Raw genomic sequence first — 72,089 nt, 5'->3', positions numbered from 1 at the left:
TTAATACAACTGTAACTTGACTCCACTCATGCAAGCTGAGATTACTAACACGAATGAAACTTATAAAGTAGCAATTTCTGAAAGACTCTGAAAAGAAGAGAAAATGAGAATGAGAGCGCATAATTCTTAAGGGGAATTTACAACTGGTCTGTGGGCCACTGTTGCTGGTGCTGTTGTTGGTCTTTCAGCCATGCAAAGAGCTGAAGTGAAACTGTAAAAAAAAGAAGTAGAAAGGTGTCCACTGTCTGTGCTTTTCATGCTGGTTTTTTTTTTTTTTTTTGCCAAAGAGAAATGAAATTCATAAAGTCCTTATTAAAAATGTTTTTAAAGCTCAGCAGGCTGAAACAAATTACAATAATTCAAAGACAGAGTATATATGAAAGAGATTCAGGTGACTGCCCAATCAAGATACCTCCAGATAATCATCAGGCATCCAAAGAATGTGGAGGCTTGTTTCACATTGTCTATTTTCAATGCTCCTGAGTCCACTCTCAGCAGAACACTTCACACCAATGGCATGTGTGGTGGTCCTTCAAGGAGAAAACTATCCAAGGTAACACAAAGGCCTGTTAAGGAGTACTTCATCAAGCCAGAGGGAACAATATCTGGTGAAAGAAAGAAAGAAAGAAAGAAAGAAAGAAAGAAAGAAAGAAAGAAAGAAAGAAAGCTTTGGACAACAAGAAAACTGCATTTCAGCATATAGGAACTTTGTAAAATATTATGCTGTTATTATGAAAACTCAGGCCTTTTTTTTGCTAGATTTGGGAAAAGCATCTATCTTTCACTGATAACACAGGATAACATTAGTTCTACCAATGTTGTTAAAAAAGTAAAAAAAATAAATAAATTAAGAGAATACTGTCCTCAATTCAACTGAAATATGGTGGGCTGAAGCAATGCACTGAAACTCGCCAGTATAGGCTCAACTTTCTTCAAGCTGAGATTCAAGACTGATTTGCAGTTATTGAACAAATAACAGCATATCATGTTCCCCTCACAAATATTCAGTTTATTTATTTATTTATTTATTTATTTATTTATTTATTTAACTGGATTCTCGTTTGCTACTTGTAGGACTTTTGTCAAAACTGGATGTTTCTTTAGGTCAGGGGTGTCAAACTCAAATTCACAGTGGGCCAAAATTCAAAACTGGAACAAGGTCGCGGGCTAACATTAATATTTATTGGAAAAAAATCTTCCTCCAGATTTAAGAATGAATCTCTTCTTATGGACTCAAACAAGTTTTGCTGGAAAACTGAATATGGAACAAGCGAAGCTTAATACTAAACAATATATATATTAGCTGTATAATACCAGTAGGCCAGCTCTAATAATAATTTGGTATGGCTTCGCGGGCCAAATGTAATTAGGCTGCGGGCCAAATTTGGCCCGCGGGCCAGAGTTTGACACCTATGCTTTAGGTTATAATTATTCAGTAGTATTATGGTTGTGCAGCTATCTCAGTAGCTCATTTAAAACTATATTTATTAACTCATAAATCTATTAATCACACATTTGGAAAATTATCTTGTTGTGGCCAGAAATGAGAAGCTAAGAGAACAGTAAGGTGGTGTTGTCTTTTATTTTAAGGCAAGAGGGGTATTTTATTTGGAGCTTTGGAAGACAGTGGTGGTCTATGACTATGAAATTTAACACAAAGAATACATTTTTCTTGTGACAAATGTAAAAGTGAGTGTAGACCTTTTGTGGAGTAAAACATTGTGATAAAAATCTATAGAATAAAGTATAATCTACAATGCAATGTGAACAGAAATATTTGAATAAAGTTTAGATTTTGACAATTTTAACACCACATGTATTGGTAGATATATTCTTAATTTCAAATGAAACATTTTTTTTTCATCTGAAAAAAAGTGTTTACTTACTTCTAAGTAATATGGATAGGCTTTATTTATAATTTATAAAGGCTACTGCTCTTTTCTCTCAACAGTAAGTTTGTTTTGATTTATCATTTTAATACACTTTGTATTACATTTTAAAAGTACTTGAAATATTTTGAGGCTAACTGTTGGCTATATGCTGAAAAATTAATCTAAGATGGAAATAGCAAAAACTGCAGCTCTGTAGTTCCTATAGTGGTCACTTAGTAACACTAAGCACGATGAACATATAGAAACAAGACTTTCAAAATAAAACCGGAAACATGATGAGACGCGGACATGACACGAATGTGATAATATGAACCACGCAGACATGAAACACATGAAGGGGGTGGGGGACTTTAACACAGGGGATGAAGACACAAGGGAACGCTGATAGATAATAAACTATAACAAGGCAATGTAGGCAAAACTAGAAATGAGCTTGGAATACTAAATGAGACCTAAATATAAACAATGAATATCAAAATATAAGAAAACTCAAAAACACTGGGTCCAACGAGCCAGGACCGATACTAGGGATGGGTACCAGACCGAAAAGCAGCGCACATTTCGGTGCTAATTTTCGGTGCTTTTTTTTTCCTGAGATGTCATACACTTTGGATTCTAGCCAATCATTTTACCTTTCCAAGGATAGAAGGCAGGCCCAAGTTCATGCGTTATTTTAGAGCAGAGCAACAGATTAAAAATGCCCAAGGCAAAGCGATCAAAAGTCTGGCTGTACTTCACAGCAAAAGGTGCAAACTCAGCAGTCTCCAACAAGTGCTTTAAGGTGATACTGTGCAAAGGAGGTAAGACCTCGAATCTGATGAAACACCTGGAGACGCATAGCGTTTTTTTAAAAGCCGAGAAATGCACCGTATTTGATAGCTCGCTGCGAGACCTCACACGGAGCACATCTACTGCGGGTGTGGTAAATCTCCATTAGCAAGTTAGAGCGGATCGCCCCGTGCGTGGGGCTGGACGGTGCTTATCATTTTGCAGAAAAAAAGAGACTGCTAAAAATAAAAACATAAGAGGTTTTTGGACAAAGTTTGTGCTCTCCATTCCTTAAGCACTGGTTTGAGCACCGACACAGTTTCAAAAGTACCGATTTGACACCGGTATCGGATAAAACCTAAACGATACCCATCCCTAACCGAGACATGGCTATAAAAAATTCTCTGAATATGGGAAAAGTATGTATCACTTCTCTCTCATAATGAAGACTGGACGTGGCTCAGGTGATATTTAGCACTAATTATCAGCTATATTCCATATGTCTGATCTCCTCATAAGGTTTATGGAGAGAGCTTGCTATCCAGATTTCCTTGTTTAAATTGATATTCTCTAGTCAGATTAAAAAATGGCAACTTTTGGATCCAAAAAATACAAAACAGCAAAAAAATTAAGGGACAAATTGGCACTAATCCTTGTAAATACTTTCCAGTAATTATTTGGAAAACATATACATCTTCTGTGTTACTTTTTTTCTGGGTATTTATTGAAATATTTTGGAGACACTTAAACTGCAATAAGACCACTTGGACTTAACTTCACCATAAACTTACCACAGTTGAGTTGCTGGATTGCTCCCTGGGTTTAAGAATGGATGCAGTGGATTTTGGAAAGGATTGACCCCCTAAGGTGATGAGGTGGTTGCTGATCCTATTGCTGCTCTGTCACACAGCTCAGTGCCTCTGTTAGTGCTGTAACTGCTCCAACCTGTTGTTTTACTGTCTCAAATACCTGCAGAGGTGGGATGTGTAGTCACATTTTTTCAGGATCTTCATTGTCATTTGTTCATCAGATCATAACAAATTACTTTTTTAATTTTTAAAAAAAAATTAGCGTAATTAGACCTGCTGTTTTCAACTGTTTTTATAGTGTTGAATAGATTTAAATAGAGAAATTGTGTGGGAAGTACATTTCCTTAACTGATTAATCTCAAATGTATGTCAAAAATATAGATCACTGTCAGATACACAGTGTATGAGATTGATGGGATGCTGATGAATACATGCATTTTATTGGTGTTGTGATGTTCTTTTTAAAGATAGTATTTTTTTTTTGTGTTAATGGAGTTTTTGTTAATGTTTTTCCTATATAAGACATTATATGGCAACTAACAAGAATAATAAAGTAACCTATAGGTCATCACCAGCTTTCACACTCTCATGCACGCCCTCCTACACAAGCAGCAACACTTATACTAATTATACAAAAGCAACAGTGCTTGTAGTAGGCGGTGAAAAAAGATCTTGTGTATGCAATCAAACCACCTTTGCATCCTTACAAAGAGCTCTATGCATTCCCAAAAGATTTATCAATGTCATAAATATTGGTTCTGACAAAGAAATTACTCTCTTACTCTATGAGTATGTCAGCACTACTGGCAGTGATGGTGACCATTTGCATGAAGTTGACTGACTGGCTGAACAGAGCTTCTGTTAATAGTTCAGGTTAAAACAAAAGCTTCACCACCTTTTTCAGATTGCAGTATATCTTTTCATAATGAAATAACGTTAAATAGAGTTGCTTGTTAGCACAGTGTTAATGTACATATACTAGACATGCACTGTATACCTTACTTCATGTCTTTAGGGCTTTAACAGTGTCCAAAACAGCACGTTGCTGTCTTACTCGCTCCTCACCAATATCTGGCAATCTGAGGCCTATGTGACACTCACCTTGAGTGCTGAATCACATATCCCTGGGGCTGGCTGACTCTGCCTGATGAATTTTCTTGGGAAAGAAAGGAGGGGTTATCTCAGAGGTCACCCTAATGTGAGCGACATTCATCAAACCTCGCTCCAGAGGAAGCGCCTGAAATTGGAAAACGGAAAAGGCAGTGATTCTTGGACGGTTGCAGGCAAGCAGGGGCACAGAACAGGGGAGAAGGGAACAAAACAAACAAAAGGCTTTAATGCAGAGCTGGATGATAGCTAATGGATTGGCGATATGGAAACTGGGCAGTGCATGTTTACATGTTGTAATCTGGAGTCAACACATTCATCACAGTTGTCTGACTATTTTCTTCTACCCCACTATGTTTTCATTTAAGTTGGCCTCCCATACGCCTAAATATTAGGAACACTTAACCTGAGTGAGTTAATGTGCTGCCTCATAATTTAGAAAGTTTCCCCCAGGTATGAATCTAAGTGTGAATAATGAGATCTATCAGATCATCAGAAGAATGACGTTCAGATTTTAGAAAGTTTCCGTCTCAAGTTACTGAATATACCACAAGACCCTGTCAAAAAAGATAAATCAAACCAAAAAAAATCTTGTACAGTGGGGCAAAAAAGTATTTAGTCAGCCACCGATTGTGCAAGTTCCCCCACTTAAAATGATGACAGAGGTCAGTAATTTGCCCCAGAGGTACACTTCAACTGTGAGAGACAGAATGTGAAAAAAAAATCCATGAATCCACATGGTAGGATTTGTAAAGAATTTATTCGTAAATCAGGGTGGAAAATAAGTATTTGGTCACCTCAAACAAGGAAAATCTCTGGCTCTCACAGACCTGTAACGTCTTCTGTAAGAAGCTTTTCTGTCCCCCACTCGTTACCTGTATGAATGGCACCTGTTTGAACTCATCATCTATAATAATGGATTGGATTTATATAGCGCTTTTCAAGGCACCCAAAGCGCTTTACAATTCCACTATTCATTCACTCTCACACACTGGTGGAGGCAGCTACAGTTGTAGCCAGAGCTGCCCTGGGGCAGACTGACAGAAGCGAGGCTGCCATATCGCGCCATCGGCCCCTCTGGCCATCACCAGTAGGAAAGTAGGGTAAAGTGTCTTGCCCAAGGACACAACGACCAGGACAGAGAGCCCAGGGATCGAACCGGCGACCTTCCGGTTACAAATGCCATTCCCAACCCCCTGAGCCACGGTCATCTGTATAAAAGACACCTATCCACAGCCTCAAACAGTCAGACTCCAAACTCCGCCATGGCCAAGACCAAAGAGCTTTCGAAGGACACCAGGAAAAGTATTGTAGACCTGCACCAGACTGGGAAGAGTGAATCTACAATAGGCAAGCAGCTTGGTGTGAAAAAATCAACTGTGGGAGCAATCATCAGAAAATGGAAGACATACAAGACCACTGATAATCTCCCTCGATCTGGGGCTCCACGCAAGATCTCATCCCGTGGGGTCAAAATGATCATGAGAACGGTGAGCAAAGATCCCAGAACCACACGGGGGGACCTGGTGAATGACCTGCAGAGAGCTGGGACCAGAGTAACAAAGGTCACCATCAGTAACACACTACAATGGCAGGGAATCAAATCCCGCAGTGCCAGTGCATGTCCAGGCCCGTCTGAAGTTTGCCAGAGAGCACATGGATGATACAGCAGAGGATTGGGGAAAATGTCATGTGGTCAGATGAAACCAAAGTAGAACTTTTTGGTATAAACTCAACTCGTCGTGTTTGGAGGAAGAAGAATACTGAGTTGCATCCCAAGAACACCATACCTACTGTGAAGCATGGGGGTGGAAACATCACGCTATGGGGCTGTTTTTCTGCCAAGGGGACAGGACGACTGATCCGTGTTAAGGACAGAATGAATGGGGCCATGTATCGTGAGATTTTGAGCCAAAACCTTCCATCAGTGAGAACTTTGAAGATGAAACGAGGCTGGGTCTTCCAACATGACAATGATCCAAAACACACCGCCCGGGCAACAAAGGAGTGGCTCCGTAAGAAGCATTTGAAAGTCCTGGAGTGGCCTAGCCAGTCTCCAGACCTCAACCCCATAGAAAATCTGTGGCGGGAGTTGAAAGTCCGTGTTGCTCGGCGACAGCCCCAAAACATCACTGCTCTCGAGAAGATCTGCATGGAGGAATGGGCCAAAATACCAGCTACTGTGTGTGCAAACCTGGTAAAGACCTATAGTAAACGTTTGACCTCTGTTATTGCCAACAAAGGTTATGTTACAAAGTATTGAGTTGTATTTTTGTTATTGACCAAATACTTATTTTCCACCCTGATTTACGAATAAATTCTTTACAAATCCTACCATGTGGATTCATGGATTTTTTTTTTCACATTCTGTCTCTCACAGTTGAAGTGTACCTCTGGTGCAAATTACTGACCTCTGTCATCATTTTAAGTGGGGGAACTTGCACAATCGGTGGCTGACTAAATACTTTTTTGCCCCACTGTATATAGCACCAAATCACAATAATAGCTGCGTTAAGGCAGTCTATATTGTAAGTTAATAGAATTCAATAACTGAGAGAAAACCCCAACCATCAGACGGCCCCTTATCAGTGACAGTAGGAAGGCATAATCTCCTTTTAACAGGAACATTTTTCAAGCAAAACCAGGCCAAGACTGGGCAGCTATCTGCCAGTCTAACCAGTGGCCAATGAATTCTTATATCTATGCAGACTGAAAATAGAAAAAAAAGGATATGTACAGTAGAATCTAGGAAGAGATATACAATACACAACAGTGACATAGTATTGCAGAAAAACTGTGAAAAATACAAATCAAGTTCAAGAGTTGAAAGATGATGTTTAAGGTGTATTCCACGCCACCAAAGTCTTACAAAGGAGGGTTATGCTTTCTCCTTGTTTTATATGATCAATTCTTTATCTTCGCCAGATTCACTACTTGGAAAGTATGAAAGAAATTCGGGCATTATACCTTTGTAAAACAGGTGGCTTTGACAAGTCAGCCGTGGGCAAGTCAGAAGCAGCAACAGTGCGTTAGGGTCTGTGTTCACCAACAGCTGTTTTCATTTTCTATATGAATACTATGTAGTTTTGCACTGACAGGTCTCAAACTCTATAACATAAATAAAAAAAACACCCTTAGCGGAAGCTTTTTTTAACATATAAGACAAAAGTACAGCAACCTAGTAAATTCAGAGCACCCTGAAAATAACTTCACAGTCTTGTATTTTCAACAAAAAGTGACGCAAAACATAAAATCTTTATAAGGGAGTAAAGTATTTCTGGCTTCATGAACATATTAAGGTGATTTTTTTCAACTGGACATAGGTCAACATAAATGTTCCTGATGGATTGTTTGAGATAAAAACAAAAGAGCAAATGTGTTTATAGGCACTCTAGGCGATGTTGCAAAAAAAGAGATGAAAGGTTTCCACATTGTCTACCAACTATTGCCTGTGGAAGATTCCACCGATCAATATGTAGCTTCTCTCTAAATGTCTTAAGGTTTAAATGATTTCTTGGACAGTGTGCATATCTTTTCTTCATTTTTATGTAACTATGACAGTGATAAAGTCAAGATAAGTCTGCAATCCTTGCCATATATGCAAGTCTGGACAGCATGGTTGCATGTGGCATGGGTAGTAGTTAGGCACTCATACTGTGTCCATGTTACCATCTCATTGGTGTCAAGAGATGCTGTTCAATACTGGAGCTGGCCTCCTGCATCTCCCTGCTTTTACGTGACCAGTGTTTAGCTCTCATACTCCTTTTACTCACAGCAAAACCTGCTCTCACATTTCCACTACCAGTAGATGTGAAGCATCTTTTTCTGGTTAAAGTCTTTGTCCATGTAGGCTGAAACCCAATGGCATTCATTATAAATCCACAGATGCATCTTCTTTCTCAGTTATTTTATTTCAGAAGATGGTTTTAAACTCATATGTGTGTGCTGTTGGGACTGTATGCAAATAAAGTTGTTCACAAGTGTTTCTTAGTCTGACCTAGGTGTTGCTAAGTATTCATTCTGTCATAGTGCCATCAGATAAGTGGAAAGCAATCCATGTCTCAGAAGGAATTATGTTACATTTAACAAAAGAGCAAGATCCAAGAGAAAAAGATGTATTTTAGGCAATTTTTGCAGACGATATGGTTCTTTTTGCCAAATGGAGTAATGACCATCTTGCCTCAGGGAAGGAAGTGCTCAGTGCCCAAAAGCACAACAGCGGAGACTTGAGTTTAGGGCTGAGACATAGCCTGCAGGAATTTAGGTGAAATTTCATCTGTGCTCACATTGCATCTTTTAATGCAGCATCAGAACAGTGGATGTGAAAAGCTAGAAGCTCAGCATTTTGCTCTAAATGTAATATTCAATGTAGTTAGCTTAAAAGTTTAGGAATAAAAATAATGGTTCATTTGGATTATGTTGCTTATGTGTGATAAAAGCTGTGAATTCATAGGAACTGGTGATTCAGTCAGCATTAAAATTAATGGCCAAAAAATGAATATTCAGGTGTTTAATTTAATGATATAATTCCTTTAACACGGCAAAGATCAAATCTATACATTATAGTATTTGTTTACTTGTTTTTGTCACTGTATAGCCTCTTTCTATTATTCTATATATCTATATATAACAATAATTCATAGATATTAATATATTTTTCGGTTCTGTGTATGTTAATCTTGTTTTTGTTATTTTCATACACCCTTTCTCATCTTCTTTAGTCTTCAACATCTATTGATACTGTTATATAAAAATAAAATTTTTGACAACATATTTGAAGGCTATGTACAATGCCATTAGCTTGTTATGTTTGAAGTGACAATGTTTTTTTGTTTTTTTTGGACTTTGGCATACAAGGCTGAAGAAAAAAAAATGATAGAGAACAGGGGTGAGATTAAAAACCATGTTCAGCTGAGGCTTAAAAGAGCAGCCCTGTTGGCCAAACATCCCTCTCTCATGTTTTTCCAAAGATGGTTCCTTTGGGGCTAAATGTGGGAAGTAGGTCATCCTTTTTTGGAGCAGCCATTTTCTGTTGGTACAACATTAATATTTGATGTACATAATGTCCCGTATGGATAGAGGGAATTTTCAACTGGAGGGATGGGTTTATAAAAGTCAGTGTAAACACAGTAATGAGTGAGTACTAGTGTACCAAATGTATTCTTTTTTTTTCCAATATGAAGCAATATATAAAATACTGAAACCAAGAGTTGTGATCATTTTTAGAAAATGTAAACCCATCCTGAATTTATACACACACACACACACACGCACGCACGCACGCACGCACGCATTACCAGTCAAAAGTTTGGACAAACCTTCTCATTTAATGTTTTTTCTTTATTTTCATGACCACTTACATTGTAGATTCTCACTGAAGGCATCAGAACTATGAGCGAACACATATGGACTTACGTAGTTAAAAAAAAGAAAGTGTGAAATAACTCAAAACATATGTTAGATTCTTCAAAATAGCCACTCTTTGCTTTGATTACTGCTTTACACACTCTTAGCATTCTCTCTATGAGCTACATGAGGTAATCACTTGAAATGTTTTTCCAACAGTCTTGAAGGAGTTCCCAGAGATGCTGAGCACTTGTTGGCCATTTTGCATTCACTCTGTGGTCCATCTCATCCCAAACCATCTCGACTGGGTTTAGGTCAGGTGACTGCAGAGGCCAGCCCATCCGGCACAGCACTCCATCACTCTTCTTCTTAGTCAAATAGCCCTTACATAGCCTGGGGACATTGTCATGTCAAAAAATAAATGATGGTCCAACTAAATGCAAACCCCCACACCATCACACCTCCTCCTCCATGCTTCACTCTGAGTACCATACATGTAGAGATCATCCATTCACCTTTTTTGCATTGCATGAATACACAATTGGTGGAAGCAAAGATCTTAAATTTGGACTCATGAGACCTAAGCACACTTTTCCACTGCTCTAATGTCCATTCAACTGACCGTCAGTTCTTAAAGTAATGATGGTGTGTCGTTTGTCTTTACTTAGCTAATTCATTCTTACCATAACATGAATTCTAACAGTTGTCAAATAGGGCTGTCAGCTGTGTACCAACCTAACTTATGCACAACACAACTGATGGTCCCAACCCAATTAGGAAGGCAAGAAATTCCACAAATGAACCCTGACAAGGCACACCTGTGAAGAGAAAACCACTTCAGGTGACTACATCATGAAACTCATTGAGAGAAGGCCAAGGGTTTGCAGTGCTACTTCCTACTTTGAAGAATCTAAAATATAAGACATATTTAGAGTTATTCATCAGGTTTTTTTCTTAGCTACATAATTCCATATATCTTGCTTCATATATCTGATGTCTTCAGTTTGTATCTACAATGTAGAAAGTAGTAAAAATAAAGACAAACCATTAAGTGAGGAGGTGTGTCCAAACTAGTGACTGATAGTGTACATATATTTATGCATATTGTGTCTCGACACAGGAGAGACAGAGAGCTTGCTCTGTCTCCTCTAGGGATAAATCCAGTCATCGCCCTTTTTCAGCCACTATCCGGCCCTTGCACAAGATCACATATAGCTGTTGATTTAGTTAGTGGACTCACTGCAGCTGAAGGGAACACAGTCATTCTCGCCATTGGAGATAGATTTTCAAAGCTAAAAGATTCTCAACGGGTAATCTCTAAGTATCATGTTTTCGTGCCTGATGATATTGTTTTAGATTGCAGCCCACAATTCATCTCCCAGGTCTAGGGAACCTTTTGTAAGGCTTTAGGTGCTGAAGTTAATCTCACATCAGGTTATCACGCTCAAAGCAGTGGGCAGACAGTTCATGCTAATGAGTAGCTTCAAGCTGTTGTGTTTCAGCTACAAATCAGAGCACCTGGAGTTTACAGCTATTCTGGATTGAGCATTCTCACAATGCCATGACCTCCTCAGCTTCTGCCTTAACCCTTTTCAAGCCATCCCTGGAGTATCAGCCTCCTGTTCTGCTCACAGGAAGAGGAGATAATTTCCTCATGAATCTACACCACTGTGGCCAAGATCTCCAATATCTTGTTTACTGTGAGGTTTATGGTCCTGAAACACATTTTTAATCACTTACCTAGTAATTCTGGACTCTAATCTGGTGGGAGAACTCCACCTGAATCCCAGGTACAGTAGATCATGGGATCTTGTGCCTTCTTTCTCTGTCTGTCCTTCAGTTACATAAAAAGCTAGACAAAATTTCTTTTTGCCACCAAATTTTTAGAATGTACTTCCTGGTAACTAGTCTAGGCTCAGTCAAAAACAAAATTGTTAGTGAGCCATTTCTCTGAAATATTTTGCATCTTGTCTACCTGCCCCCAGTACCCAGTTTGTATGTCTGTTCTGGTTCCGGCCTGCTGCTCACTTACTGTTCTTTGGAGTTTCCCCCTCCTAGCATACACCCTTGGTTATATCTTTACCCTGACTGCCCACTTTCTACTGTTCTCCTGAGGAAGAAGAATATCAAAATCATATCCTAATATCTGTTTATCCTCCATGGCGACTGTGTACCTCCACAGCTGCCTATACCATAGACTACCTGTCTGTATATCTGCTTAAGTTAGGATATTATTTGCTTAAATAAACAGTTTTGTGTTTACTTTTGGGTCTTGTGATCTAGATCTTGTCAGAGACAAAGTTAAATTTAAAAAAAATGTACAGCTGCTGTAGCACATACTCCCTCTTTTCTCTTCCTACTATCTTTTTTTTCTGAAATTGTAATGTTTTTCACTAGTGGTAAATGTAATTTTAGCTGAATGCTATAAACCTTATTTGGCTGTCTGAAATGTTGTAATAGCAATATTTGAAAAGAAAGAAAAAAAGAAAAGAAAAAGGAAGTCTAGCAAGAGTAATCTAGAATATAAGATCTCTTAATACAATACTGTGATCATTTTGTAATAAGCTGACTGGGTAATATTAAAATGCGATCATCAAGAGCAGCTTGTGCATCTTCAATAGAGTTTCAATGTACAATGCTGTGTAAAGTTGTGTATAATGAGACAGTAGTTGCATCAAAGCATCTTCCACAGAAAAATGTCTGGGTCTTGCAAGCTTAAACTACAGCAAAACCGGTTTACATTCATATCACTCTCCCCCCACCTGCTAAGCTGACTCTCAGCAATGTTTCACTGAATATTCATTAAGTCCTGAGCATGTCTCCACTCTGCTACCCCTCTTTTCCCCACCACTCCTGTCCCTTTCGGCAGAAAGCCTAAAGGGACATTTCTGGATATATGTTCAAAAAAATCTTTGGTTATGTTGTAAATGTTGATTCAAATGTAATTGCTGATGTTATCACATCGACCTATCATATCTTTAAAATACCAACTTCCTGAGAGTTAATTTTGACAATAAGTTTATTGCCAAGAATAAGTAAAGCTCTATTCAGATTTGCAATGCTGACAAATAATTTTAAAACCTTTATTTGGAGGAGGAAATAACATGACAGTAAACAATTTCTGTTGTTTCACAATTTCTGTTGTTTCACATTCACTTTCTCAGGTTTAGACTGCAGAGTTGATGTTACAGAGGAATATGTTTGGTTAGCATATTCACTTTTAAATAATCTCATCCAGATTTGAAGGAAATTTCCCCACAACGAGTCTATTCTTCCTTCCACAGATATTCTTCGCAGCCAGCTGGTGCCTATTTAATTAACAGGTGTTTTACAGTTTTTCTCAATCACTTTTGTGCAATTTGCACATCAGATATGTCATTCTCACTACTCTTAATGCAGTTCTCAAATCAGTAACACATTTCTTCACCTGCATTAGGGTTTTCTCATTGTTTTTTTGTTTTTTTTTTGTTCTTTTGCACATTGTTGTTTTTGTCAGTCGCAATTCTAGATCTCTCACTTTCCTTCAATTAAATTACTTTACAATTTTTTTTCAAATATGTATGAAACAGCGAGGCAGTAACAAACTATCAGCCTTAGAAATGAAACTGTCCTTCAATGGAAAGCTGTCACAATTCTTTTTAGAATAGATTCAACAAGGTGCCGGAAACATTTGTCAAGGATTTTGCTTCATATTGACTTGATAGCATCATGCAGTTGCTGCAGATTTGCCAGCTGCTCATCCAAATTTCCCTTTCAACCACATTTGAAACATGCTCTAGATCTGGTGACTGTGGAGGCTGTTTTAGAAATGTGAAATGAAGTGTCGGTTTCCTGTTCTTTGCAGACAGCACTGGCCCCCGGTCTCAGGCTGCTGTACCCCATCTTCTTCAAGGTCAGATGTGTTGTGCTTTCAGAGATGCTCTTCTGCATACTTTTTTGAGAACGGCATACCTAATAAATTGGCTGCTGAATGTATGAAGCATGACTTTGCCGGACTATGCAACAAGTGTTGAAGTTCTCAGATTGTATATAATTTCTTTGTGTCTTTTCCAGTTTATATAGTTTCACAAGTATCTTTTTTTCCTCTCAATTTTAGCAATTTTGTCAAGTTTCAAATGAATCCCTCACATTTGATTTTTGTGTGAGAATACCTACATGTTTATTGTACTCTTTACAAAGTGAGTAAGGTTTCAATAAAAGTATTTTTTTAAAAACTATTTAAGTTTTAAAACAGTAGTGAAAGTGTTTTTTTATTCATTGGTCACAAAGTTGAAGCAATTAACTAACTTCTCATGTTTTGACATATCTGAAAAAGGTTTCTTGTTTTAGTGTCTTTTACTCAGAGAAGTGTCTGTTATCAAAATGTCTTAACTGTTTTGAGAACTGCATTACGAATAATGAGAATGGCATTCTTGCTGTGAGAATTGTGCCAAAGTGATTGACAAAAACTGTAAGAGTGGTAAATGCGTGTTTATTGGACTATACAGTGCTATGTTCTGATTGTATATATTTTCATACATTAAGTCTACTCCTTCTGAACCAACTTGCAATCTAAGTTTTAGCATTTTGTTCTTAAAAATGGTAAATAGTAAATGGCCTGTATTTATATAGCGCTTTACTAGTCCCCAAGGACCCCAAAGCGCTTTACACATCCAGTCATCCACCCATTCACACACACATTCACACTGAAGCATGTCAGCAGATCAAAGAATGGGGTTAACATCCTGTGTTTGGTCTGTGGTTATATTTAGGAAGAAAACTTGATTTATGAACATCAATTTTGCATTTCAATTTTTTTTTGTTAGTTTGTTTTTTTGTGATTTGCAAAATATGTAAGAGAACAACCTTTGCATCCGTGGCACCCAGACTCTGGAATAACCTCCCCGTTCATATTCGCACTGCCGAGTCTATCCAGTCTTTTAAATTACGTCTTAAAACTTATTTTTTTACTTTGGCTTTTGATTCTGTCTAGTTGGCTGTTTTAGCTTGTTGCGTTGTTACCTATTGTTTGTTGTCCTCTTTTATTGTTTGTTTTAACTGTCTCATGTTTTTATTGACTGTGAAGCACTATGGTCAACACTGTTGTTTTAATATGTGCTATATAAATAAATCTTGATTGATTGATTGAACAACATTTCTTTACTAACAAAGAAAAGTCAGATAAACAAAACATTTGCTGCAAATTATTTACATATTAAACATTTCTAGGCTTTCTTAAGCAAAAATAATTTTTCATGTTAGTTACCAAATAAATAAATAGGATATTGTTCCCATTCGTGTGTTTATTTTATTGAAAGTACTTTAGAAGGCTCAGAGTGCACCGGGAGTAGTGTGGTTTGTCAAAAAGAAACAATGCAATATGTGGACTACAGTTTTGTCCTCACCAGTTTTATTCACATGTGAGAACTAAAACTTGTGAACCTAACACCATGAGACAGAGAGCAGCTGCTGGATGGAGATAGACTGACCCCAGGTTCAGAGCCATGGCATAAATTCTGACCTCTACTCAAAGAGCATAGAAAGAGGGTCATGGCGAGCCGGGGTCATCATCACAGGAAGATATCAAGGGCCAAGAGTGACACTTAACCTAATGCCCTCACACTCCCCTTCTGCGGTCTAGGTGCTCTTCAAATTGATTTTACCTTGGAAGAAAAACCAATGTGATCCGTTCAGCTCCAATCCACTTCTGACAGGCTGGCTGTAGAAAACATATGCCAAGTCCGATTCTCATGCATTTCCCTGGTTTAATGATATACAAAACATTAAATTTTTTAATATTTTAGGTTGGATTAGTGTGTTTCACATGAAAATTAAACCACAGATTTTGTGCAGGTGATCATGAGCTTTATTATCTGATTTAGACAACCTATTCAATGTTCATTAAAAGGGTTTTTTCATTCTGTCAGGAAGCGATTCCTTTGTTTAATTGACATTGAAATTAAGTCATTTTGCAAGAGCAGTAGGGCAGAATTGAAAATTTGAAATCATTACACGAACTGTGGTTTGACTGTTAATATCAGTATGCACAGATTTTTAACACTTGTACTTTAGTGTGCCAGACATGTGGAGCTACCTGTTGTGGTGACTCCTTGAGCTCTCAGAAAGCAGCTGAAAGTTGTTTTGTAGGTGCTAAAAGGTAATGTATACAAGACCATTCAGGGGCCTAATATGTGCCTGTGTAACAAGTTTGGTTATCACACAGATTAAGTGTAATAAGTTGCAGACATGTCATAAAACATTAAAGCATCACTTTTGTAATACTAACACTGGAATTTCGTTCCTTTAATCAGCTCCTGGAGCTGTAATTTAATTCAGCTGATTTAACCACCTTTTGCCCTCCTTTGCATTCCTTTCTAGTGAACTTAAGACTTTTTGCTGACATGTAACACCATAGGTGAGCTAAAGATTTCCTGAATTACCCAAGAGAATGACCTCCACCTGTGACAGTTTAATTGCGACTCTTATCACTGTAGTGAAATGATAGTCATCTAGTCCTTTCTCTTGATCACATTCAGCTCCGTTCAGTCTGGATGTTTAACTTTAGCCTTTTTGTAGCCTGCTGGGACCTTTGCATAATTCTTCTAACTCCCTGTGTTGTAAGTATAAAGAAATCTCCTCCGTGTTGCAACCAATTGACAGACTGTAATGTGCAACTGACAATTCTGAAAATACACTACATATTGTCACAGAAGGTCAAGAAATACAGTTAAAATAACCTCAGAGATTTTGTGAACAATTTCTGAAAGAACATTGATTGTGTTGATATTAAAATAAAAAGCACAGAATGAAAATGTTTGTACTTTGTTGACTTTAGATGCTCTTCACTGTGAGTATTGACAGTTTGCCTAACTGCAGTTTTGACTCTTGTGCAAAGTTTTAGTCTGTCAGTCTTTTATTCCGCTCACACAGCCCAATGAGGCTTATGCATAAGTTCAATAAGGAAGATCTGTATTCCCTCATCCACCTGCATTCCTGGGTGTTCAGGCTACTAGTCTGTTCTTTACATCACTTCCACTTTCCCACGTGTCAGGGACCAAGCAGTAAAGCATAAAGGACACAGGTGGTTTTAATTCAAAAAAGGGGTTTTATTGACCCAAAAATATGAAAACATATTTAACAAAGCCAAAACTTAAACAGGCAGACCAATAAAAGAGGTCAACTCAATAGACTAAACTCAAGATAATAATTAACAAAACCGCAAACAAACATATGATAAACTGACCTGCTGAAATGACACACAGGGGGAAAACAAGATGGCTGCCATATAACCAACTAATACAAACAATGAAACAAACATGAAACACCCCCCAGGCAATGAAGCATGTGGTGCAATCCAATTAGGCTGTCAGTGGTACTTCAGGTCTCGCAGCCCTTTGCTACACCTTTTGCCAGACAGGAGAAGCCAACCCCGAGGTAACTCAAACAAAGAAAAATGTATTAATATAACATAAAACAGAACTTTGACCTTGCAAGGTTAATATGTGTGCACGCCATATAAACATTGGAAGGATGGAAAAATAAATACATTTAATAAAGAAACAATATTGAACAATAAATAGAATATTTTAAAGTAGTGACTGTAAATTAAACTAAAGTGAATCAACGGGTGGTGAGGTGTGGAGCTTACCATGTGTGGCATGCCATCACACCACGCTATCAAAATTAACTGTGTCATCATCACTCCAGTCCAATCATTTTCTTCTCATCTTCTGCCTCTGTCCCATGTGCTTTAAATTTTCTGTCATTCTGCCTTTTAGACTTTCAGTGAGTGACTCCCCTTCTCCATGTCTCCACATCATCCTGGCTAGATAGAGATCCTCACCCAAATCTCCACTCGCTTCATCTGTGCAATCAGCAACCTCCAGACTCCAGGAAGTCCTGTCCTACATCTCACCACTGTTGGATTCTGCTGTGCTACTGTATGTAGCTTCATTGGATTCTAACTTTCAAATAGGTCATTACTCTTTACTTAAAAAAAAATCATGTCTAGTTACATAAAATTATTTTTATTTATTGAACTAGCATTCTGACTTTTGACACTCGGTATGATGGTAGATAACTTCTATTTCTTTAACCTTGTTTTTTTTCTCCAATGGAAATACTTTCTCAATGAGCTTTGACCCTGAGGAGTGTGCAGTTTTTATTGCTGATGAAAAATAAATAATAGTTTCCAAATTAGGTATTTTTAGTTTTCCATATGTTGAGTTAACTGCTAAAATACCACTGATTCATAAGATAAAGCTTCATATTCAACTGTTTATTTGCAGTTCCATGAGTAAAATTCATTCAGTAATATTATTTATTAAATACAATCACTGATACAGAGTATTTTCTTGATTTTAATGTTCAGCCTGTCTTTAATAATTCAGTCTAAGAGCTGTTCCAGGTGTTTTCAACCCAGTAACTCTAAATAAATGTCTTGACTATACATCCCTTAATCAGTTACTGTGGAGCTTTTCAGGGAACCTAACAGTAACCTCTAATAACTGTACTCATCCATAAGAATCTGTATTACCAGTTTAGAACAGACACTGCTGCTTTAGTTCTTTGAATTCTATAAGAGCTATTTTAGCTACACTGAGCTACAGTGAGGAAATGTAAATGTAAGTTCATATCTATATATATATATATATATATATATATATAATATTTACATTACTTACATTTTCCAAGAAAGAGCCCCCAATGCACACAACGCTGTTACACAAGCAGGCAAAGCCATAATAAGGCGGATGTGACTATTTACAAGTAATTTTCATTTACATGCTTTAAAATATTAATAATGAAAAAGTTTTATATTAATCTATTGACTCTCAGAGAGCTAACTTCTTAACAGAACAGAATTTACCAGATGAGGGGAAACATTAAATATATTTTAATGAATAAAGAATTAGCATGTTTGGTAAATGGCTAAAGAACAAAGGAAGAAAAGCCAAAATGTCATTCTGCATTGATAGCAACAATTTCCCTGAGTGTATTTCTAGTGTGTTAACAACTTCTCATTGGCGCTTGAAATTCAATTTACAGTTTTTCTCGATTGCTTAAACACTATAACCAGGCCTCTAAACTAAAATTTCAAAACCGTAACGCTACTGTTCAAAAAGCTCACCCATTTCCCTGAACTATAAACACTATTCCCTGCTTTGACACATGACTCAAATTTGGTGAACTGTTACTGCAAAACTCTACACACAAATCCCTACATTTTACAGTGCTTACACCATGTAGTCATTTAGAAAGCACTAGCATGCAATAATGTTAACTTAAGTCAGCATAGCTTGAGCTCAATTAGCACACAATTAACCAGGTGGAAACACTAGGAGTCAAAATTTAGCACACACCAATCAGAACCTGCGATAGATAGATAAAAGGGCCAAAGTCAGCTCATTCAGGTTTGAAACAATGGATCCAAAGAGATGCAAAGGAAGAGGACGTGGTGGAGAAAGAGGACGTGGTGAAGGAGGTGGAGAACGACGGCGACAAGGAAGGGGAAGAGCAAGGGCAAGAAGACAGTCAGTCTCGGATGAAATTCGAGCCACTTTAGTTGACCATGTCCTTGTCCATGGGATGACTATGAGGGAGGCTGGGCAACGAGTACAACCAAATTTGAGTCGCTTCACTGTTGCCTCCATCATCAGAACCTTCAGGGAGGAAAACAGGTAGGTGTACTTGCAGTAAGACTGCTTTGTACAGTAACGTTTAAGTTACTGAACTTATGTGTCTTGAGTTTCAGTATGTTTCCATTATTTGCCTGTAAAATGAATGTGTGACAGTTACAGTAATGAGTGCTTCTATTTTTGTAGGACACAGAGACGACCACCTGGTGGAGGCAGGTTAAGGCTTTTGTCGGAGGAGCAAGAGAGGGAACTTGTAAACATGGTAATTGCAAATAATGTAATCCGCCTGCAAGAGATTCAAAGGAGAGTGATTGAGGATGATCATCTTTTTCGAGGCATAAATGCCATCAGCCTCTCCACAATTGACCGAAAGAATCAATTCCGGATGAAACAGGCATACCGAGTCCCTTTCGAACGAAACTCTGACAGAGTGAAAAACCAACGTGTGGAATATGTTCAGGTATGAGTTTTGATACTGTATAAAGTATTGTGTACCATCACAGCATGGCAGTTTATGCTGCCATTTCAGCACTCTTGAACTGTGGTTCAGGGTACCGATTGACTCTACTGTGTTATGTGTTTTGCAGAGAATCTTTGAGATTGAAGGACGGCCTGTTCCCCATGAAATAATCTTTGTGGATGAGGCAGGTTTTAACCTGACCAAAAGAAGGAAAAGGGGGAGGAACATAATTGGCCATTGGGCTATTGTAAATGTCCCTGGTCAGCGTGGGGGGAATGTCACTATGTGCGCAGCCATCAGCCAACGAGGGGTACTCCACCGCCATGCCGTACTGGGACCCTATAACACTATGCTTCTCCTTGCTTTTCTTGATGGTTTAAGACAACATATGTTCCAGCTGGACTACAGGGAACCAGCACAGCCAGAGCAGCCTCACTACGTTGTTGTGTGGGATAACGTCAGCTTCCATCGCGCTGCTCTGGTTCATGACTGGTTTACCAATAACCCAAGGTTTTCTAATATCTTTCTGCCTGCATACTCTCCCTTTCTAAACCCGATAGAGGAGTTATTTTCGGCATGGCGGTGGAAAGTGTATGGCCGAGAACCTTATGTCCGTGTTCACCTCCTTCAGGCCATGGAAGAGGCCTGCCTAGACATATCAGTAGATGCATGCCAGGGGTGGATCAGGCATGCAAGAGGATTTTACCCCCGCTGCCTGGCTGGGGCCAATATAGCCTGTGATGTGGATGAGATTCTCTGGCCTGACCCAGACCAAAGACAAGATGCTGAGGTGGGATAATGTATCTGGTGTGTGTTGTACTGTATAGTACATGAATGACAATGTGCCACTGTACATACATTGGTTGCGTCTTTTGTGTTTATCATGTGACAAGGGTTTTGAAGGGGAGAACCATAAGCAACCTATTTGTTTTGGAACTATTGTTTTGAATTAATTGTACCAGTGTGCAAAACTCTGTTGTAGTGTGTGTGTTTTTGAGGGCTTGTGTTTGATGTCTGAGGGCAAAGTTTGGTTTTTCAGCAGGAGTGAATAGTTTTGGGTGTAGAGCTTCATTTTGACTTGGAAATAGGATGTTTGGGAAATTGAGTGAGATGTTATGGATTTGTGTTTACTGTTGTGAGGATATGAGGCGTAGTTTCAAGAAATGTGTTTTAGCAATCGAGAAAAACTGTAAGCAAAAATCAAGCACAGGAACTCAGCAGTTGGACAAAATGGTCATTTGTCATTTCCATCCATTTGTGTGGGTGTAAATGGCTTGTAAACCAAATGTTGTGTCAGTGTTTCCAATGAAAGAAGGTTATAAAGAGTCATAGCAGTATTCCTCACAGTTTCAAACTATGAGTTAGTTTGAAACACATGCATAATTCTGTGCACCTCTGGTGGGGGACAGAGAGAGTAGACTGGAAAAACTGAGCTTTCTATTTTCAAATTCTAAACTTCTTTAAGCAAACAAAGCAGACATTTCAACATATAAAGTTGAAATTTATAAGACATTAAGTTTTTTGTGGGCTGGCTTGCACAATGTATTTGTAGAAGTGACATTATTGACTACTTAATCCTTTCTTTAGGCATACAATATAACAAAAGCTGTTTGGAGGTGTGACCTTCTCACATGGTGGAGGACAGTCCAAGATTTATGTCACAGTTGAGAGCTTCTGTTGGGAGCCCTGACAGATGGATAATCCTGTGGTTTAAACTTGGCAAATATTGATCCTGGGGCCCTTAGTGACAAGCCTCAAGACCTGAAATTGAGGGAAATGGATTACTCTGCGGAGCCAAAAAAGAAGACAGATGAGGAAGAGTGTAATATACTATCTTTACAATCAAGCTAGATAACACATTAAGGGAAAACATGGACATTAATTCTTAGCCATACTATTCTGAAATATTACCTGCTCGTCTTTCAGAAAAGGAGTTTTTCAACATTCATAGTTTAAATGCCAGTGTTCCTCATTCATCAAAACAAACATCCTTCTATATATTATTATTATTAACCTTAATAACATTGTCACACACAAAGGTTTTGTAGAGAGTGATGCAGAGGAGAAGCGTTATTGGTAGTGGCGTTTTTTTGTTGGATTTTCTCCATCCTAAGTCGTAAAACACCTTATTCTACAGCAATCAGATATGGTGTGTAATTTTCAGGTCACTATTCTCATCATTTATTGTGACGCTACCCTGCCATGTAGCACTCCTTTGAACAGTACTGCCTTTGCAATTACTTTACTAGTACATACCTCAACCAGTCAACAAGTTGCAGCCATTTCGAACCATATTCTTTTTTTTAATTATCGTTATATATGTACTGGAGGTTTTGAGAAATTTAATACACAGATGCCAAATTTAGCATTTGACATAAACCAGAAGGGCACAAGGCTTGGTAGTTAGACAAGGTCATTTTTACACTATTCTATTCTATTCAATTCTATTCAATTCTATTCAAATACAGCCAAACAGCATGATGGATGGATGGTAATCTCAAAAATACTGAAAAAAAAAATACATTTTTGTTTCACTTCACAAACATTACCTTCAAATAACTCATTATGAGAGCTTAAATTATGTGAATGCAGTAAAGCTCTTATGCAATTTTAAATAAGTAGTGTTTTAACTGTAAATGTATGGTAGAAGATGCTGAGTGTTATTGTATCTTTAATAATTTTTGAAGCATAAAAACATTCAAGGTAACGCAACCTTCAGTTTATTTAAAAAGCTGCAGCAAGACTATTAACAGACCATTAACATTTCTCCCACACTAGCTTCTCTTCATTGGCTCCCTGTTAAATTCAGAATCTACTTTAAAATCCTTCTCCTCAGTTATCTTAAATACATCATAGTATCATATCACCCCAATAGACTTTGCTCTCAACCTGCTGACTTACCTGTGGTTCAAGTAGAATGGGAGGCAGAGCCTTCAGCTTTCAGGTCTCTTCCACATTGTATTTTTTGTCCTGCCTTCCTTCTTGTACCTGGTTCTGTCTGAAGTTTCTTCCGGTTAACTAGGATATTTTCTTCCGACTGTAGCCAAGTACTTGCTCATAGGGGGTCACTGGGTTGCTTGGGTTTTCTCTGCATTGTGCAGTCTTTACCTTACACCTTGAGGTGACTGGTGTTGTAACTATATAAGTAAAACTGAATTGAACGGAACACTTAGACACACTATAGATATAATACTGTGTATTTATTAAAGATTTTTAAATGCTATTTGCAACTTTACAAAGATAATCAAGATAATTTTCAACAGTTATCAACAATTTTATTGAAAAGTGCTGCCAAATTCAACATCATCTTCCTTTGTTGTAATTACACAGCCAGATATACATCATATTTCTTCAAACATTAGGATCATCAATAAAGCACAGGGTTGGAATCAGTTCCTTGTTGACGGGAGCTTCTAAGTGTTGGTGGAAACCATACTGCAATACTTGTTTTTTATGAGTGGATGTACTTTGAACTCTAAATAGATGTAGAGAATAACTAAAATGGTAAATGGCCTGCATTTGTATAGCGCTTTCCTAGTCCCTAAGGACCCCAAAGCGCTTTATACTACATTCAGTCATTCACCCATTCACACACACATTCACACACTGAAACTAGTTTTCTATTGATTGGGTACTTAAGCTAGCCAATGTAAGTTTGCTAAGACAACCAGGGGAACTGTCTTTTGGCTAAATTAAAATTGAATTAAAATTTAAAAAATATGATTGTTTGATTTCTTTAGATTCCTGTTAAAAAAAAATCCAATAGCATAAATGATACAGTGGGTAATGCATGTTATCACAATCACTGGTCCGCATACATAAAGTAAGTAAAGTTATCTACCTTTGAGATTCAGAGGAAAATGGTTTATTTCTTTGTTTGACTGTTTGTTTTAGCAAATATATTTATATAAATTACTGTATATTACAGTTTTTTCTGATTGCTTAAGCACATTTTTTGTAACTACTGGCTAATTTTGCAAAACTCTTCACACAAATAAGAAAACCTGTCACCCAATAATCAAAACATTGTAGTTCTCTTGCAAAAGCAAACACAGCTAGATTAACTCTTCACACCTTCGTAAAAATGGTGTTTCCGTATCAAACAGTACACACAAGCCATCATCTACTAAGCACACAATGCGCCAACTGCACACTGATGGTATGAATACAAAACACATCTGGCTTTTGCTTTCTCTGTGCACAAGGTAGGCTATGTCAGTTTGAGCTCATACTTCTGTCATAGATCCATAAGCATAGAGGGATCCAAACTTCAAGTACTGGTGTTTATTCAAACACATCAAAACAAACACAAGTGTTCATTTCCAAGTATAGGATTATTTGCAATCGCCATAATGACTATATGGGTTACTTGGTCTGCAGTGAACATGCTTCCTCTGCCCCCAGCATCTGGTCATCTAGCAATTCTGTAAAGTAACAATTTCAGTATTTTTACATCAATGGTATTGGTGTGTTTCTCATTGGCATATGGCAGTGCTACAAATCTTTGTGCGAAGTGACTGTACTAACTGATTCTCATTTCAAGATGTCCCTATGGTACTTGCTACAGTGTAGCAGCTCAAGTTAGGCTGGACCCGTTGGCCAGCTACCCTCAGGGTCATTCCACGGTTGATTACATGGTCCACTATTGTAGCTCTGATGTCATCAGCAATTCTATTTCTTACTCTTCCTACCCTTCCTCTCCCCCCTCCTCATCTTCCTCTCCCCCTTCCTCGTCTTCCTCTTGCTCCTCCTTGTCCTTGTCGTCCTCTTCATCCTACTTCTTCACCTCCACGTCCTCTTCCTCGGCCTCCTCTACTTCTCACTCTTTCTGCTCCCTCCATTGTACTCCGCACACACAGCTTACCTGTATTATAGTGCTTAGGCTGATTGCAAAGTGAACTAATTATCTAAAAAAGTTTTCACATGTGAAAGTGTGCCAGACAGTTGGCAAGTTAGTGTTAATGATAGCCATACATGTGTATACTTTTGCTAGGAGTGTGTTGGAAATTTGGTAATTGAGTGTTGTGCAGTGAATTGTGCCTACAGTTTTGCAAAGTGTGTGTTACAAAATTGCAAACTGAGTGCAAAGCAGTTTTTGTGCTTTTAGTTTTGCAAACTCAGTGAGTGGTTTTGCTATAAGTCTGACTAGTTTTAGAAATTGTGCTACAGGATTCACAGTTAGTGTTTAGGCATTCGGTAAAAACTGTAAGTATCCCATTAAAAAATTCTCTTTTTGCCAAGAAAACAAAATATCCATTTTCCAGTCAACTGACATTAAATAGGGAATACATTTCATCAGTGATGGGCCAGAGAAGAGCCTTAATGTAGCTATGAGTTTCTGTAAGACTGTATAGTGTGGATTTTTCACTAGACCAGACTCCCTGGTAAGAATGATAACAGACTGGGGCTCGCCTCAGCTCTTCCCAGGAGGGTGGCACGGTTGCCCCTTTAGTGGTCCTCCTTGGGTCCTCGTTAGAGGTGGGTAGTAACGAGTTACATTTCCTCCGTTCTTTTAAAGTACCTATTTTGCACAACACTTTTTACTTTTACTTGAGTACATTTGTGAAGAAGAAAAGGTATTTTTAATCTGCTACATTTGCAAAATTCGACTCGTTACTTTTTAAAAAATAAATTTGTTTTTCTACAAGAGTTAGTAAAAACATCTCCAGTGTGATCAAATCTTCTTGCCAAACATCCACAGCTGCAGTGTATTCAGCACTATAATGACCAGACCTAATTCTTTTGAAAACCATACATCTTTCCACAGGTCTCAACTTCATCAGACATCACCTAGACTCAGAGCTGGATGAGGCCAGCACAAACAGCAGCCTAACTGACTAAGATGATGGACCCATGGGGTCAGGAAAGCCAGAAGCAGGGGAACTGGAGAGGTACCTTTCATGTCCATTCACTGGAGGTGTGGATCTATTGCATGGCCTTCCTCGCATCAAGAAGCTGTCGATCAAAATCAATACAGCTCTTCCTACATCTGGAGCTTGTGAAGGACTTCTCAGTCATGCAGGACTCCTCTTCACTGCTAAACAGTTACAGCTTCTCAGAAAGAACCTTGAGAGCAAACTGCTGCTGAAGCTTAACCATCACTTCACTGAGTGAAGAAATGGTACATTTTTGCAGTGGCATTTCACGCAAAAATGAATATAAAGTTTACAGCATATCTTGTCACTGGAAATTGTTTGCACTGTTTATATATTTATATTATTTACTGTAGCATATATTCCTGTTGAAAATACTAAAATCTGTATATTTATTTTTGTTTGTCTGATAGCATTTATTTAAAAAATAAATCAGACATTTCAAACAGTTACTCGCTACTTGAGTAGTCTTTTCACCAAGTACTTTTTTACTCTTACTTGAGTAACTTTTTTGAAGACTACTTTTCACTTTTACTTGAGTAATAATATTTTAAAGTAATGCTACTCTTACTTGAGTACAATTTTTGGATACTCGACCCACCTCTGGTCCTCGTACTCTGGGCCCTCTGGATGTCTGGGGCCTGGATCTCCTCCATACCTGCTTCATGCCCTGGGGGACGGGGCTATGGCTCCCCACACTCCCTAGCAGATCGTTGCATGGAGAAACCTTTTGAATACAAGCGTGCTGATCCACACAGGTGTACACACGGGTGTTCACAGACACAAACTACACCTTTCTTGGGTGCTACCTCAAAGCACACTGTGCGCTGTCAATCTTGCGTGCTGCACAATAACATTTAATATTTACTTTTACCTACTGTTAGCTAGTTTATTGTGATGGTGTTGTATTTATTGTGTTGCTCTTTTTTGTTTGTTTTCTCTTCTGTTTTTTTTTCTTCTCTCGACAGGTGATCCAGGTGGTTTTTGTTAGTTAGTTTGTTTTTTCTTTTTTGTTTGTTTGCTTTTCTTTTTTTCTCTCCCCTCTATTTTGTCTTTCTCTCCCTCTCTTTCTTTCATTCTTTTTTTTTCTCCCTGTCCTATCCCCAAGTCATGTCTGTCCCATTTGTAACAACTGAAAATAAAATAAATACATAATTTTAATAAAGGTCAATCACATGGACCAATATGGCAAGGCCATGATGATCCACTTGGCAAAGTAAACACGCTAGGCATCTTTTTTGGCTTTCAGACAACAATTCTGATGGCTAAAAATCCAAACGGGACTGACCTAAAAAAAAAAACTAAAAAAAACAGGCAGGTGCTGGGTGAATGGCAGGTAAAGCACCCTATACCACATGAAATAAAACATTACTCATGATAAACAGAAAATTGTATTCAGAGCATCAGTCACACATTTGGGCCCACGTGAGGCAAGGAGACTTTAGAAGGAATGAACCCCCCTTAAAGGAAAGCTTTCATGGGTTCAAGTCATTTTTTGCAGATATATTATGCATTTTGTAATGAAGTGTTATGAGATGATGATGAGATGAGATAGCCTTTATTCGTCAGTTGCAGGTCTTTTGCCCACAACCGAGATGACAGACCTTGCCGACCGTACATACAATACACAAACATCACATTGGGGAGACAGGTCAGGCTAGGTAGCGAGGAAAAAAACATCGAAATGTGTAACACAAAAGGATAATACAGGAATGCACAGATATCAACACACCATAGCACAATAAACACAGACAAGCAACATGGGAAAGAGTTCCAGTGTGTACATCTGATCTGGGACCGTTGCAATCTTTCGACTGCGCCTCCAACTGACCCGATGTCCAATATATCTTTTAAAAGATATATTGTTGTATATCTTTTAAAATACATTATGTCACAATCCTTAAAGCTGTAATGCTAAGAATTAATTAAAAATATATACATATAGAATCTTTTACCATGCCTCAAATCACACATTGTTTTGTTCAAAGCCAGTATCATTTCACAAATACAGACAAGGTACAAACACATAGCAATAGTAAGATGGGTCTGTCACTCTAAATTCATCACATGTAGACCAATGGTATCATACATATATGAACTAGGAAAACAGAATTTTTAATGTGTTTTTAATCAATGACGTGCCATATTTTAACCTAAAGCACAATATTTTCTTGAAACTAACCTAAACAGTTGTAGTGCATACAGCTAGCCAATGTAAATTTGCTAAGCAAGTAAAATGAATGAAGACAAAATGAGTGGGCAAATAAAATGCCGAAAGTTTTAAACACCTCCATCTACCCTCCATCTACCCATCCAGTCACTGCGGTGCGTCCTCAGCAAATTTTCCTTCCCCTCTGAAATTCTGACTTATATTCCATTGTTTGAACATGCATCACATATACAGTCTTCTTTCATAGTGACCATGAATTTTTTGTTTTTCTTCCTGTTTTGTTATGAGGAGTCGCTTTTTTTTCTTCTTTTTTTAGAACTTTCAATATAACTTTCTAGATGAATGTTATATACTGCCACCACACCATCAGTTTTTCATTACATTTGGAACAGGTTACTAAGCCAGCAGGAACACTGCCCAGTGTTGCTTTGTATTTACCCTGGCTTTGTCACGATGAGCTTGGCTTCAAACTGTGAATGGATTACTGTGAGTTTCTAGAATACAAGTCTTTATTAAGTCTTTTTCATTTGTGTTTCAGCTAAATAAACAAAAAAAAACCAAACAAATAAAGTAAAATCCTCACAGGGAATAATACATTTCCAGTTGTTCTTCAAAGGTTTATATTATATTTCAGTGTCATCAGTAACTTTTGTAAAATGTTAATGAACAAATCCTCAAACAATACACAGAAGCAGTTTCATGACTAATCAAGGAATCTTCCCTTCTCATGCCACATCAGTTTAAGATGATAAACTATCTGAGTATTTTTAACACAAGGATCTGTACTTCTACTTAAGAATGTCCTTACTTTTGCCACCTCTGCCATCTCACCTTATATCTATCACTGTTCTTTGTCACACCAACCCTATGCATATCCTCCTCCACTGCATTCATGAACCTTTTTCTCTGGTCTTCTATGTCTTTTCCCTGGTCCTAATCAAAACCCTTTGTCCACTGTCTCTCCACTGCACGTCCATACAATATCTGCCTCAACTTTGTCTCCAAACTGCTCAGCCTGAACTTTAGCTCTATTTTCTATTTAATCGTGTTCAATCTTGTCCATTCTGCCTACTTGCAGTGAAAATCTTAACATCTTCAACTTTGTCACATTTAGCTCAGCCTTTTGCCTTTTTGTTAGTGCCACCATCTGTGACTATTTAACGAACTGTCCAAAGACCAGCTTGGCCAAACCATTTATCACAGCACGTAGAGGTTTTACCTTTTAAACCTTCCTTCACTCTTGCTGCCTGTTACTTTTGGGTTATTCACTTAGCCTAATTTATTCATTGAATGTTTGTGCTTTTCAGTTACAACTTTAAGTATGAAGGATTAACAGTTAGTCCTTGCTGTGGAAACAAAATGTTATGCCTATAATTGCAAGTTTTGTAGCTGCTCACTAGTATGGGGATTTATGTAAAAACAAAAGAGAGAGAGAGAGAGATACCAGAAAATGCAACCCAGTCACAGAATGACTTACCACACATCCCAGTACTAATTGAACAGTCTAGTCTGAGGTGAGGTTAAAAGACCCCTAAAATGTTATTTGTGATGTAAGTAGAATTTCAAAGGATGGAGGAACTCCCTGAGATTTGTTCATTTGATCTGTAAAAATTCACTAACAAGTAACTGTTGCGCCAATTCGTTCTTCTCTATCACTCTTGTGAGCCTTATAATCCTTATTATCTCTACTGCAAGTAGTGTCAAAACCGTGCTTTCACCTCAGCAGGTTGTTGAACTTAGACCCTCTTGCACAGTACAATCCAGCCTTTAATGTTCTGTCCATTAAATTTATATTTTATTGAAATAATAATAACTCGCCTTATAAATGAATATTTTTATGTGTGATTATGGAGAGGGTTTTTTTAATAGAACTGAAGTACTCACAGATTTTTACTTGTAATACATTGCAGTATACATAACATACAAAACTTACACTTTAGCTATAACTTTTAAATGTATTTGTAAAAAAAACAAAACAGTTTGTTATTATACGTTTTTAGACCCATGTGGCAGTGCAGTATACATCTAAACTCTGCAACATTATTATTAAACATTTTTTTACTGTGGAAACTTTAGTACTGAAGCTGGAGGAAATGTGGCACAAATTTGGAATATGCGTTCACAAAAAACACAAATGTTTATTTTAGTTGCACACTCACACACACACACACACACACACACTCACACACACACACTCACACACACACACACACACACACACGGAGATGAGTCTTTCACATGGAAACATAAGGTGTATTAGTGACTGTTTATTAAGAATTTTAGAGCCATCATCATTTTTTTCTTATATGGCAATACAAATGGCAACCATATAGTAAAGCAGGCACTGTGGCAGACCTTTACTATACAAAAGCAGGGCAAGCAGCATGTTCAGTGTGTTGTAGTCCATGTTTGTTTGATCTTGACTCACATTTGTGTACTTAGAAGTATAGCATGCACACCCTACACACTGACTGTGCAACCAAAAATGAATAAATCATATTTTGGAATATTCTTGTCAAACTAAGTGTCTGCAAAATAATGTCAATTGCAAGTACTAGACACTTGCCTCTGGGGATTAAACTGAATAGATAAGAGTGAATGTGTTTTTATCTCACTGTGAAAAGAACAGGTGTAAATACAGTAAACACACTCATCCACTCATCACCCACATTCCATTTCCTTACATTATTTTGCCATATAGATGGGGGCTCAAGAGAAGCAGAGAGTTACTTTAGGTTTCATCACTTTTTATTCATATTTCATAGGTTTCACAGCAATGAAAATAACCACATCAGCATTCAAGCATTTTTTTATTTTTTATTTTTTTTTACTGATTTCAAGTACGCATACAAACACTTTGTGCTTTGTCAAGCATTTGGAGTTTTTTACAAAACTAGGATGGGAGATTTCAATGAAGCTTAACCTCTCTAGTTCTTACCATTTCATATTAAGAGTACAAGTCATTTGTTATAAAGGCAGTAGAAACTTTTCCACGTCTTTGCTGTCTTCGAGAACAGCACAGATGGTTGACTAGTTCTTTAACTTTAGTTTATTTCTTTAAATATCCCCTCATCGCCTTGTTTGTGACTTGTAATTGTAATTGATTGTTTCTGATTGTTTCAAAAATCAGTTTATAGTATGCTTAGATGAAGATGTTTTGGGTTTTACTTTTTTTTGTTTCATTTTTAAAGGACTTCATATACAGTCAGAGCAGAACTATTAACTACAAGCACAACCACTGTAAAAAAATACTTGATGTAAAATTCATGACATATTCATGATATATTCTTGCCTTCTGTCTAAAAATAGCATGCTTTGCCTGTACTCTTTTAATCTTGTAAGCAATTGCTATTTTTCAAAGGAGTTAATTTGAAGTCCAAAACAAACTGTAAATAATGGATTACTGGAACTTTCTCCTTCTTAACTTACATGGTGTAATAACCTGTCAAGATTTTCCCAATTTATTTATTTATCCACTTGGTGACTGGGAGCTTTCCAGCATTTGTTTGGGTCTCAAAGCAAGTGTAAATAATCTCAAGTGTAAAAAATTAAGCAGACAACAACCAGTGATGCTGCTAGCCAAGGGCAAAGCATGTTGGCATATGCTGGATATAACTAATGCTTACATTGCGTTGCTTAGATGGCTTCTTTCTTTGCTTATTTGTCGGTTTTATTGTATAAAAGCTTTGAAATGTCTCTTGCTGATTTCCACTAAGTTTTCTAATAAGTTGATAAGACTTCAGCATTCAACTTGCTGCTTCGGGCAAGCAATAAACACCAGTGATCCAGTGCCATACATCACCCAGGGGCATGCACAGTGTCTCAGCTGTATTTTAAAGCGAACCTTCTACAGATTATGAGTCCGAGACTCATCCACCTTGTATTTAAGTCTGACAATTAGTTTGTATCGTCCTGTCATTGCACCTTAATCATTTCCACTGATATAATATTAAGAGTACACATAAGCAAGAAAGTTTATATCTCCTTGAGAGTGTTTTGCACTCAGCTTTTTGAATGAGCTGCAATGCAATATCTTTGATCAGTCGCTTGAATTATTCAAAGAATGTTTAATTAATATTAAGAGGGATATTAAGTGTGTCAGTAAAACATCCTCTACATCATTACACCATCAACACCTTCCAAAACCTTTGATACAAGGCAGAACAGATCCATGCTTTAATGTTTAAGCTAAATTCTGACCCTATCATCTAAATGTTGAGCAGAAATAAAGACTCATTAGACCAGGAAATGTTTTACCAATATTTTACTTCCAAATTTGGGGAGCCAGTGCAAACTGCTGACTTCCTGTTCTTACCACTAACAGGAGTGGTACTTGGTGTCTTCTTCTGCTGATGTAACTTACTTGCTTCAGGGTTCGATGTATTACAAGTTGACATCCTCTTCTACATACCTTGGGTGTAATGAGTGGTTATTTGACTTCCTGTTGCCTTCGCATTAGCTCAAAGCAGTCTGATCATCCTCCTCTGACCTTTGGCATCTATAAGGCATTTTTCCCTCCAAGAGAAGTACCAGCTTATCTGAACTGGCACTCACTGGTTATTTTCTCTTTTTCTGACAATGATGGTTGTATGGGAAAATCTCAGTACATCAGAAGTTACTCACTAACAAACATGTCACAAGTTACTTAAATCACCTTGCTGCCATGTGATGATTGTTTGAACTTCAGCAGGTCATTTTGATAATACCTGCAACCCTAAATGCACTGAGTTGCTGCAATGTGATTGGCTGTTTATGTCAAGTCAACAGACTCAAGCGCAGACTATGGGATTAAGTTAAACAGTTTTTTATTTACAACACCAAGTCAGCTATATACAAAGTGAGAGGAATGGTCGGGGGCTCCAGGGATCCACGGGAAGAAAGGGGGATAGGTGCTCCACACTAGCTCGCTGATCCACGCTCCACTCATTCCAATATCCACACATTTGCTTTGATCTTGTGATCCAATTTGCTCTGCACTAACACGCCACGCCACACTGCCAAACACTCATGCTCAGGAATCAGGGATGAGGGTTACACGACGTGTCTACGAAATCTATGTACAAACAAACAAAGGATGAACAGAAACATAAAAACATTAGGAAAAGCACAAGAGATGCCGAGAGCTGCGCTACAACAGTCGTGGATCCAAACAACAGTCCAGCAACGAGAAGCAACCGCCTTAAGTAGTGGCCAAGGAAGGCTGGATAATATGCCACAGGTGCGTCACTACTGCAGGTGTGTGGGCTGCAATGAGCTCCGCCCAGGCAGAGCAAAGACAGGAGAGAGTGAGAGAGCGAGACCAGAAATCAAAACAAAAACACATGTTGCCTCACTGGGCTAGCCAGGCAGACGCAGGGACCGTGACAGTGTAGATGTTTGCATTGTGTAAAGCTAAAATGCTGTTCTTGAATCAAATGCATTATGTGGTTTTACATTTTCTTGCTAAGTTGTCAAGTTCACAGTCATTTGAGATTCGTTTTAAGCGTCCTCCTGTCTGTAGAATTTATGTTGTCATCTGCTATGTATACCAGATGATTCAATTCTAAAAGTATTAGTAATTGACTTAAGCTGTTACTCACTGAACGGTCTTTTAACTTTATTTGAAATAAATAACTCTCTTCAAAGTTCATTTTAATCCCATTTTTATCACATTATTCACCTGTCGTCAATTAAACTAATTAACCTAATTACATATATGGTAATGTGCTAAATTTTTAACATATTTTTCCAGTCTTTTGTTGTCTCTCAGTTCCTTGAAAGCTAAATTGAAATTAAAATATTAAAATATTTTTCAAAAACAAAATAATTTGATATCAGTTAATGTGCTATCCTTGTGCTAAATTCAGTTAAATGTCAGAGGAAATTATTCAATTTTGGTTTTATTGATATGTTACACACAATTTTAACAAAAAAGAAAAATCTGTGGGTTTGCTTTCATACAAATTTTATCAAAGTAATAGAGTGTATTTATGAGTCATTTTCAGTTTTGATAATCAGGCTATTTTTTCAATTGCTTTTCCAATTCAGGGCTTCCTGGCTCCTCCTTGAATCGCTACCTTATCGTGGTGGAGGGGTTTGTGTGTCCCAGGGATCCCAAGGGCTATGTTGTCTGGGGGCTTTTGCCCCCTGGTAGGGTCTCCCATGGCAAATTGGCCCTGGGCGAGGGACCAGACAAAGAGCGATTCAGAAGACCCTTATGAAAAGGATACCCAGGGAACAGTTTACCCTGCCCGGGATAGGGTTACCGGGGCCCCGCCCTGGAGCCAGGCCCGGGGAGGGTGCCTGAGGGCGAGTGTCTGGTGGCCGGGCCTTAGTCCATGGGGCCCGGCCGGGCACAGCCCGAAGAAGAGACATGGGCCCATCCTCCTGCAGGCCCACCACCTGCAGGAGGCGCCATAGGGGTCGGGTGCATTGTGTGCTGGGTGGCGGCCAGGAGCGGAGGCCCTGGCGGACTGACTGCCAATAGGGACATGGAATGTCACCTCTCTGGTGGGGAAGGAGCCTGAGTTAGTGCGTGAGGCTGAGAGGTACCGGCTAGATATAGTCGGGCTCACCTCTACGCATGGCTTGGGCTCTGGAACCAGTCTCCTGGAGAGGGGCTGGACTCTGTCTCAGTCTGGAGTTGCCCCTGGTGAGAGGCGGCGGGCTGGGGTGGGTATTCTAATATCCCCTCGCCTTGCTGCCGGTACGTTGGGGTTTTTCCCGGTGGACGAGAGGGTTTGTTCCCTGCGCCTTAGGGTCGGGGAACGGGTCCTGACTGTCATCTGCGCTTATGCGCCGAGTGGCAGTTCAGAGTACCCAGCCTTCTTAGGGTCCCTGGGGGGGGTGCTGGAGGGTGCTCCACCTGGAGACTCTGTTGTCCTGCTGGGAGACTTCAATGCTCACGTGGGTAACGACAGCGAGACCTGGAGGGGCGTGATTGGGAGGAACGGCCTCCCTGATCTGAACCCGAGCGGTGCTTTGTTATTGGACTTCTGTGCTAATCACAGTTTGGCCATAACGAACACCCTGTTCGAACATAAGAGTGTCCATAAGTGCACGTGGCACCAGGACGCTCTAGGCCGTAGGTCGATGATCGATTTTGTAATCGTATCACCAGACCTGCGACCATATGTTCTGGACACTCGGGCAGAGCTTCAACAGCATTTCGAGGGAGACTGGGGACATTGAGTCCGAATGGACCATGTTCAGCGTCTCCATTGCCGAAGCTGCTGCATTGAGCTGCGGCCGCAAGGTGGTTGGTGCCTGCCGTGGTGGTAATCCCCGAACCAAATGGTGGACACCAGAGGTGAAGGGAGCCACCAGGCTGAAGAAGGCGGATACAGGAGGAATAATGCGGTTTTCATCCTGGTCGCGGAACACTGGACCAGCTCTTTATCCTCTCGAGGATACTTGAGGGTGCATGGGAGTTTGCCCAACCAGTCTACATGTGTTTTGTGGACTTGGAGAAGGCATTCGACCGTGTTCCTCGGGGTGTCCTGTGGGAGGTGTTGCGGGAGTATGGGGTGTCTGGCCCATTGCTACGGGCCATTCAATCCCTATACAACCGTTGCAAGAGCTTGGTTCGCATTGCCGGCAATAAGTCGGACTCGTTCCCGGTGGGTGATGGGCTCCGCCAGGGCTGCCCTTTGTCTCCGATTCTGTTCATAATTTTTATGGACAGGATTTCTAGGCGCAGCCAAGTGGCGGAGGGCTTTCGCTTTGGTGGCCTCAGAATCTCATCTCTGATTTTTGCAGATGATGTGGTTCTGTTGGCTTCATCGGGTGAGGGCCTCCAGCTCGCACTGGAACGGTTCGCAGCCGAGTGTGAAGCAGCGGGAATGAGGATCAGCACCTCCAAATCTGAGGCCATGGTTCTCAGCCGGAAAAGCGTGGAGTGCCCACTCCGGGTCGGGGATGAGTTCCTGCCCCAAGTGGAGGAGTTCAAGTATCTCGGGGTCTTGTTCGCGAGTGATGGGAGAAGGGAGCCGGAGATCGACAGACGGATTGGGGCTGCAGCTGCAGTAATGCAGACGCTGCACCGGTCCGTCATGGTGAAGAGGGAGCTGAGTGTAAAAGCGAAGCTCTCAATTTACCGGTCGATCTACGTCCCTACCCTCACCTATGGCCACAAGCTGTGGGTAGTGACCGAAAGAACGAGATCGCGGATACAAGCGGCAGAAATGAGCTTCCTCCGAAGGGTGGCTGGCCTCTCCCTTAGAGATAGGGTGAGAAGTTCGGCCATCCGGGAGGGGCTCAGAGTAGAGCCGCTGCTGCTCCACATCAAAAGGAGCCAGCTGAGGTGGTTCGGGCATCTGACAAGGATGCCCCCTGGGCGCCTCCTGGGTGAGGTGTTCCAGGCATGTCCCACCGGGAGGAGGCCCCGGGGCAGACCCAAGACACGCTGGAGAGATTATATCTCTCGGCTGGCCTGGGAACGCCTTGGTATTCCCCCGGATAAGCTGGAGGAGGTGGCTGGGGAGAGGGAGGTATGGGCCTCTTTGCTTAGGCTGCTGCCCCCGCGACCCGGCCCCGGATAAAGCGGATGAAGATGGACGGATGGATGGATGGATGGATGGATGGATGGATGGATGGATGGATGGCTTCCTGGCATAGATGAAAGGGCTGGGTCAAACCTGGATAGGTTGCAACTTTAATCCAGACCTAACATAAAGAGAAAGACAATTACTCACACGTGGCCAACTTAGAATCACCAGTTCAATTCAATTCAATTCAATTCAATTCAATTTTATTTATATAGCGCCAAATCACAACATAAGTCGCCTCAAGGCGCTTCATAGATACAGAGAAAAACCCAACAATCATATGACCCCCTATGAGCAAGCACTTTGGCAACAGTGGGAAGGAAAAACTCCCTTTTAACAGGAAGAAACCTCCGGCAGAACCAGGCTCAGGGAGGGGCGGCCATCTGCTGCGACCGGTTGGGGTGAGAGAAGGAAGACAGGATAAAAGACATGCTGTGGAAGAGAGACAGAGGTTAATAACAGATATGATTCAATGCAGAGAGGTCTGTTAATACATAGTGAGCGAGAAAGGTGACTGGAAAGGAAAAACTCAATGCATCATGGGAATCCCCCGGCAGCCTATGTCTATTGCAGCATAACTAAGGGAGGATTCAGGGTCACCTGGTCCAGCCCTAACTATATGCTTTAGCAAAAAGGAAAGTTTTAAGCCTAATCTTGAAAGTAGAGATATTGTCTGTCTCCTGAATCCAAACTGGAAGCTGGTTCCACAGAAGAGGGGCCTGAAAACTGAAGGCTCTCCCTCCCATTCTACTTTTAAAAACTCTAGGAACAACAAGTAGGCCTGCAGAGCGAGAGCGAAGTGCTCTAATAGGGTAATATGGTACTACAAGGTCATTAAGATAAGATGGGGCCTGATTATTTAAGACCTTGTATGTGAGGAGCAGGATTTTGAATTCAATTCTGGATTTAACAGGAAGCCAATGAAGGGAAGCCAAAACAGGAGAAATATGCTCTCTCTTTCTAGTCCCTGTCAGTACTCTTGCTGCAGCATTTTGGATTAGCTGAAGGCTTTTCAGTGAGTTTTTTGGACATCCTGATAATAATGAATTACAGTAGTCCAGCCTGGAAGTAATAAATGCATGAACTAGTTTTTCAGCGTCACTCTGAGACAGGATATTTCTAATTTTAGAGATGTTGCGCAAATGGAAGAACGCAGTCTTACATATTTGTTTAATTTGTGCATTGAAGGACATGTCCTGGTCAAAAATGACACCAAGGTTCCTCACAGCGTTACTGGAGGCCAAGGTAATGCCATCCAGAGTAAGAATCTGGTTAGATACCATATTTCTAGGCTTTTCAGGGCCGAGTACAATAACCTCAGTTTTATCTGAATTAAGAAGCAGAAAGTTAGCGGCCATCCAGGTCTTTATGTCTTTAAGACATTCCTGCAGTTTAACTAATTGGTGTGTGTTATCTGGCTTCATGGACAGATAGAGCTGGGTGTCATCTGCATAGCAGTGAAAATGTATGCTATGTCTTCTAATGATACTGCCTAAGGGAAGCATGTATAATGTAAACAGAATTGGTCCTAGCACTGAACCCTGTGGAACTCCATAATTAACCTCAGTGTGTGAAGAGGACTCTCCATTTACATGAACAAATTGGAGTCTATTAGATAGATATGATACAAACCACTGCATACCTACAGCATATTCTAATCGCTCTAATAGGATATTATGGTCGACAGTATCGAATGCTGCACTAAGGTCTAGCAGGACAAGCACAGAGATGAGTCCACTGTCAGAGGCCATAAGAAGATCATTTGTAACCTTCACTAAAGCTGTTTCTGTGCTGTGATGAGCTCTGAAACCTGACCGAAACTCTTCAAATAAACCATTCCTCTGCAGATGATCTGTTAGCTGTTTGACAACTACTCTTTCAAGGATTTTTGATATGAAAGGAAGGTTGGAGATTGGCCTATAATTAGCTAAGACTGCTGGGTCTAGAGATGGCTTTTTGAGTAAAGGTTTAACTACAGCTAGCTTGAAGGCCTGTGGTACATAGCCGATTATTAGAGATAGGTTGATCATATTTAAGATCGAAGAATTAATTAATGGCAGGACTTCTTTGAGCAATTTTGTAGGAATGGGGTCTAAAAGACACGTTGATGGTTTGGAGGAAGTAATTATTGAAGTTAACTCAGAAAGATCACTTAGAGAAAAAGAGTCTAACTTAACATCAATGGTACTAAGAGTAGCTGTAGATAATATTACATTTGTGGGATGATTACTGGTAATTTTTTCTCTAATGATAAAAATTTTATTTGTGAAGAAGTTCATGAAGTCATTACTAGTTAATGTTAATGGGATTGTTGGCTCAAAAGAGCTCTGACTTTTTGTCAGCCTGGCTACAGTGCTGAAGAGAAACCTGGGGTTGTTCTTATTTTCTTCAATCAGTGATGAATAGTAAGATGTTCTGGCTTTGCGGAGGGCTTTCTTATAAAGCAGCAAACTATTTCTCCAGGCTAAATGATGATCCTCTAAATTTGTGACACGCCATTTCCTCTCCAGATTACGAGTCATCTGCTTTAGGGTACGTGTTTGAGAATTATACCACGGAGTCAGGTACTTCTGATTAGAGACCTTAGTTTTCACAGGAGCTACAGTATCCAGAGTCGTACGTAGTGAGGAGGTGAAATTATTAACAAGATAATCGACCTCTGTTGGGGTAGCGTTCAGATAGCTGCTCTGCTCTGTGTTGGTACAGGGCATTGAAGATGATAACAGTGGGTGGATTATATTCTTAAACTTAGTTACAGCACTTTCAGAAAGACATCTACTTGATAAAGTCTACTCTCCACCGCTGTGTAATCAATTATTGTAAATGTAAATGTTATCAGGAAATGATCAGACAGGAGAGGGTTTTCAGGAAACACTGTTAAATGTTCAGTTTCTATGCCATATGTTAAAACAAGATCTAGAGTGTGATTAAAGTGGTGGGTGGGTTCTTTTACATTTTGAGAGAAACCAATTGAGTCTAATAACAGATTAAATGCCATGTTGAGGCTGTCATTTTTAGCATCTACATGGATGTTAAAATCACCCACAATAATTATTTTATCTGAGCTCAGAACTAAATTAGATATAAAGTCTGAGAAATCAGACAGAAACTCTGTGTAAGGCCCAGGTGGACGATAGATGATAACAAGTAAGACTGGTTTCTGAGTTTTACAGCTGGGGTGGACGAGGCTAAGCATCAGGCTTTCAAATGAATTAAAAGTCTGTCTTGGTCTTTCATTAATTAATAGGCTGGTGTGAAAAATTGCTGCCACACCGCCCCCTCGGCCTGTGCTTCGAGATTTCTGGTAGTTAGAATGACTCGGGGGTGTTGATTCATTTAAACTAACATAATCATCCTGCTGCAACCAGGTTTCTGTAAGGCAGAGTAAATCAATTTGTTGATCAATTATTAAGTCATGTACTAACAGAGACTTGGAGGAGAGAGACCTAATATTTAATAATCCACATTTCACTGTTTTACTCTTTGGTTCAGATGTGGATACTTTATTGTTCTTTCTTTGTAATTGTTTATGTTTAAGTTGTTTGTTGCTGGTTTTTAGTTTGTTTTTTGTCTGTTTGGGAGATGACACAGTCTCTATGGAGATGGGTTTTTGGGGGGGTAGCAGGAGGAGAGAAGCTGCAGAGAGGCGTGTAAGACTGCAACTCTGCTTCCTGGTCCCAACTCTGGATAGTCATATTTTGGGGGGTTTAATAAATTTGTCCATATTTCTAGAAATGAGAGCTGCTCCATCCAAAGTGGGATGGATGCCGTCTCTCCTAACAAAACCAGGTTTCCTCCAGAAGGTTTGCCAATTATCTATGAAGCCCACATAGTTTCTGGGACACCACTCAGACAGCCAGCAATTTAAGGAGAACATGCGGCTAAACATGTCACTCCTGGTCTGATTGGGGAGGGGACCAGAGAAAGTCCGACATTGTTTTGGCAAAGTTGCACACCGATTCAATATTGATTTTAGTGACCTCCGATTGGCGTAACCGGGTGTCATTACTGCCGACGTGAATAATGATCTTACTGAATTTACGTTTACCCTTAGCCAGCAGTTTTAAATTTCCTTCAATGTCGCCTGCTCTGGCCCCTGGAAGACAATTGACTATGGTTGCCGGTGTCTCTAGCTTCACATGTCTGAGAACAGAATCACCAATTACCAGAGTTTGACCCCCGGCGGGTGTGTCGCCGAGTGGGGAAAAACGGTTAGACACATGAACGGGTTGGTGGTGTACCTGGGGCTTCTGTTTAGGACTATGCTTCCTCCTCACCGTGACCCAGCCGCCCTCTTTCCCCAGCTGCTTGGGGTCTGCCGGGGAACAGCTAGGGGTAGGGTTGCCAACCGTCCCTTAAAAAACGGAATCGTCCCGTATTTAGAAACAAAAGTACACGTCCCGTATTGAGCTAATAAGGGACGCACTTTGTCCCGTAATACAGTGAGAATCAAAAGTAGTCTATAAATGTTTATGGAATTAACGCTTTGTTTGAAAACATAATTCCCAGCCCCTCTCCTGCTTTGTGACCAATGAGCTGACAGCACACTTATGACAATTCGAGTATGACAATTCAGATTACCGCTCATCTCATTGGTCGAGGAAAGGTCGCTTACGGAGAAAATACCGGAAGACAACAGATGACCACAACAAGAAGCATGGCCAACAGGGAAACAAACGCAGACACTGCGGTGCAAGTCTCGGACGACAGTACACCTAAAGCTGGGCAGACACTGTGCGATTTTTTTCAGTCACGTTATTCAGCTCCTGCTCAAACTGCACAATTGACTCGCAGGGGTTAGAAGTTGGTAGGTCACGATGCAGGGTTTCACACTATACGACCCGATGCTCTGATGCGACCTGAGTGCTCACACTGTGCCTCCATAAAATGAAGGTTATAACAGAAAATCTGTCGCTCGCGCTCTCTCTCTCTCTCTCTCTCTCTTTCACTCACACAGACACACCACCACCAACTTTGCTAAATTGCTAATGAAAAACATTGATCAGGCAGCTGTGATTGAGCAGCAGTGTAGATCCAACTATTTTCACGGTTGTTGTGGTCGTGATAATTTTGTGAGGCCACATCGAAAAGGCTCGGATGAGCTTTCCAAAGTTCTACAAGTTGTGCCTCCATCGCTGGTGTCCAGATCACACGCTGCACAGCCGTGCTGCTCCGTCTTTTTCACAGACGTTTACGTGTTTGCGCTTCTCGTTACCCCACGTATACTAAACGATGCACGATGAAGGCCAAAATCGGGCCGATCACCAAATCGGTTACACGACTCAAAAATCGTCTCAAAATGGGCCAAAAATCGCACAGTGTAAGCCCAGCATTAGAGCAGCAATGTTTGTTCGCTCAGAGAAAGAAAAAAAGGCTGCAAAAGTACAGGGAGGAATGGGAAAAGGAAAACACCTGGCTGGAAAAGTGCACGATAACACATATAAAGCGCACTGCACTGTGTGCCAGCGCACTTTTTCCATAGGCATGCTTCTATTGGTGGGCACATGAAGAACATGAGGGGCATGAAAGCTCGGGGAACCCTTTACCAATTTTTTGTCCGCCAGGCCAAGGCAGAAGCAGATATGGTATGTAAACATTGGTTTGTTTTTTTTAAACCCTCTGGTTAAGGATATGGGCATGTGCAGTGAATATCAGCGCTATGTGGCCAGAAGTGTGATAATATAATTTATTTTGTGTAATAAACAACTGCAAGGATAGATGATTACAACAAATAGATGACTAATACATAAAAGTAATACATATTTTAATAATGATGATGAGTTATGATCAGAGATGGGCAGTAACGCGTTACTTGTAACGCGTTACTGTAATCTGATTACTTTTTTCAAGTAACGAGTAAAGTAAGGGATTACTATTGCAAAATCGGTAATTAGATTACCGTTACTTTCCCGTAGGAACGCTGCGTTACTGCGTTACTAAAACCGTGATTTTTTTTGCGAGAATGTGTCATGACAGTGACGTAAGCAAGTGCGACGTTGGTGACAGCAGCTGTGTGCAGATCAACAATGGATAACATATCGAGTGCGGGAGAGAGTATGAGCGTGCAGCGTTTAAAGCGTGGAAGTACTGACCTTACTTTGAGTTTGATTCCATAAAAAGTGACAAAAACATTAGCGTCCATCGTGCGTGGGAAGAAAACTTCTTTTTACAGCGAAAAAAAACCCTAAACTTCCGAGCAAGCACCGAGTAGCTACGACGTAATGGGAAACTCACAGAGACACTCGCGCGGATTCTTCAACTGACCGCAGCACACCTGCACCAGGGTAACCCTCCGCCTACCCTGCTCCTGCTTTACAGGTGAAAATAGAGCAAAAGGACCACTGAGTCTTTGACTTTATTTATTTTCTGCTGTGTTTTACTTGCATCTGTTTGAAAGAGTGAGTGAAAACACAAAAAATATTTTATTTTATGAGCTGGAATGTGCAGAAAATAGGTTTAAATGTTAAACTAATTTATTCAACTCAGAGAATGTTGCATATAATTAAATGTTTTGCTTGATGCATAAAGTTAAAAGATTAAAACTTATAAAACAAGTTAAAAAAGAGACTTTTCCATTTGATTACATTTTGTATGATGGATTATGTAGAAAAAGTAGAATTGGGCTGAAAGATCTATCACTTTATCACCTCTTCAGGTTGTAAATCGTGTTTTTAAAAAGTAACTAAGTAACTAAGTAACTAAGTAATTAATTACTTTTGAAAATAAGTAATCAGTAAAGTAACGGGATTACTTTTTTGGGGAAGTAATCAGTAATTAGTTACTGATTACTTTTTTCAAGTAACTTGACCAACACTGGTTATGATGCGTAATCATGGGAACAAGTGGGTTTACAAACAGGAGCAGCTGATTAGCATTAGAAAAGCTGAAATAATACCTCAACTGAAGCCAACTGTACTAAATGCATATGTGCACTGTTACAAGAATATTTTTCGTTCTATTGTTTTCTATTAATTTATATAATTTTAAGTTAAGCAGGACAGTTCTTTTAAAGAAAGATGTACTTATATTCTCAAAAGTTAAGCATGACAGGCTTCTGTTTAAGAAAGAGACCTGTTTTACTGTGTTAATGTTGTCATTTTGAGCTAAAAATAAATGGCTAAATGATCATTTGTTTCCCATATGGTCATATCACAAAGAATATGCATCTGCTTAAATCAAATTCAAGTCAAATGGTTAAAAAATAATTTCACACACAAAAAAAAAGAGCTACAAAATTCACCACACTGGGAAGGGTGAACTGGGTTGCCCGGCCCTGGCCACGAGGTGTCCCTTATTTATTTTTCAGGGAGTTGGCAACCCTAGCTAGGGGGGCCTACGCTATCTTCGGCTGCACCAGCTACAGGGGCCTGGCTACCTATGGGTGAATGGAGGGTGCGAAGCCGAGTCTCCAATTCAGTAATCCTGGCCTCCAGAGCTGCAAATATGCTACATTTGTTACAGATATCATTACTGCTAAAGGAGGCCGAGGAGTAACTAAACATCTGACACAATGAGCAAGAAAGTGCAGGAGGGACAGGTGAAGTAGCCATGGTGCTAACGAGTCGGCTACGAGCTAAGCTAAGCTAAGCTAGCGAAACAGTACAGAGACAGTGAGTGAATACTTTGGCTATAAATTAGGTAGTGAGTACACAGAAAGTGTGCTTCGGATGAAGCACGTGAAGATTATACTATGAAAAAGAATGTATTTAAAAGTTGTTAATTAAATTTCTAAGCAAATAAGCTACTCAGAAACACCACTGTGTTTGAGCAGGAACAGGAAGTGATACTCTACCGCAGAGCGAGCGAACACCAAGTGATAGCGCCACCAGTTAACTTCATGCCTTTAGCCCGTGGGAAGCCAGAATCCCGAGAAAATATGTAGGCACAGAAAAAAGGTGTTAACCACTGGATAATCACTGCCACTGTCCAATTATCACCGCTATAAGAATAGCACTGACTACACTTAATTCAATTGTTCCTCTGTTCTATTTTTTCATTAAAGGACTTTTAACTATACTTTATTTTTTATCTGCTTCTATTTTAGGTGATGATTTAAATATTCTTACTTTTCTTCTACACCTGACATGTGAACTCAAATACAGAACAAACATTTATATCAAATATTTAAAAGACTACTCTTCTATATTTATTTTTTATATTAAAAATTAATCAGATTTAGTTGTGTTTATACAGCAGAGATCTGCACCCAGTGTTATTCAGTTGAACAAGCCTGATCATGTGATAGAAGTAGTACATTTGATTGAATCTTAACTCCAGTGGAGATATTGCTTTAGCTATTCATTATTACTGTGTCTAGTAAAAGTTCTCTATACACTTAACAAGTTCAGCCAGATGCAGTGGTCTCCATGGTGACTAATAAATGATACATTATAAGATATAGATAGCTGCAGACAAATATAAAGTGGGTTTCTGCTAACTGCCAGGGTTGAGGAGAGTTGAAACAATGGGGAGATCACACCTTCTTGCTCAGAATGCAATCACTCACAATGAAGGGCCTGACAAGACCACCCTCATTTAGAAAACGATCAAAGCTCCTCTTTGAGTGAGCTGGCATTTTAGTTCCTCTGTGTTGTTTTCAATTTCCCCAGTATGCAAATTGTTTCCACATTTCCTTGGGAAGTAATGAGGAAAATAAAAAAGCTCTAACCCCAGATGAAAAGAAAATGACTTTTGAAATGACATACATACACTATATTGTGGTACCCAAACAAAAACAAACAGAAACACACACCGTCAAAAAATACAGACAATTAATGAAACGAACGTAATACAATATTTTAGTTGCCTCCTTTTGCAACCGTAATAAATTGAATAATAGATTTCAGTATTATTTTTCTAATTAAATGTTCTACTTTAGTAGTCCTTAACCAATGTTTTATAAAAAGGAAAAGGGTTGAGAATTTGTGTCATTATGTCATTTACTTGTTAAAAATAGGTCATTAGAAATTCACTTAATACTCTGGATAAAGAAAATGGAGTCTAGACTGGTTTAACTTCTTAAACAGCTGAAAAAAAATATTGATATCATCAATAAGAATGAGTGGCACAGAGCATCTATAATTAATGCTACCATTAATGGCAGAGAAGGGACGCGAGTGCAAATTGAATTTCAAAATCCAATATAAAAGCATATATAGTCATATACTGGAAGTCAGCAAACAAGAACAACCAAAGGCAAGGAAATTGGCAGGCAATGGTCAAGTTCAGAAAATAAACCAAAATAAGTATCCAAAAAAAAAGAGGAAAAGAAAAAAGCAACACAGAAAACCACTTCAAAGAGTTATTTCGATGAGTACAAAGAATATGCCTAAAGAGTGGTGACCTCCAAGATTTACACACCAGTTTAAGTAACCGTGGAAAGGTGGTGAAAAAATTTGTTGGGAAACTCCAACTAAAAGTAAAATTAACCAGTGCAAATATAAACAATAGCTTTCAAAACAAAACAGATACTAGATCATCAAAATCTTGAAAAATACAGTGCTGGTCTATCACTTGTGAAAATGAAGCAAAAACATTTTTTTTTGTGTGTGTGCGTGTTTTTTTTTAATTGATGTGTCAATTTTGCTATCTTACTGTGTGACACTGCCTCTGCTGAGAATGAGCTTAGTTTGAAATCATCTAAAAAGAATTAATCTCATTCTCTTCGTCTCACACCTGTCTCCATCTGCTGCCTAGAGACTTGTTTAATTGTTTTGCTTCACCTTTATCTTGTGCAAATGTGTTTGAGCCAAAACATACATGAGCCCGGCTGTTGGATGCCATTCTGGGAAAATAACCACTGGCACAGATAAAGTGAATAATTGTCTTCACCCTTTAGAAAACCTTTGAAATACTCACAAATATAATCAGATAAATATTAGATAATTCACAGTAGGGTTTTTTGAATTTGTTTGTTTTAGTTTTCAGTTGGACCAGAGGGTGATACAGTGCAGATTTATCCTAATATCAGACACATCCATGACCTTACATTTACGCTATCTTTAGTGTTACATTGTCTTCAATTGATTTTCCCAAACCAGTCAATAGAGAACAACACATCCACTTAAATCTAACAACATTACCAATAGTGAGACATAACAATACTAGTATCATGATGCAGGAGCTGATTGGCTAACCATCATTTCTCCTTCTGTGCTCATTTTTTGTAATCAAGGCACCTTTCATAGCACTATTCCGAAAAGTCAGACACATTTGTGTAAGGAAAAGAAATATTAATTACAGTTAATAAACATTACAGATGTGTGATTTGTAATGCATTTTAACTTTTAATAAATAAATAACAGACAAAAATTGCTATCAGTTATCATAGTACGTCTCTAATTTTCATTGTCAAGTCAAATAAACGAGTGTATTCATCTTCACAGAGCTTTAAAATGCAGCCTGTCGTATGAGTGATTATGGATCCATTCATTCGAGTTCATTTATATCTCTGGTGGTAGGAATGAAGTATGTGTTTCTTTTTTTCTTTAAATATCTTCATGAGTGATGTCTTTGTAATGGCATTAAATCAAGTTGTCTTGCGTCTTTGGGTTTATTCTGTCCATCTTGAATGTTGCTTTTGCTCATCAAAAGCTAAAATTGTTTGCAATTTGCTAAAATCCTCTAATGATGACATATTCTAAACTTGGGTATTTTGAATATCACTTTGCAATTATCTGTTATTTTAATAAATCACTACAGAAGTCTGGAGGCAAAACCTTTAGATGGAAAATGAAATACCAAAATATCAAAATACCAATAGCTTTTCACACTTTCATATATAAATTATGCTGTTGAAGCAGAGCGTCAAGTGTATTCATTTTATGACAGCAGAGAAACAGAACATCCAGGGCCATCTTCAAGCTCTGAAATCAAGTATTTATCAGAAGCAGCTCACAACACAGCAAGAGGGGTAAAACTCTTTCCTTGTCATGTTGCACCTTCTGTGATGAGTTCTTGGTTCTCCTGGTTGGTCATTTTCGCTCTCACTCTCTCTCCCTTTCCTCTGACTGTGTGGGTGGGTGTTTCAGAGGCGGAGTTTTGCCATGGTATCCATCCTCTGAAACACCCACCCATGAAGGATTCCTGATTACACACCTGTTCCAGTTCAAGATAATTATAGCTGACTTATTTAATATGAAGGTTTTCCGTCATTCAGTGCTCAATCTTTATGCCACAAGCGGTAACCTGCTCTGCTTTTTGTTAGTGGGAGTAACTCAGGAAATTGTGTTTGCGGACTTGACCTTTTTTATATCTTTAGCTCTGTACACTATCAAAGTTGATTTTAAATCAAACCTGTTATTAAAAAAAAGAAACACTGTCAGGTTTAATTTAAGAGGTTTAATAAAAGTATTACATGATATTGATCTGCTAGCTGTTAGCTGGGAGAAGTTTCCTCTATTATTGTTGCTGCTGCTATGTTGTTGCAAATACCACCACAGCATTTTAGTGCTTTTGAGGCTAATAACAGTGATATTAATTGCATTTCACTGCATATAACATTACAAACATTTAAACCTGCTGTTAGTTAATGCTACTAATGTATAATGAACTAATGTATAATGAACTGTGCCGTCTTCATTCCTGTTCACCTTGTACAACTCAGACTTTCAATACAACTCGTGCTCATCAAACTGACTCTGCAATGGTTGGATCTATTAGTGATAGGCAAGAGAAGTACAGTCTGAGTGGATGATTTTGTGGAATTGTCTGAACAGATCGAAAGAGGACAACTGCAAGGCCTCTGTCTATCCTGGGACAAGTTGTTGATATAAGCTGTGTCCCAATTCCGGGGCTGCATACTTCGAAGGCCACATTCGTATGCCAGTTACGTAACAGGAAGGCAATGAGGGTGATTTCATTTGGTTTCCAAGACTCATCCAAATGTGTCCCACAGATGTGTCCTGATTTTAAAGAATACATTAAGTGTATTCTTTTCAGCCCACACTATCTGAAGATTGCACACCGGTGGCAAATAATTACATTTTCCGTGCAATAAACTTTTAATGGTAAGTCACAGATTTCACCTCATGAAGGTATCTAGAGGTACACATGTTAAAATAACAAAAAACCTTAACACCTCAAATTTGGCTAAATTTGAGCTAAGTCACATGACATTAATGATGACAGTTGCTACTTAATGGGCTCAGGTCCCACATGCTTTTAAAGGCATTGCTTTAAAATGTCAGTGGTTCAAAAGTTGACTGTAATTTTACAGAGTCTGTGACAATTTTATGGAGTAGCAATAATATATCCTGGTTTTCACAGTTAAATATCACTTTCAAAGTCCCATCAAGATTATTATTTTGTTGCTGATGCTGGGTTTATTTGGTGGTGTCCAGTTTGGTGTGTTTTCATGTTTGTTTTAGGGAGAAACGAGCAGACAGTTCACTTGTTAAGCTAAACAAGACAGATCTGTAGGATAATGTCTTTTTTCCTTATAGATATGTTTCCTGTGTGATATTAAAAAACACAAAATATATATAAGGGAGAGGTTATGGGACAGAGAAAAAGAAAGAGGAGCCAGCCAGTGGCAGCTGATGAGAAGAGGGGAGAAATATATGAGTAGTTTTCTCTAGTTTTGACCAGTTTATGATAGCTATTCAAAATCCATCTTTTTAGTTAATGTTAAAATAATGTTGTCATCAAAGTGGGATTGTGGATGTTTTCAGTGGTGGAAAAAGTACTCGAATAAAATATAAAAAGATCAGATCAGTATGTAAATATCACGAAAAGTAACTCCTGTCAGTATTTTATCTCAGTTGTTTGAAATACATTGCATTTTGAAAGGATATTACTGCTATATTCATCTGTCTGTTCCATATTACAGCTGTAGACCTTATGTTATGCTTTACAAATTTTGAGGGAACTTAAATTGCAGCTATTAAATAATATTTTATAAGGATTTATCTGTATCATCTCTGTCCTGTTAGACATTTATCAGCCAGATACCTTTTCCATTGTGATTTAGGACACAGCTCAAGTGTGTGGGTAAATTACAGGGGTCCACATCAACAGACCGAAGAAAAACCAGAACGGAGGCTGTGTACAAAAAAGAGAAGAGCAGGCTATATTTCCTTAGCAAGCTGAGATCCTTTAACATATGCAGCAAAGTGTAGTTTTTATCACATAGTTGGGACAAATGCACACAAACGTATGTGTGTGTGTGTGTGTGGGGGGGGGGTTAATAGGGAGGGGTAGTTCGTGACACAAGCAGACTCAATACCGCTATCGGGAAGGGCCAGCTCTTAGACTGGCTGTAAACTGGGCACATTTGAAGCTGTCAAAAAGAAACTTTGATCCATCGTATATTCCTGACCACCTCCTACACCATTTACTGAAAAGGCAGAAAAGACTAATTCACTTCTCTTTCATTTTAATGGAGAGACCAAATATCAACCAAAAATCCAGGAAAAGCACATTACATGAACATTACACACTGACTTGCATGTCATTGAGTGAAATAATTATTTGACCCCAAGCAAAGTAGGACTTAGTACATGGTGGAGAATACCTCGGCACAGTTGTAAGACAATTGTTGTAGTTGGTCACCCGGTTTGCATAGATCTTAAGAGGGATTTTGGCCCACTCATCTGTACAGAAGCTGTCAAACTTCATTGTGTTCCTTGGCTGCTGCTCGGTCACTCAAAGTTTCAGATTTTTCTATACGACTGAGGTCTGGAAACTGGCTGGGCACTATATTACCTTAATGGGCTTCTTCTTTATCCACTCCTTTGTTTTTGTTGTCTTTTTTGACTCAATGTCATGCTGGAAAACCCAGCATCAGTGTTATATTCAAATTGTTTTAGCTTGTTTATGGTTAACATTTTGTGGACAAAAGTCCTGGGCCAACTACACACCCTCATAAACTGCTCGACCATGGAAACCGATTCCATAAAGGTCCTAGTGTAAAGTTTTTTTTGTTGATGTCAGTGCGAGAGGAGATTTGTAATTTTACAGTTATTGCAGCAAAGTACTGGCCACTTATACACACCTTAGCTGTAACTTAGTGACCATGGTCTGCCACTTTATGAAAATGCTACTGCCATATCTAGTTTTTATTACTTTATATACTTTTATATATCATTATAATACTAATGATATATAAGAGTATAACACCAATCATTATTTACTATTTATTGAACTAAATGAGAACTGGATATTGGGGTTTATGCTCATTGTTTGTCTTTTTCTTTGTTAATGTACATACATGCTGTATTGCATCTTGGGGTATACCTGGTCAGAACAGAATACAGTTAGACAGTTAGAGAAGACTATACTCACAGCGACCAAAATGACCAGTTGCTTTCTTTCCCGGGATCTAGAATATTCTGACCCCTCAAACACAATCTGTTCTTTTCATCCTGAAAGGCTGAGTGCTATCAGGATGAGGACTTCTTCCATCACAGCACCCACACACTGAGACAGAATGACGGTTATTTTGGAACTTTACACTTTTTGCACTTTCTAAGTGCTGTGGTACCAGCTGGCTTCCATCCCTCTACCCCATCTCCATGATTTGTGTATTCATTACTGTACTTTCTGTGTTTGCAGTTGTTTTGTGTTTAATGGTTACATTCTTCTCATTTCTTAGACTGTCTTTGCTTATTTAAACCTGGAAACACATGACAACTAAGACAGTTTTCTTCTAAACCTTTGTCGTTAACCCTCAACTTTAAATTACAGCTCTACTGTTTTTAAAAAATGGTACTGCGCTAATCATTAAAACAATTTGTGTTATTTATATTTATGCCACACTTGAAGCCATTTCATATGATCATTGCAATATGTTTGTGTGACACTCCAGTGTGCCTCTGTGTATTTCAAACTTACATAACTCTTGTTACTAAAACTTGTCTTTTCTGAAATGTTGTGTTTATGTGTATAGCGATGGCATGATAGGTATGAACTTGCCACTATAATTGCCACAGTCAGAATGTTGTTCACTCCATAAACTGAGAGACTAATTGCATAAAGGCTACACTTAATAAAAAATCGTTCACGTTGAACAGCGCATGCATGGCTGTTTTTATAGTATGATTATCATGCAGCTAATTATTGTTTTTAATGACTACCATAATCACTTTTCATTACAGCACATTGTTACTCCTGTACACAATCAAGAACCAAAGCAAAATCAAAATGAAAGCAGAGATAAGGAATTATCTTTTCACATCTACTTAATGGCAGAATAGGAATTTTTTTAGACAATGAATGAGAAATTAAATTCCTAAAAAATACTTTTTAAAGTGGATTCTATGCTTTTCACAGATTTATTTGCACACTGCTTGGAGGTTTCACAAAAAAAAAAAAAAACCCAAAGAAAATTATGTGCATGCTATCACATTTGTGCATTGCTACCACTTCAGTGGTGAGTCTTCAAATGTGTGAAGCTTCAAGTTTTGGGGCCTATCATCTCCCTCCAGGTACCTGCATGTTTCCTCAGGCACCCAAAGCTGTGGACTTCTCCAGACACGAGGTGATAAGCGGTATTTGTGCTGCAGCCAAACCTGTCTGAGCTTCACAGTAGCTGAAACTGAAATGTGAATACATTCTTCTACCCTGTCCCCTCCCTGGCTTATAACATAATTAGATCTGCTCTTTCTTCCTCTTTGCCTACACTTTTCTTCAAATTTGTCTCAGATTAAAACAGAAATATCTCGTTGTGCTGCCAAGGAGTCTGGCTGGGGATGTGACAATCTCATGTTTGAACATCCCATTTTGTCATGTGCTGTTGCTGAAAACACTCTGTGTTGATCCAAGTTGTGTCTCACTTCTGCTCACAGTGCTTCCATTTTACGTACCTTTTAAATCAATGGTTATATTCAAGGTGCTAAAAACCATACAATCTACAGATGATGGCAAAACACAATATTGCCAAGTGAATTTGTTTTCTGATTTTGTTCCCCATGTTATTTCTGCAAGTGTCTGTGTGGTATGTGAACAATTTAAGAAATAGTATTATGATAAATAGTACCACCGATCAGTTAGAAATTGCTCTGTTTTTTAGGGGCCCCTAGTGGGGAAAAAAAATACAATGGGTAATTTGGTAAAAGAAACCCCATATTTACTTGCAAATGTAACTTGCTTGTAGGGTAGAATACTTCTTATTAGGGAGAAGTATGGGCTGACAAATAGAAATCATATTGTCATTTTCAGCTTTGCTGAAATAGTTTAGTCCCTTTTAGGTACCACTTTACAATAAGGCTCCCCTTATAGATGCTAATAAATAGTTTATAGCTATATTATTAATTAATCTGTAAATGCTTTATAAACCATTATTAATGGTTTATTATGCATTAGTTAAGGGTGAGAAAGAGGAAAAAAACTGACCGGTTTCTTGCCAAATAGTGAGCCAAATGTCTTCACCTATATATTTCATCTAGAGTTGCTATATTAAACATTTCAGACTAAGTTACTATCCTGTAAGCACAATCAGCATTTGTAAACATATTTTTTATCACATAAAATTGTACTTCAGAAATGCATTATAAATATCCACAACTATCAATCGGAGCTTTGTTGTAAAGTGTAAAGCATAAAACCATTTATTAATGAATAATAAATATTTATAAATGCCAAATGGGAGCCTTATTGTAAAGTGTAAAGCATGACACCATTTATTTATGACTAATAAACATTTATAAATGCCAAATGGGAGCCTTATTGTAAAGTGTAAAGCATAACACCATTTATTAATGACTACTAAACATAAATGACAAAAGAGAGTTTTGTTGTAAAGTTTAAAACATGTCAACATTTATTAAGGACTAATAAACATTTATAAATGCCAAATGGGAGCCTTATTGTAAAGTGTAAAGCATAACACCATTTATTAATCACTAATAAACATTTATAAATGACAAAAGATAGCTTTGTCGTAAAGTTTAAAACATAACACCATTTATTAATCACTAATAAACATTTATAAATGACAAAAGATAGCTTTGTCGTAAAGTTTAAAACATGTCAACATTTATTAATCACTAATAAACATTTATAATTGCCAAAAGTGAGTCTTAAATGTATAATGTCACCATTTATAACACTTAGACCTAAATTACAATCAGTGCTTGAAATAACATTTAACTACTGTCAAAAATGGCAATGTATTGTAAGAGTAACACATGTAACATTAAATGTGTTTTTTAAAACACCAAACAGTCACCCACTCCTTAAATAAGCGTCCCAGTGGTCCATCAGGGTGTCGCGAACCAAGCCAAGATGACCACTCAAGAACCATCAGGTGTTCCTCCAGCAACTTCTCAGTGCGATTTCCTCTTAGTCTACGGACATGTCCTTTGATGGTCATCCAAGCCCTTTCGATATGCTGTGTATGACTGCCAGATTGAGGATCTACAAACCACCTGCTGTGATTTACAGTGTAATGTCTGTACCCTATGTTTGTCAAAACATTCTTGTAGGCTCTCCACTCATCACTGATAATGGCACTACCCAACTTAACATGCTGTCTGATCAGAGGAACAAGGTGGCGCCTTGATCATTTTTCAACAAGTTTTAACACGAGCCTTCGCCTTTTGTCTTTAATTCCCATCATTCCAAATACCCATTTCTTCCTTTTCCATGCATTTCCAAAGCGTCCACGTGCATACTGAAAACAAAAAGAATAAAATTAAACAGAATATCTACAAAGAAACATTCAAAAAGATGGTTGCTTCTACTAATTTGTTTTACTTATGGTAAAGGTTTCCATGTTTAGAGGACACATTCAGATCTGCATTGATTCTAACAAACCTGTCTGAGAGTTTACCAACCTTTCGCTGATGACGGAGACAGCTTTCATCTATAACCACAAATTCTCTGTCACCACCAAGACGGTGTCCATTGTTTATTCTGTGTCTTTTAATTGCACGTATACAAACATGTCGAATGTGTCTTGCCATGCTACTTAGTGTTCTGGAGCTGCCAGCCACTTCATCATCGATCATATCTATTTGTCTGAGCCTGAGCCCTTGTGAAAATCTGTGATAGAAATTGAGGCAATTATTACTTACTGAGGCCCTAATTTTATTTCACAAGTCTCGTATTGGTGTTCAATTATGAAAGGTGCATTGCTATTAATGTCTACATCTACATATACCTGTAAATGAACTTCATCCAACTGAAAAGAGATGTTTTTGATTTCTCAAAGAGGGAGCCAGTTCTAATTGTTCTGGAAACTTTCCTATGACTTGCTCTTTTGCAGCACCTGAGAACATATCAATGAGTTAAGTAAAGAAATGGACCCTTAAACAAGAGCATTAATTGAAAAGATAATCACAAAATTAAGTATGAAGAAAATAATAATGAAAAGAGGTTAATGCTCCCTCTTGCATTGATAACCGAAATATTTTGTTATATTTACTACATGCACTACATTATCATGCATTATACATACCACATATATTGGTCTTTCTTCACCACGGAAATCATTTTCATCTTATGGTGACAAACAGGACATCTAAGCTTCTTTTTTAGCAGGTGTTTCTTCTGCAGCCATTTAATGAGCCTTAGTGCCTTATATTTAGTTTGCGCGCCAGAATAGAAGGAAAACAATCTCATTCCCAAAGACATTCTGGTGGAAAAAAATGAGTAATTTATTTTATTATCACCTCGAAACACCGTAAAATACTCTATGGGAGTCTAGTGCAAATCGGTTCAGAGTTAAAGAACTTCACATGCTATATAAAACAAGCCCTATAATCAAAAATAGTCCCACGCAAAAAAGAGGATTGTCTCACCTGTTATAATGTATCTCCGACTTTGTTATGTAGATCTAACCCGCTGGATTCATGCTAAAAAAATATGTTCTGCTGCCAAAGGGAGGGAAAACAAATTTAATTTAAACGCAGAGGAGCTTATACAACCATCCAATCACAGTTAACTTTATTAAGGAAAGCCCCTCCTCTCTGGAAGGTCAAGCCAAAGGGGCACGAACAGACACACTGAAGGCGCTCGTTCAAGTTGCTGCGCCATGGATGGAGCAGAAGATAAAAATTTGTGTGCGTCTGCGACTTACACAGCACACGTTCGAAGAGATACAAAAAGCAGAGACTGGATGATCTAGATTGCTCTAAGCCAACGACGTCAGCAGTTAGACATGAAGGTGAGTATAATGCTAGCTAGCTAGCTACCGAGCCATTTGGCTGCTAGCTACAGTGGCTAACTAACATCACATAACATGTGAATAGCTCTATTACTATTGGTTATTCCAAACGATTGATATCACTTAGTTGTATATTTTTAGTTTTGTTTATGTGCATCATTAAATTTATATTAAACACCCTGGTAAGGCAGTACACATAAGAATTATTTGCCTTGTTTTAGAAATGTCTGAACCACCACATGTGTATATAACATAATTTTTACAAAGTGGCTTTTTATAAATTCAAGTTGTAACCGTTTTTAATCAATATTTTATTTGAGTTTCCCAAGTTTAGATTATAAAATATTTTATTATTGTAATTTAATAATTGTTTGTTCTTTAGATTCTTCTTCTAATCCTGCCCCTACTGCAACTGCCCTTCTTAACAAGGAGCGAGAGAAACTGACTTTTCTTAAGGAGGAACTGGAGCGCAACACCCTGATGGACCACTGGGACGCTTATTTAAGGACATACAAAAAATATTTCCAGTTTGAACCAGTCTGGCATGAACTTTTTTTGGAGTGGGTGACTGTTTGGTGTTTTAAAAAACACATTTAATGTTACATGTGTTACTCTTACAATACATTGCCATTTTTGACAGTAGTTAAATGTTATTTCAAGCACTGATTGTAATTTAGGTCTAAGTGTTATAAATGGTGACATTATACATTTAAGACTCACTTTTGGCAATTATAAATGTTTATTAGTGATTAATAAATGTTGACATGTTTTAAACTTTACGACAAAGCTATCTTTTGTCATTTATAAATGGTTATTAGTGATTAATAAATGGTGTTATGCTTTACACTTTACAATAAGGCTCCCATTTGGCATTTATAAATGTTTATTAGTCCTTAATAAATGTTGACATGTTTTAAACTTTACAACAAAACTCTCTTTTGTCATTTATGTTTAGTAGTCATTAATAAATGGTGTTATGCTTTACACTTTACAATAAGGCTCCCATTTGGCATCTATAAATGTTTATTAGTCCTTAATAAATGGTTTTATGCTTTACACTTTACAACAAAGCTCCGATTGATAGTTGTGGATATTTATAATGCATTTCTGAAGTACAATTTTATATGATAAAAAATATGTTTACAAATGCTGATTGTGCTTACAGGATAGTAACTTAGTCTGAAATGTTTAATATAGCAACTCTAGATGAAATATATAGGTGAACACATTTGGCTCACTATTTGGCAAGAAACCGGTCAGTTTTTTTCCTCTTTCTCACCCTTAACTAATGCATAATAAACCATTAATAATGGTTTATAAAGCATTTACAGATTAATTAATAATGTAGTTATAAACTATTTATTAGCATCTATAAGGGGAGCCTTATTGTAAAGTGGTACCCACTTTTATTTTATTTGAAACATTGTGACTCTCTTTACAGTTTAAACAAGTTTTTATATCACAAGTTCTGTGCAGGCTTTTGTAAAAAGGCTACTAATAAACCTAATAGTATGATAGAAGGACCCAGAACACACCGCGTTTGCAGGGAAAATGAGTGTTTGTTTACAGTGCACACACACTTCTAGGTCCCAGTATCCCTGAAATAAGGAGAGCATGATTACCACATAGGACTCAGTTGTCCTGCCAAACTCTGTGGCACTACCATCTTTACTCACTGCACCACCCCTCCTCTGCAGCAAAACTGCAGACCACACCTTCACCACAAATAGATACTGACAGATACAGTAATTCACAGTTAGTCAAACTCAGAAAAAGTTTCCTCCAAGTGTCAAGTGTTGCTTCAAAACATATGCAGATGCAACAGAGGTTCAAATGGCCTATTTGTTTTGATTATGACAAAATATCGCAAGTGCACCTAAGATCTGACCTGTATGCAGTTTTTTTCCATTTGAAATGCGAGATATCACATAAACACGATAATTCTCAAGCCCCGCAGAAGCTACAGCTGTGGCCAATGCCCTGGCACAGATTAATGCACATGAAAGTGTCACCTGTGCAAGAAGCCAAGATTATGCAGATTTTCTGCAAATCAAAGTGTGCTGTATCTGATGGTGCAGTGTGCCCCTGGTCAGTACTGTAATGCTAATCCAATTTAAATTACATTTATCCAAAAAACTTCCTGCTCAGTGTCCAACACCTTCTCTATCAACAGCCGGAACAGAACTTTAACTTGTAGATTTTTGCTAACAGGAGAAAAATGGCAATGTTGCACCCAAATCCAAGATTTGACTAACAGGCAGACTCTTTTGTCTAGTACCTTGGCATGGACCTTCACAGGAATTAAAGATGGAACACATTCCCCATTATGACAATCCAAAAGGCTATGCCTGTGCAATGTTGCACATAATGGATGGCATTGAGATTTGGAAGATCATTAAAGTACTCCTTCCATCACCCAACTATATCAATTGTTAAACTAAAAGCTCCTCCTCTCTTCAAAGCATATGGGCACAGAACTGAAGATACAATTACATGATCGATAATCAACCTAAAGCCAAGGGTGTCCTTGTACGAAGTGCACTTATGAACATCAATATGCTCAAACATGCTGTTCACTATATGGGCAAACTGTGGTTAGTCCAAAATACCAAAAAGTGCCCTGCTGGCCACTTCAGTGAGTTATTAAGGTACTCTTATTGTATTATCTCACCCTAACATAATCTTCCATATCTGCCCCACCAAAACCACATATGGAAGACACACAGCAACACACATATAATAACAAAGCCTAACTTTTAACATTATATTTTACACAAGGTTGTACAAATAGTTGGCTCTATTTTCTCTATTCTCTATTCTGTTCTCTATTCTCAGTTCAAACTGAATTAACATAAACTAAAAACAGAAACAAGGGGCATTTAGTTGAACTTCATCCCTGTCATTCATATTTGACAGGAACGGTGCCTTAGCAAGACCATCTGTTTAGAAATTATATTCAGGTTTTTATAATGTAGACACATTCTCATAAAATGCTATTTTATGATACCAGGGCCATTATCTTTCTATCAATTTTAGATGAAATTGTTACAATTTTTAATGACATCCATGGCAATGGATTATCATCTAACTAATGTGAGCATGAAGAAAATTTACTAATTATTCTAATGCATTTTTGATTCTAATCCTGAGTTTATTTTGCAGTACTGAGAATTAATTAATAAATAGTATTAAGAAAACAATGCTTAAAAGAACAAAATTGTCCTGCACTTATTATTGACAGTGTTTTTCATTTGACATAAATATTTCACTATTTTTTACAATTCACAAATGAGTGCATGGAATGTGTCTACTGTCCTCATTTTTCTCATTTATACATCAGATCTGCCCACAGTGTCAGGATGTCAGACTCATAGTCTGATAATAGATTACCCTTTTGTAACATGCTCAAATAAACCCTGTCTCCTCTTCATTTTCATGCTGTGGAGATGCCTCTTTTTTGTTCTTGTCCATGGACAAAACTGTAGGTGCTTTTGCCATGAATGAATATGGTGGACCATTAAAAGGTTACAATCATCAATTGTGGTTAAGAGAAGGGTGGTACATGGGAGGATGGAGTGTGAAATTCTGTTTTAAAGGGAAAGACTATACAGCAGGAGATGTCGAGGATTTAGGTCACCCCAGATTAAGACAAATGGTTGCCTCAGAGAAACACATCAGTTTCTCAGTTCCAGCCAGAATGCCATTACAACATCTGAACACACACGCACGCACACACTGTACACACACAGACACATTCACATGGAATGTAGTCAAAAAACATGTTTTGCACTCATAATGTCACAAATAATCTCTTAATTTTGTCTAGCCATTAAAAAAAGGGCGAGAGAGAGAGGGGAAGACAGGGAGAGAGAGAGAAAAGAAAAACAACAACAGTTGTGTGTCTCTGCAGTTACTGGAGTGTCTTAGCAGCTTGACGCCTCACTTGAAGGAATTAGAGTTAGATGTTTCCATATTTAACCCATGCTCCATTTCCAGCATAATCAGTATTTTACTGTACTGATTAGCAAGTAATCACTTAATCATGTATTACTAATAAGCCTCTTAGTTTACTGTCACACATATGATGATGCATGGTTCTTTGGAGAGATGTTCTAAAGGTTTTCAAAGCTATACTGTACAGTGACTGAACTGACCCTCTGTGAACTAAAGGACTGTCAACAAGGCCCTCTGAGGCCCATTAAAAGCATGCAAACATGGATCACTCTCTGTGGTATATTTGTTGGAGGACTGCGGATGAAGGTCAGCAGATCAAAGGCTTTTGGCTGACATTCCTCGGTGCCTGATGAGCCCTCTTGGGTTTCATTGATTAGCCAATGAGAGACTGGGGCAACGACATTGAACTGATAAAAACAAAGTGACTTGTCTTAGTTCAGATGGAGAAAAGTTATTTTCTCTTTCAGGTGTCTCATGAGACATGAACAATCTTGGATTCTCTTCAGGAACAAGACACTTAATCTGACTTAGAAGACAGTCAGTGATCCTCACAGTCTAAAATGTGGTGACAGCCTCTTTGACACGCACAGGGTACTGCAATTGTATACTAATTAATTGAGTGTTTTCAAAAAATTCCATTTGTGTCATCAGCTGAAAAATAATAAAATACATAAGGTCCTTGAAAAACTGCATAAATCAGCAAATGTGATTACATTACATATACTATTGGCTGAATGTGTTCCTTTAAGTATTATATTGCTTCCTCTGCTCTCTGAGGCACCCAAATAGAATTGTATTTGATTAAATAGGGACAAGAATGACCCCTTTCATAATCCCACAAGTGTTTTTAATTAAGTCATTAATTAGAGAGACGTACTCCTGAGGAGCAGCTGGGAGTGGATTTCTGATAATTGTGGATGAAATTAGTGGGTTTTTGGTGTGTGACAAAGTAAGAACAGTCAAGTTTAGCTTTAAAAGATTACAAAAAAATTTAACTGTCCTCCATTGTATTAGCATGTGGCTTTAGCTAACTCATGTTGCCAGTTTTATTTTTGCTTTTTTTTTTTTTGTTATTAGAAAAATGTAGGCTGTCACCATTATCCTGCCATAATTGAAGAAAATCTGTGAGTTGTGTTGGTAACATTTTTGCCTATTGATTTTGCCACTGACGTCAATCATGTCTAATAATAAAAACTGAAAACAACACGTATTAAAATGTTATATGCTCTTATGACAGGACAGGAAGACACAGAAAGTAAAGTAGTACCAAAAAGAAGGCAGCAGAGACTAGTTGAAGCAGGGAAAGATTCAATGAATGGAAACATTGCATTATAACTGAGCAGCATGTTAATGACTATGTGTTCCCAAGACTGCTGGCTTCTCAACTGAAACATGAAAATAAGCACTGACTTTGACATCTGGGTATCACTGTATTCAGAATATATATCAAATCCTCAAGTGACATTAGCATCAAGGAAGAGATGCAAAATTTTTGCAATTTGAATGTGTGCATACCTACAGTGTGTTTTGGGACACCGTTCACATCAACAATGGTCAAAATGAGGCTCTTGGGCATTGTCTGAGAGACATAATGAGTATGAGGCACAACACATTACCAGAATATGAAGCCTGTCTTCCAAGTTTTCCATATTTTAAGTTCTATAGAGGAAGCTGTAGAAGTTTTCATACATTTCAGTTGTCCTCCAAAGTAAAATGCAGAAAGAATTATAAAAAAAGACATCCAGGGAAAACTTGGAGAAAATTGACTTCAAGTCAAGTCTCCAAATTCCTTTCCAATATACTGCAGATGTGAAGAGTAATTACTTTTTTTTAGTGCATTCTTATATTCTGTTTTGAATCTTCAAAGCCAGGAAGGGGTAATTGTAATTATGACTGTTATTCATATGAAATGAGAAGAAATTGTGCCTCCAGATCACTCTGTATTACAAACATTGGTATAGGTGCACAACAAGCCTAAATGTGAAAGTTTTATTGCTTTGTTACTGACATCGGAATGGTATAAATATGTAGCTTCTTCCACTGCATTTGGATAACATTTGGGCCGGCAACAACTAAATTCCGTCCATAGGTGAAGCGAATAATACCTTTTTTTTTTATCTCTCTACCAGGGCACCTGTTAGAGGTTGGGATATATTTGGGAGCAAGTTTACACTAAAATGTCTAAGAATCAGGTAAACTGGGCAAGCATAAGTATTTAAATGATTTTTTAAAACTGCAGCTCTTGTAGTTGTTCCCAGTCTGTAGTGGTCTATCAAAAGCGGTCCAAAGGAGGAATAGTGGAGGCTGGCCCATGTGATCTGACGAGCTACTGTATCTCAAATTGCTGAAAAAGTGAATGCATTGCATTGCATTCTATGTTCTGATACCTTGTGACACCTTACAACAGTTTGTTGTGTATGGGGCTGCATAGCCACAGACCAATCATGGTGCCCATGTCCATTGCTAAAACCACCAACAATGAGCACAATCAGAACTTGATTGTGGTGCATGATTTTTTTTTTTCAGATAATTCAAGGTTATATATTCTCAGCAAAATAAGTCTTGGTCTTCCTAATAGTTATTTCTGAAAATGTCCAAGCACTGATTTTTAGACAAGTTATTGGTTGTTGAAGACTATCTGTTAGCCTGTAGTACAAGTGAAAGGAAGAAGCTGACACTCAAATGAAAGTGACAAATAATCAATTAATCTCACATAATCTCAGTTTGCTGCTCAACTTCAAAAATGGAATGAGGGTCAATTTAATGGGTGAAGCAGTCACAGCTTGTCAACTCTTAAAAGTAACTGCCATATTTGTGATGGCAGAGCTGCAAGAACTCCCCCAGCAGTATTGTCTAAGGAAACAAGAACCTGCCAAGCTGGTCATATTTACTGGTGCGCACTGAAACATGGACCAACCTCAGGAGGGACAGAGCTGAGGTGCTTTGTACCCTTGGCCAACAAGATTGATATTTAGGTTCTTTCTCAGAATATATGTAAGGGATGCAAATATATATATATATATATATATATATATATATATATATATATATATATATATATATATATATATATATATATATATATATATATATATATATATTAATGAATGAATGAATAAAAATATTTGTATCTACCAAAATAGTGCAATAAGTAGTTTCTCGGATCCTGCAGGTCTAACAGACCATATGTGAATCTAAAAGTCTTTTTTTAACACGTTCATATTTATGTATTCAGATATGCATCACTTCCGTGCAACTTTAATAGATTTCAATTGATCTTTAATTAACACGAGGTAAGTTAGTTTAGGTTTGAAATAAGATATGCTGTAGTAAAACTGGAGATTGGAAACTCCAAAGTGCAAGGTTGCTACTGTCAAGAAGCAATGCAGAAAGTCCCGGACATATTTTTATTTCAGTTATTTAATCTTTTACCCTACTGAAAGAAATCAGTTTCCTTTACTTATTTCCATTAAATAATAATACAATAAAATTACATGGCTATATTTAATAACAGTTAAAAATAAATTCACCAATTGCTTCTGTTGTAGCTGATTGTGTTTACAGAAATCACATGTTTTCTACGCCTGAAAAAGACAGAGAACTGCTGAATTCTGGAGAGTTTCTTTATACACTTTACACACAATTATGTGATAATATCTCGTAAGTTTTGTTATTGTATTTGCAACAGAAACTGAAAATGAGAAAGAAAAATGCACAGAGATATATGAGCTTGCCGCAGCAAGTTTTGAATGAATGAAAATTGAATGAAAACCTAAGCCAAGGCAGTTTAATTAGATAGAACCTTTAATATAAAGTACACATGTGCCATGACACACCTGAGATACCCTGGCTGACTGGTTATTTGAGATGTTCTAATTAGGTGTTACTTTCTAGCTGACATAAGTGACTAAGCTTTATATTTGCTGCTCAGTCAAGCATTTGAAGTGAAATGTCTGCTGTTTTATTTTGTTTTTTTAACATAGAGCAATTATTCATCACTTTTGTGTTGATGTTTTTCGATTTCCACCAAAACCTTGGCCTAACTTTTCAGTATTGTACAAATAATTTCATAGGTAGAAGAATGCAATAAAATAATAACAATAATAATAACAACAACAACAACAAACAAATAAAAACTAATGCAGTGTCTTTCCACCGTTTTAGGAATCTGTTGTTCTTTGCAAAAAAACAACACAAAGTCAAAACTCTATTGCATTGCTAACTAGAACAACAATACGTTGTTCAAGTGGAACAACGAAGCGCAAGTACGGAAGCCAAGGGGTTGTCACATGATTCGGAAGGCATTGTGGGCATTGTAGGCTCAGCCAATCAGAGCCAGCGGATTTCGTTACTCGGGCATTTTGCCGTAACACGGACAGAAATATTGCCGTTCAGTGCCTTCGTAGCTTGAATTTTTTTGTGAAACGGGGTATTCGTAAGTCGGGGTTCCACTGTAGTTTTATTGGTCAGATGTGTGATGGTAACAGGTTCTATAGTCCTGGTGCAGAGGAGCTGAAAGCCCATACACTCAAAGCACTGAGAATAGCATTCCAGTAATCAGCAGGAGAATTGACTGTAGTTTGAACAGGGACTTGAGTGCTGTGCTAAGAGAGAAAAGACGGGTAGTCTGAAAATACTGCTTAGGTGAAAATAGGCAGATGAAGGAACTGTTAATGTGGGGCTAAAAGAAAAATATTGTTGAGGCGATGCCAAGATTTATAAATAAAAGACAGAAGAGATGGGTTTGGGGGTTTTTTTTAATCAAAACTGATGAGTTGAGAATCTTTCTCTGCTGACTTTGAGAGTCGTTTGGCATCTGCATCTTGGTGATCCAAAGACACGCCGTGAGGTCAGACCAGGCAAAGCAATGTTTGGCTTTGTGGCAATAAAAAGCTGTCTGTCACGAGGGTGGAAGTGAAAATCTATTTAATAATGGCAGAATATTTGGGTGGGAAAAGAGACTGACAGTATAATAAATTTGAATTACTACCTCGTGCCTTGTGTGCCTTTACTAATCAGTAAAGCTGTGATTTATATCCATATTCCCACTTTGGTCATTAATGACACCCTCAACTTCATTCCAGTTGAGGAGGATGTCATTTGAAGTGCAGACTGTAAAGTCCCTTGGGGTCAATTTTGAATTTATAATATAGGGTTATATAACTTGCTGCAAAAATATGCATTCTTGAATATGGAAAATATGGATGCCTCATCACCAACCTAACAGCTCAGATGATCTACAGTCACCGCAATTTTAAGCTGCAGTGACTGTAGATCACAATATTGCCTTCTGTTCTTAAGTTACGATGTTGAAAACTGACCAGAGTGATGTAAGTGATTCTGGCCTATGGAAATATGCAGAACTATTATAATTATTATTATAAGTATTCAAATCACAGATAATTATGTAAAGCCACAACAAAGAGTGATATTTATACTAGAGATGGCACGATACCACTTTTTTATGTCCGATACTGATACCGATATCATAAATTTGGATATCTGCCGATACCGATATGAATCCGATATAATGTTTTTTGATCAACAAAACTGTTTTTTTAAATATCTTGCTGCATTTTGTATAAGTTCATACTCAAGTTTAAAACAACAACTACACTAAAGCTATTCTGTTATACCTGTATGCAAAAAAAAAAATTCATAGTTCAGCAATACTGATCAATCTAATAAACTTAAACCTACACCATCCTCCCTATTCTGGTATTTTAAAGAGTACTTAGCGTAAATATTAAGCAACCTAACTAATAGGGTTCCAACTCCCAGCAACAAAAATAAATAAATAAAAAATAGGGAACCACCCCTCACGCTCCACCTCATGATGCTTAATCGACGTAATCAACCTTAATTTGATGCAGTGTGAAAAAAAATGCACAGAAATCAATTATTTCTCAAGAAATATTAAATAGATTCAACATCTTTCTTCAACAAAATTGCAGACTGCACAGATGGTACCTTCCCAAAGGAAAAAGTACTATAGCTTACTAGGGTATATTAGACTTAATAGTTACTATATACAGTAATTGACTTCTATTCATTTTACATCAAATTAAAACTTTGGGTGTCAGATAATTATTTATTAAAAGCTAGACATTTTAAATGAGAATAAGAAAGAAAAGTATGTCTTTGTGCCCCCTTCTCCCTGTTAATGCCCTATCGGCCCCCCTGGCTAAACTTTGCTAGATCCGCCCCTGCACAGTTACCAGCTGTCAGCTAAGTAGAAAAAGATCCTGGAGTAGAAAGTAATATTAAATAAATTCTAACAACAGCTTATCAAGCTTAAACGTGCTGCTGTTGTTCAGCCGCTGGTTTCGTCTTTCTGGTGCAAAGTGGGCCAAAAGCAAACAAGAGAGACGGACTCGCGACAGAAAAGCCGATCAGCTGATATTTAAGCAGTTTCATGATTGAAGTAGCAGCAAGAAGAGGCAGTCGCTTGTTAAGCTTAACGCAAGAATGCTTTACAAACATTCAGAGATGGATTTACACACTTGCTTTACTTCTCTCCGGGATAACTTTGTCGGAGATGAAATGCCGGGTTGCTAGCGAAGCTCCAAATGCTATCCAGACCACCGACAGGTCCCGCATGCCACAGCCGCTGTATCACGTGATGCATACTGCTCCGACGTGCTAACGTTCTGAGGTGAGTTACGGCGTGTTGCAAGTTTTGTGAGGTTATTTCGTGATATTTAATGGATCGGATTACATTTTTTATTTTTCTCCGATATCCGATCCAGTAATTTAGGTCAGTATCGGACCGATACCGATACGTAATATCGGATCGGTCCATCTCTAATTTATACTACTGAAACAATAAAGGGAATATGAGAAGCTGTCAGTGTGTAAAAATTAGGCTTATCAAATTGTGTATTTTAGTAGTAATTACAAAGTGATCATTCTTCATTTTCAGGTAAAAATTAAGGCAAGTGTTGAAATACCTGTGATCAAGCCTCACTGTGAGAATCAAATCATTGCAGTAATACTAGTGGACAAGGGAAATATTTTGGCTCAGTCTAAACTACGAGACCAAAGACTTCCAGCATCATCACCATATTTAAAGACTTGGATGGATTCATGCTGTGCTCATGTCTCTGTCATTGTTTATCGTACAGCAAAGGTTCTCTCAATGACAACTTATTATTGTTTGGACTCTCTTGTCACTGTCTTCCTCACCTGCTTCATGGTTTTCCTTCATCTTTTGCAGTTACCCTACAGTCCATCCTGCAAGTCCCAGCGAACTGTGGCTGGTCCTAAAAATACCCACCCCTTGACAATGTTCTGAGACACATCCTTCTGCCAGCTACCTGATACATTTGAGTCGACTTTCTAGCTCATCTTTGCCAGTCCCATTTCTTTCTCCTTGAGCTATGTCATACTAACCTGGCTGTGCCAAAACCTAATATGACACTTAGGACCCATAGCTCCTTTCTCAAAGTCATACATTAGAGTCACAGTCAGTGCGGCTTTAATCTACAAGCTCTACTGATGTGAATCAAACAAAATTGTCTTTTTTTTTTCCTTTCTCCTTCTCTCACAACCTGTGTCAAACTCGACTTAATTTCTTTTTTAAATCTTTCCAGAAAAAAGTCTTACTTGGATGTTGCAGGAATATTAACGTCTTAAAAGTCAACTTGAAAACTTAACAAATCAGGAGACCTGAAAATGGAGACAATTTCCTCTTAAACAAATGGCATTGGCAGGATATTCCTGTCTTGATACGGTCCCAGGTTTCACGACACATGTAATTTCCTGGATCGACAAATAGCATTGATTTGAGTTGAATTGAAGTCACCATTCAATTGTACTTCTTACAGAATGCAATCAAGCATCACTGGCACTATTGATTTAAAATAGGTCTTAGTTTGGATGAAAACAATCAGACACTTGTTTCTAAATTCAGTGGGTATATATTTCCTTCCTTGCATGATATTTGGTTTAATAGAGGTTTTGGATATGACTTGTTGCAAAAGTATAAAATTTACTGTTGCCACTGAAACTGTTGATGCACTTTCTTTCCAGTCATCCCAGCTTCACTACTCTGTAAGGTTTGATCAGCATAGACTGACCTGGAGTGAGAAAAGGGAAGAAATACAGTAAGTTAAAAAAAATTAATGTGTTTCTATTTTTGCTAATTGAAAAAAAAAACACATCTATTAATGTCATCAGTTCAGACCTACATAGCTTGAAAACGTACAATGTGTGTACATGTGTAGCGGTGTTGTGGGTGTCTGCGTAAAGAGAATGGGATCTAAGGGAAACAATGGTCTTCACTGCTCTTCAGAGGGCTTCTTAATGAACCAAGGCAATCAATGCTAAAGGAGATGGCTTTGATGGATGCCTTTGAGAAAACAATGTGTCGTAGTGACCTCAATCTAAAAGTACCACAAAGAAGAGACCTTCAGGAGTTTGCGACTAGCGTGCAGTTGACCCTTTAGATGAATAAAGGGGAAAAAGTGTGTGGATTTATTCTCATCTCCCTTATAAAAAAGGTAGATTAGTTGACATTTATGTTTTGGAACATATTTATTAATTAACCCAGCTGTGGGATGACAACTGCAATACTAAGATGTGTATCTTTAACAAACATGTTAAGAAAAGTAACAAGGCTTGTTAGTTTCTGTGAAGTAATATCTAATTCACAGTTGTAACTGACACAATTGCACACACACTCACACACACACACACAGACACACACACACACACACTCATGGAGTGCATTGTTGGGAGATGTGTTGGCCATCTCCCTTAAAGTCTGGCATTTCACCCTTAGTACTGATATATTACATAAAGTCATTTTATATCCGGCAGTGAAGAGAAGCCTACATTAGATTTCTTGTCATGCTACCCATCTACCATTATGCAACTTTAATGTGAGGCTTACCACAAGTTAATGGACTGCACGCTGTGTCTTGGCAGTTATTTTAGAGTGAACAATACATGTATAATAGGCAGAATTTGACAAGAAACCCAGCTGAAAAATAGAAACATATATAATCACTGGAATTTAGACAAATTTCTTTTGAGGAGTTTTACACTGCAGAAGAGATATAAAAAACTATATGTGATGTATTGCTGAAAAATTGTCAGTTACAACAATTACAATTAACAAATTGTAAAGTGAGAATTTATGGGCAGACACTGCTCAAGCTTTCTTCAGTTCTCCCCTCAAAATAGAAAAAAAAAGTTTTCATGATATTTGTAATCTGGGTTTTCTTCATATGTGTAAGGTTCCACTTGGACCTTAATCGTAATGTTTCACTCAGTCAGATTATAAAATAGTCTGAGTGGATTGTTTAATGTCATATACAGATATGAGTGACTCACTCACTTCCACGAGTACTGTATATATACAGCTTCGAGGGTTCAAAACTGTTCTTTGACTGCAGTGAAGGTAGCAGACCCAAACACAGGACTATACACTATACACTACAGTTAACTCATTCACTGCCAGCCATTGGCAGTGAATGAGTTAAACCCATTGACTCATTCACTGCCATTGACGGCTATAGACGTCAATGGCAGTGAATGAGTTAATTATACAAATCAAACTTTTCATAAGAGTTGTGTGAAGTATAATGTAAAAAAAAAATGGACTAAATAAAATCAGAATCAGACAGAGAGCACAGAAGGAGGAAGACAGTTTGACGATGAACAAAGGAACACAGAACTTTATTTTACATACTCTTACACACACTGGGAATAATTAGGTTATGTGGACACAGTTGGGAAAAATGAGCACAGGTAAACAGAACCAGACATCATGGGCTGGAAATTACACACACACAAAAAAAAAAAAAATCAAAATAAAACAGGAAGTAACACACTCAGGCAGAGACGAACACTGGGGAAGAAAAATAAACCAAAACAGGGACTAATTGAAAACAGCAGAACTCTGTTAAGACTAAGCAAATCAGGAACTCAAAAGCATATTAGAGTAATAAGGAAAAAAAAACTCAATCAAGCAATAATGACAATAAAACTAACGGAACTCAAAGACTTTATTCATAGCAGTAGGATTAGTTTGCTGAGTTTGGCTAGCTGTCTTAGCAGCGGATCTTTGGTTTCTTCCATGCTATCACATGGTGCAGAATATGGTTACACAACTTAAATTTGTCAGCCACATTCAAGGCCAACATACGGTCACTTATTTTTTACATCAGTTTATCCATCAAAGCATTGCACAACTGTGCCAGTTAGCACAACTGTCTGTACAATTTACCAGACTGAGAGAGAAGAGGGTGCTGCCACCTGCCAGGACTGCATCTTTTGGCAGGACTGCATTTTAACTGGTAACGTCCGCTGTACATTACTAAAACACTATATTTAATAAGGTGATATTTTTAGTGCACAACCAGCATAGGCAGTACTGCTTAACATCTACTTGAGTACTCCTACACTTTTCTAATTGTAAACAGTGTACTTTCAGGAAGTGTGTTCTTGTTATTGTTTTTTATCAATACGAAAATAAATTAATAATTAAAAATATAAAAATATTAATTTTTAAATTTAGAATTGTTATATTTTTATTATAAATATTACAAATATAAAAAAATTATCTAAATCACTGCTACAGATTTTTTTAAATTTAAAAAAAACATTTAAATCTGTTTCTTTTTTACACTCATAGAAACCTTTGATAAAATGTAGGAGTAAATGTTAAAATAACACATGCTCAGTCATGCTTTAAGTGAACTGGCTGGTTGGTTCTCTCAGGAATCTTCTGACAATTTTGATGAACTCATCCGGGGTTTTGTTTTTCTTGGATTGCTAAAAGATCGAATAAAAGTCAAGCTTTTATGTGAGGGAAAATTGACAGTGAGGACTAACAAAAAGCCAAAACACTGAGATGATACTTGAAAAAGGCAAATTTATTTAACAGAAATTATTATTTCCTTATTCCTGGTTCATCTGTGTGATATTCATGCAATAATTCCTTTTTAATCCTAAAAAGTTTTATATGATATATAATATGATACGATTTTTACAATTATACATTTTACCACTCCCCAAACACTTGCTGTGCTGTGTCAGTACCCTGACCTCTCTGTAACATCTATATCAGTCTTATGTAGGCACGCTCCGTAGTTTAATAGCAGAGATGTCAGAATGACTAAATTGCTAAAGAGCTGGGTGGAAAACCACTGCCAAGGGTTTTTAAATATGAAATATCTTGACAATATCATTACACAGCTTTTGAACATAAAGTTGGGGTATCTCTTACAGTAAAAGCCGCAGAGAACATGGCAATACATTTAAAACTGAATTATCTTATACCACTATTACACTGTCCTAAAACTCAACAGATTCTGCAAAATATTCTCCTTAATAACCTGAAGTGAATTTCACGAAATTATAACATTTGTCTGTACTTATAAGGCTCACCTTGGGGGACAATTTCACTGTGAACCCAATGAATTTTCAAAATAAAAGAAAAAAAATGACAAGCATCTTTCCTGGCCTCAGGCTTTGTGGAAACAAGTTAACTCAAACTGGTCTGTTGTAACCAGACTCCAGATGTGGGAAGCAAAGAAGCACAAATAGTTTGTTACTGTACTTAAGTAGAATTTTCAGGTGTCTTTACTTAAGTGGGGTGGCTGTAGCTCAGGTGGCAGAGCAGGTCAGCCACTAATCAGAAGGTCGGTGGTTCGATCCCAGGCTGCCTCCTGGCTGCATGCCAAATATCCTTGGGCAAGATACTAACCCCGTGTTTGCCTACTGGTGGTGCTCAGAGGGCCCGGTGGCGCCAGTGGCTACAATGTAGCTTGCCATCGCCAGTGTGTGAATGTAGTGTGAAGCACTTTGGGGTCCTTAGGGACTAGGAAAGCGCTATACAAATGCAGGCCATTTACCATAAGTATCTGGCAACTTTTTATGTTTACTCACTACATTTTAGTACAAATACACATTTTCAAAATATACTTTTCACTTAACACTGTGCACCAACACATGAAAAGCAATCCTAAAAGTGTAAAGTAATCACCAGGAGATACCCAATACATGAAAGACACGAAGGAGGCAAAACCATGATTTATGTATTCTTTATAATGTCGTAATCAGGGGTTAAAATATTTGGGGTTTTGGGGTTTTTTTTGGCGTAACACCAGAATGTTATGCTCATGTTACTTCAGCATGTAGATAGCTACAGAAGAGGAGCGAGAACAAAGGGAGTAACATTTTCTTAAGTAACAGGTCATTTCAAATGCAACATTCCTATCAGCACAAAAAATATCAGCAAACACAAAAACCACTAGTGTGCAGTTTGTGGCACTCTGTGTCTGCTTGCTAAAGCTACAGCTGCTGTATTTCCCAGGGAGAGTAAAGAATGACAGCTAACTTCACTCATGGAGAAAGATGCAAGAAAAACTGGGCATGGGAAGGAGAAGAGAGTTTATATTTAAAGATAAGGACTGCCCAGTGGCATTAAAAAATGAGGCATGTAATGTTCTCATTT

The 72,089-nt window shown here is 38.2% G+C and overlaps 1 protein-coding gene, 1 long non-coding RNA gene and 1 pseudogene across 3 annotated transcripts; 2 read left to right on the top strand and 1 right to left on the bottom strand.

Moving 5' to 3' along the window:
* Nucleotides 1-18,951: 18,951 nt before the first annotated feature.
* LOC146718872 (uncharacterized) lies at nt 18,952-20,798 on the top strand. The gene is made up of 3 exons (XM_085457345.1): nt 18,952-19,581; nt 19,726-19,999; nt 20,127-20,798. Exons 1-3 carry the CDS (start codon nt 19,325-19,327, stop codon nt 20,796-20,798), a joined length of 1,203 nt encoding a protein of 400 aa, XP_085313471.1. The 5' UTR covers nt 18,952-19,324.
* Nucleotides 20,799-53,701: 32,903 nt separating this feature from the next.
* Nucleotides 53,702-55,461, bottom strand: LOC146718871 (uncharacterized; annotated as a pseudogene). Its single transcript, XR_014920515.1, has 4 exons — nt 54,965-55,461; nt 54,668-54,775; nt 54,342-54,549; nt 53,702-54,178 (listed from the first exon to the last, which is right to left on the bottom strand). The product of XR_014920515.1 is annotated as an uncharacterized LOC146718871 (transcript).
* Nucleotides 55,462-55,639: 178 nt separating this feature from the next.
* On the top strand, nt 55,640-56,378 carry LOC146718870 (uncharacterized). Its single transcript, XR_014920472.1, has 2 exons — nt 55,640-55,672; nt 56,055-56,378. It is a non-coding gene; the product is annotated as an uncharacterized LOC146718870 (long non-coding RNA).
* Nucleotides 56,379-72,089: the final 15,711 nt, after the last annotated feature.

The sequence above is a fragment of the Copadichromis virginalis genome, linkage group LG1 (assembly GCF_057382275.1).
Source record: "Copadichromis virginalis isolate Kocher_CV1m ecotype Utaka linkage group LG1, C_Virginalis_male_GT1.1, whole genome shotgun sequence".
NCBI lineage: Eukaryota > Metazoa > Chordata > Actinopteri > Cichliformes > Cichlidae > Copadichromis > Copadichromis virginalis.
The sequence above is the reverse complement of the archived record's forward strand: the minus strand, read 5'-3'. Positions and strand labels throughout refer to the sequence as shown.

What these genes read in the sequence shown, in the direction of transcription:
- LOC146718872 (XM_085457345.1), top strand. Translation starts at nt 19,325, where the DNA reads ATGGATCCAAAGAGATGCAAAGGAAGAGGACGTGGTGGAGAAAGAGGA. An exon ending in ACCTTCAGGGAGGAAAACAG is followed by an intron (nt 19,582 to 19,725) that starts GTAGGTGTACTT and finishes CTATTTTTGTAG; the next exon opens with GACACAGAGACGACCACCTG. An exon ending in AACGTGTGGAATATGTTCAG is followed by an intron (nt 20,000 to 20,126) that starts GTATGAGTTTTG and finishes TGTGTTTTGCAG; the next exon opens with AGAATCTTTGAGATTGAAGG.